Here is a 72,089-nt window from a genome sequence, read left to right as displayed (position 1 = left end):
TTCCAAGGACTCGGCTATGTAAGTCTCCATAGCCGCTGTCTCCTCTTGAGACAGGGGATACACACGGCTCCGCTGGAAGTGCCGCTCCTGTTTGGAGATCTATCGCACAATCCCCCTGTCTATGAGGTGGCAACCGTGTTGCCCTAGTCTTGCTGAACACAAGTGCTAAATCCTCATATTCAGGGGGAATGCGCATTGCGGGCACTTGGTTCGGACTCTCCACCGAGGTCGCCCCTAAGGAAACACCTAGACATCTCCCTACACACTGGGCAGACCACTCCATAAGAGCCCTCTGTTGCCACGCAATGGTAGGATCATGGGCGCTTAACCAGGGAAGCCCCAGCACCACGGGATACGCAGGAGAGTCGATCAGATAAAACTGAATGATCTCCTCATGACCCCCCTGCATTGTCATCTTAAGTGGTGCTGTGACTTCTCTAATCAACCCCGACCCCAGCGGCCGGCTGTCTAGGGCATGGACAGAGAAGGGGGCTTCCACCGGCCGAAGGGGAATTCCTAACCTAGAACAAAACTCACGATCAACAAAATTCCCAGCTGCGCCTGAATCGACTAGCGCCTTATGCTGGGAATGAGGTGCCACCTGTGGAAATCTCACAGGTATACACAGGTGACCAACAGAGAGCTCTGGGTAAGTGGGGCGCCTACTCACCTGAAATGACTCCCCAGTGCATGACCTGTTGTCCCCTCTCCCAGGAGACCCTCCCCAGCACCTAGCCGCAGTGTGCCCTCCACGGCCACAGTTGGTGCAGGGGACGGCCCCCCTCGGGTTCTCTCTCCTCCTCTCCCTAGCGCCAGCACCTCCGAGCTCCATGGGAATCGGCTCGGGGGTGCTGGAGGGTGGAATGGACGACCCCCATTCGGGACATCCGCGGGTAGCCAGCAGGTTGTCGAGACGGTTGGAAATGTCCACCAACTGGTCGAAGGATAGGTTGGTGTCCCTGCAGGCCAGCTCACGACGAACGTCCTCTCGTAGGCTGCACCGATAGTGGTCGATGAGGGCCCTCTCATTCCACCCCGCATCCGCCGCTAGAGTCCGGAACTCCAGGGCGAACTCCTGTGCACTCCTCTTCCCCTGTCGGAGGTGGAACAGACGCTCCCCCGCCTCCTTCCCCTCAGGTGGATGATCGAACACTGTCCTGAAGCGGCGGGAGAACTCCGCGTAGGTGATGGTGGCGGCGTCTATTCCCCTCCATTCGGCGTTGGCCCACTCCAAAGCCTTGCCGGAGAGACAGGAGATGAGGGCGGAGACGCTCTCGTATCCCGAGGGCGCCGGGTGTATAGTGGCCAGGTAGAGTTCCACCTGCAGGAGGAACCCCTGACACCCGGCTGCGGAACCATCATATGACCTCGGGAGTGAGAGCCGAATGCCACTGGGTTCCGGTGCTGGGAGAGGAGGACTGGCCGATGGTGATGGTAAGGTGTGCGAAGGTGTGGGCACCTCTCCGGTGACCAAACGGCGCAGAGTGTTGGACACCTCGTTCATGGCGACCCCAAGTTGCCGGATCATGGTGTCTTGATCGCTGATCCGTTCCTCCAGCGACTTGGGTGCCGCCGCTGCTCCTGCTGACTCCATAAGGTGTGTTATTCTGTCAGTGTTGATGTGGATGTGGTTGAGGAGTCAGACGCAGGACGCATGGGCTCAGTCAAACAAGACTTTACTGAACTGTATAAACAAAACAAAATAAAGGACCTCAAACAAGGAGGCGAGCGACAACGCAAACACAGTGCGTCACAATAAACAAAGTCCAGAGTACTGCACGGGTGACACCAACGGACAGGCGGAAAATAACACACAAGCTCACAAACACAAAGCCGGAAACTTATAGGACACATAATCAGACACAAACGGACACAGGTGCAACAGACAGACCAAGCCAATCAAACATCGAAATATCTAACGGTGGTAGCTAGTACTCCGGGGATGACGAACGCCGAAGCCTGCCCGAGCAAGGAGGAGGAGCAGCCTCGGCAGAATCCGTGACACTCACCCAGAGAGCTGTGCATGTCAGTGTGTGGTTAGACCGCCAAATCATTAGATTTGGCCAAATAGACACATAGAATGCCATTCTAGTTCTGGTTAGACAGCTGAAGTTGTACTCTACATACAACTTATTTTTATTTGCTAGGTAAGTGTAGGCATACTGTCCTTATAAGCACATCAATATGATATTTACAGCATAAAATGTTTTGTCTTTGTAACGTGATGTTTGTGCAATGTCCACATGTAGCCTACACCTGTAGCGATATTAGTAGTTCTGGGATTTGTCGCCCGGGAAAGATCTAACAGCAGACATAAGGAGAGACGAGACAAAACTAGCCAGTTATAGAATACTGTGTTGTAGGACAGCTGAGCTGACTCAAGACCAGGCATTCAACTCACAGTTTTGACCATTTCCATGGTAACGTGTCTTTACATTAGGTGATGAAACTTTGAAACTAAGTTGCAGGCTAATTCCACAGCAAGGTGTTGAAGAACAAGTGTCTTATGAAACATATTCCAGACACTGGCTCTTCCTATCTTGCTATAACTGATTTGACAGAGAAATATCAGCTACATAGGCTATCCAGCTGCAGCTATCCCCAAATTATGCCAGCTAGCTGCTGTCAGCTTGGCTAAACACAAGGTCAGCACAGGCTTAAGCCTACATGTAGAACTGAATTAGCTGACCATCTTGAGATGGCGAGTCAGTCAGGAGGGGAGAAGTCCTCAACTTCTCCATAGCAAAGCTAGCTTAGCTTACCTCGCTGTACTCACTACTGCCCTTGTTTGTTATGATTGAATGGCAAAGACACACCAAAGAAACATCCGCATCAAACCACACCCCCAAGACAATTCTTGTTTGGCTTCAGTCATGGCTGCTAGCATTTCTTAATAAGCAAGCGTCAAGGCCAAATCAGGAAGTTCAGTTGCTCTTTAAAATGTACTCCCTCAACAGTTGATGTCAGGAATACCTGGGTCCTGTTCATTAGGGCACACAACGGAAAACATTTTAAAACATGAGTGTTTCTTATTGGACAAGTCCAGTTAGTCCCTCCCCGTTTCAGTCTGTTTTCTTCCTTTCGGTTCCTAATGAACATGACCCTGTGTCTGTCTATACAGAGTTCTAGACACTGTTCGTCATCGATCTCAGGTTTCAATCCAATCGAAGGAGTAAATAACAGGCAGGTACATTAGCAACAGGTCTTTCTGACTGGCAGTAAGAGGTGCTTAACAATCATCTGCGTCATTAAGCCTTTTTATTCTGAAGGTGTTTTTCTACAATGACTGCAGCAGTAATTCACTGACTAAAAACAGTCGAGGAATGAACACTACAATAGAAAGACTGTCTGGAAACAAACAAAGAAGGGAAATAAATAAGTATCTTGCACATCTCCCTGAGAAATAAGTTGAGACTGAGATCTGAAGGTTTGTCAAGCCACAAATCACCCCATCTTTAACTTCCACAAATTTTTGTACTTCCCTCATTTGCCTGACTCACACTCTCATTCACACTCGCAGGAGGCAAAGTTTTTAGAGTTCTATCAACCTCTTCTAATTCTAGAAGTTGTTTGTGATCACAGTGGCATACTGAAAGTGCTGTGAGTGCCTGTCTGATAATAAGGCATTCTTGGCAACCAAATTGAGCATAGGCAGGGGGGAGAAACAAGTGGGAGAGAGGAAGAGAGGAAGAGAGGGAGGAATGAGAGATGGAAGAGGAGAGAGGATCTAGAGGTTTAATTAGACATCAGATTACTTTGACACCTTCTGTGACCTCCAGCGAGAAGGAGATCATTGGCAGAGTGGCACAGCACTGCTACAACTAGATAGTATGGAGATATGGGATCTATGCCCTGCTACTGCTAGACAACATGGACATATGGGAACACAGCACTGCTACTGTAGAGAGAGCATTACGGGCGCCAGAGAATAACAGAACATTTCCCACCCACAGATGAGAGAAAGAGAAAAGAGAAAGAAGAAAAAAAGATAGAGAAAACAGCATTGTTTGGCAGTCCCTGCAAGAGATGGAGCCAAGTGCCACTGGTTAGAGAACAGAGCCTGTTCCAAATAGAGGGGCCTGGCCCTGTTTCACGCACACACACACACACACACACACACATTACTTCTTTACGCCCAGGGAATACAGGAGGAGTTACCCCTCCATCACATATGTTACAGAAGATTCCTCCCAGCCAGAGAGAGAGAGCTTGATCCCAGACCTGGAGAGAGACTGATGTCTCAAGACTCAGACCTGGCCGCCAGCCAACAGCAATGGAAACCAGAGCTAAACAAATAACACGGACAGTAGAGGAGGACAGGGAGATGAGAAGGAGAGGAGGAAGAAAGACAGAGGCAAATTCTTCAGGAAAACAAACAGAGCAACAAACGTGAGAGGATTGTGGAGGAGGAAAGATCCATGCTGTCTACAGGACCAGACTGGTGCCATTGTGTCGGCTCTGTAGTCTGCTGCGGTAATACAGCCGTGCTGGTAATACAGTGTTGGCTGGGGCAGGTGGGGGAGAGACTTGACATGGTCTGTCAGTTCAATATAAATGAGAGGTTTAATGAAGTTGGGAGCTGAGGACTTTATCTAGCCCAGGTTTGATAAGAGCAGAGTGAAAGGAAGGATTGGTGATGGGAGCGAAGTAAGGGGTCATCACAATTACAATCAGAGCCACGTTCACGCTTTGAGTTTTAATAAAGCATGGTCCAGGTTGAATTGGGCTGAATAAGGTTCAAATTGTAAAACAGAGGATTTATTTTATTGGTTTTTCTCTTTCGTTTTTTTATCTGGTGAAACTGGGGGCTGGGGAGGCTTATAAAAACACTGTCACAGGCTTCAGAATAAATGGTGAACGTATGGACAGATCTTAAGAGACAAAGAATGTGAACTGATTAAACATTCTCCATATGTAGAGTATCTGTTTAGAGAAATAGTTCTTAAGTGCATGGTTCATTAGTTAGTGTGTGTTTGTGTGTGTTTGTGTGTGTGTGCATGAGCGTGTGCGTACGTATTGTGATGAGTGTGATGAAAGGAGTCAGACGCAGGAGGGTAATCACAGAAAACAGAGTTTAATCCTTCGTTGACACACAAATGCGCTCAAATAGCGATCAACGAAACAGGCACAGGGGAAACTATCATCCCTGGCAAATACACTGTAACGGTAGAATCCAAAAATACATAGGCACAGAGGAAAATCTACCCTGGCAACTGTGGGAAATTATTCTCTTATATTTTAGATGTGCTGTTAGCTTAATAAGAAAGCATTAATGATTAAACATAATAGGTTTGTGCTGTACTGACATAGATTGTTTAACATAACAAGCTGTGATTAATGTGGGGAACTGTTAGGGAGTAGGATGAGATAAGACTTGTGTCTCACATACACAAACACTGCCTCTTTGTTAGAACGCTCAAGGACATGTGTTCTGCTACAAATATGTCTGAGTGTGCTGACTCTCTGGACAAGTTGCAAAACAACCAATGCCTGGCAACAGTGAAGCCCCAAGGGGCTGGGACCAGCCTGTGCGCCAACGATAGGCTGAGTAAGTCTAAACCACGCTCAGTCTCTACTCTGCTAGGCCAGCAGGGAGCGGGAACTATCTCTGTCAGAGCATTTAAAGAAGAACTTATAACAATGGACCAGTTCTCTGAGTGCCCTGCGTGGTATTTCAGTGGACCCGTATATACGAACATCATATTTACCATTGAAGTGTTTTGCATTAATTAAAATACTAGTCTATTTTAGAAGACTTGTATTGACCTCTTTTTGTTCCAATACCAGATTTGAATTGACGCAACTTATCACAACAACAAGGTAAGGGTAGCTCAACCGAGCTACACACAGCTCACTACAAACAATCACCCACACAGACAAGGAAGCAGAGGGAACACTTATACAATGACTAACGACGGATGAGGACCAGGTGTGTGTGATTGATAAGACAAATGGAGTGATGATAAATGGATCGGCAGTAGCTAGTAAGCCGGTGACGACAAACGCCAAAACCTGCCCGAACAAGGCGGGGAGCCAGCCTTGGCGGAAGTCGTGACAGTACCCAGCCCCCACTTGACGCGTGGCTCCAGCAGTGCGCCGACCCGGCCTTGGGGACGGCCAGGAGGACGCGGAGCAGGGCGAGCCGGATGGCGACGGTGGAAATCCCGTAACATGCAGGGATCTAGGATATCCCTCACCGGGACCCAGCACCGTTCCTCCGGACCGTACCCCTCCCGTTCCACGAGGTACTGAAGGCCCCCCACCCGACGCCTCGAATCCTGGATGGAAGTATGCTGGGGCCCCCTCGATGTCCAGAGGAGGTGGAGGGACCTTCCACACCTCAGAATCCTGGAGCGGACCAGCTCCACCGGCCTGAGGAGAGACACATGAAACGAGGGGTTAATACGGTAATCAGGGGGAAGTAACAACCTATAAGTGACCTCGTTGACTCTCCTCAGGACTTTGAACGGCCCCACAAACCGCAGGCTCAGCTTCCGGCAGGGCAGGCGGAGGGGCAGATTCCGGGTCGAGAGCCAGACCCGATCCCCCGGTACAAAGACGAGGACCTCACTGCGGTTGCGATCCGCGTTGGCCTTCTGACGATGCATGGCGCATTGGAGGTGAACGTGGGCAACATCCCATGTTTCCTCCGCACGCCAAAACCAGTCATCCACCACAGGAGCTTCGGTCTGGTGCCACGGTGCCAGAACCGGTTGGTAACCTAGAACACACTGGAAAGGCGTTAGGTTAGTGGAGGAGTGGCGGAGAGAGTTCTGGGCATATTCTGCCCATGGCAAGAACACCGACCACTCCCCCGGCCAGTTCTGGCAGTAGGACCGCAGGAACCTACCCACGTCCTGATTTACCCGTTCCACCTGCTCATTACTCTCGGGGTGGAACCCAGAGGTCAGGCTGACGAGACCCCCAGGCGTTCCATGAACGCCTTCCAGACCTTGGACGTGAACTGGGGACCTCGGTCAGACACTATATCCTCTGGTACCCCATAGTGCCGGAAGACGTGTGTAAATCGGGCCTCCGCAGTTTGCAGAGCCGTTGGAGACCGGGCAGAGGAAGGAGGCGGCAGGCTTTAGAAAAGCGGTCCACAACGACCAGGATGGTGGTGTTACCTTGGGAGAGGGGAAGATCAGTTAGAAAATCAACACTTAGGTGAGACCATGGTCGTTGTGGAACTGGTAAAGGTTATAACTTACCAGCTGGGAGGTGCCTAGGTGCCTTACTCTGGGCGCACACTGAGCAGGAGGAGACATACACCCTCACGTCCTTGGCCAAGGTAGGCCACCAGTATTTTCCAGTCAGGCAGCGCACTGTACGGCCGATACCTAGGTGACCAGAGGAGGGTGACGTGTGTGCCCAGTAGATCAGACAATCACGGATAAGAGCAAGCACGTACTGTAGCCCATCATGACACTGAGGTGGAGAGGGATCCGTGCGTAATGCCTGCTCTATATCCGCGTCCATCGCCCATACTACCGGCGCCACAATGCAGGAGGCCGGCAGTATGGGGGTGTTGTCGCTGGGCCTCTCTTCTGTGTCATACAGCCGGGACAGTGCGTACCCGGGATGTATGATAGAGTGAAATCAAACCGGGTGAAGAATAGGGCCCACCTGGCCTGGCGAGGATTCAGCCTCCTCGCTGCCCGGATGTACTCCAGGTTATGGTGGTCTGTCCAGACGAGGAAAGGGTGTTTCGCCCCCTCGAGCCAATGCCTCCACACCTTTAGGGCCTGAACCACGGCTAACAGCTCCCTGTCCCCTACGTCATAATTACGCTCCGCCGGGCTGAGCTTCTTAGAATAGAACGCACAGGGGCGGAGTTTAGGTGGCGTCTACCTCAACTTGGAATGGTAAAGCGGGGTCCGGATGCGCCAGCACCGGGGCCGAAGTGAACAGGTTCTTCAGTTTAACAAATGCCCTGTCCGCTTCAGCTGACCACTGCAAACGCACCGGGCCCCCCTTCAGCAGGGACGTAATGGGAGCTGCCACCTGTCCAAAGCCCCGGATAAACCTCCGGTAGTAGGTTTGAACAGACCCCACAGTTTGCTGAAGGCCAGGTCAGCCTAAGCAGGCCAGCGGAGCCGGGACGGCCCTCCCTTCAACAGGGAGGTAATGGGAGCTGCGACCTTGCCAAAGTCACGAATAAACCTCCAGTAGTAGTTGGCAAAGCAAAGGAAGCGCTGCACCTCCTTAACCGTGGTTGGAGTCGGCCAATTACGCACGGCTGAAATGCGATCTCCCTCCATCTCCACACCTGAGGTGGAAATGCGGTATCCAAGGAAGGAGACGGACTGCTGGAAAAAACATACACTTCTCTGCCTTAGCATAAAGGTAATTTTCCAACAGTCGGGCCAGCACCTTGCGAACCAGGGACACATGCTCAGCGCGCGTAGCGGAATAGACCAGGATGTCATCGATGTAGACCACTACACCGCGACCAAGCATGTCCCTGTGGTTGTGCTGAATGCTGTCTTCCACTCATCTCCCTCTCGGATACGCACCAGGTTGTACGCATTCCTGAGATCTAATTTGGTGAAGAAGCGCGCCCCATGCAGTGATTCAATCACTGAAGGAATGAGAGGGAGAGGATAACTAAATCTTATCGTCTCCCTGTTCAGTGGTCGATAATCAATGCACGGGCGCAGACCTCCGTCCTTCTTCTTCACAAAGAAGATACTCGAGGAGGCGGGGGAAGTTGAGGGACGTATATACCCCTGGCGCAGGGACGCGGTGACATATGTTTCCATGGCCACCATTTCAGCCTGTGACAGGGGGTATATATGACTCCTGGGAGGTACAGCGTCTACCCGGAGGTTTATCGCACAATCCCCCGCCCGATGAGGTGGGAACTTGGTTGCCTGCGTTTTAGAGAACGCTTGCGCCAGATCGAGGTATTCAGGGGAAATGCGCACGGTGGTGGTACTCTCTGGACTTTCCATCGTGGTTGCACCAACAGAAACACCTAGACACCTACCCTGACACTCTCGCGACCACCCCGTGAGAACCCTCTGCGGCCATGAGAAGGTGGGGTTGTGGAGTGCTAGCCAAGGGATACCTAATACCACAGGGAAAGCAGGAGACTCAATAATGGAAAAAGTAACCTGCTTCAATGAGTCTCCTGGGTAGTCATGGTGACTGGTGCAGTAACTTCCTTAACCAACCCGGACCCTAATGGTCGACTATAAAGTGCTCTGATGGGGCGTGGAATGGATAGGAGAATCAATGGAATGCCTATACGGTGTGCGAATGCCCTGTCCATAAAGTTCCCAGCTGCAATGAATCGACTAGCGCCTTACACTGGGAACTACCATGTGCTCAGGAAAGGAGATGTTTATTTTACAGTGCGCAGCAGAGGGCTCTGAACGACTGTGGGTGTTCGATACCTGGGGTGATGCGAGAGTGCCCTGCCTGCCTACTCCAAACCCAGAAGAGCGTTGACGAAAACGTGTGGTGAAATGTCCCTTCGTGCCAGCAATGTGGCACTGGCGCTGTCGTCCTCCGCTCTCTTGGCTAGCGGTTCCACCCATCTCCATCGGTTCTGGATCCGAGTCGGCCGGGATGGACACGGGCAGACCTCCTCCAGGACGTCCTCTGGTTGCCAGCAGGTTGTCCAAACGAATGGCCATGGCCACCAGTTGCGAGAAGGACAACATGGTGTCACGGCAGGCTAGCTCCCGTCGGACGTCCTCTCGCAGATGGCACCAGAAATGGTCGATCAGGGCCCGCCGCTGTCCCGTCGAACTCCCGTGGTCGGGATATCTGGATCCCTCCGGGTGCTGGGTTGTAGGTGGCGGGATTCCGGTTGGCCAGCTGGTCTCGACGGATCGGGCTCTCTCCTCTCCAGGCATTGGACGACCTGAAGAACCCGATCCATCACTTCACCCAAGCTGGCTAGCATAGTTGAATGCTCCTGGACCCGTTCCACGACTCCAGGCATGCGCGTCTCTACCACTGACTCCATAGCGGGTGGGTGATTATATGATGAGTGTGATGAAAGGAGTCAGGCGCAGGAGGGTAATCACCGAATACAGAGTTTAATCCTTCGTTGACACACAAATGCGCTCAAATAGCGATCAACGAAACAGGCACAGGGGAAACTATCATCCCTGGCAAATACACTGTAACGGTAGAATCCAAAAATACATAGGCACAGGGGAAAATTCTACCCTGGCAACAACAAGGTAAGGGTAGCTCAACCGAGCTACACACAGCTCACTACAAACAATCACCCACACAGACAAGGAAGCAGAGGGAACACTTATACTCTTATCTCCCTCAATAACTTTAAGCATCAGTTGTCAGAGCACCTTACCGATCACTGCACCTGTACACAGCCCATCTGAAATTAGCCCACCCAACTACCTCATCCCTATATTGTTATTTATTTTGCTCTTTTGCACCCCAGTATCTCTATTTGCACATAATCTCTTGCACATCTAGCATTCCAGTGTTAATACTATTGTAATTATTCTGCACTATAGCCTATTTATTGCCTTACCTCCATAACTTGCTACATTTGCACACACTGTATATATATTTTCTGTTGTATTTTTGACTTTATGTTTTTTTACCCCATATGTAACTCTGTGTTGTTTTTATTGCACTGCTTTGCTTTATCTTGGCCAGGTCGCAGTTGTAAATGAGAACCTGTTCTCAACTGGTTTACCTGGTTAAATAAAGGTGAAATAAAAATAAAATAAATAAATACATTGACTAATGACGGATGAGGACCAGGTGTGTGTGATTGATAAGACAAGACAAATGGAGTGATGATAAATGGATCGGCAGTAGCTAGTAAGCCGGTGACGACGAATGCCGAAACCTGCCCGAACAAGGAGGGGAGGCAGCCTCGGCGGAAGTCGTGACACGTACACACTTATGCATGCGTCTATGCATAAGTGTGTGTGCATACTTCAGTGCTATTACCAGCAGCTGTCATCATCTCTTAATCTACTCATTTTCAGACTGGATTATTCTGCTGAGTGAATGAAGGCCTACTGATTCACCCACAGAAAGCCTCATAAAGAGTTCCTCAAATTCCCACCAGAAGACGCACACATACGCACGCACGCATTCATGTCGTTCACACACATAATAACGAGTTGCACCTTAATGACCAGGCAGTGTGTTTGCTCTCTGGGCATTACAGTCCCCCCTTCAGCCAACTTTACCCATAATGCTGTTAGCAATTACATTCCTTAAACTGCCACATCCTGGCCACGACCAACTGACTGACCGACCAAACGATCTTCGGACTTCTCCAGTGGATACCTCTTCTCATTAACTTCCCCTCATCCCTCATTCCTCTGTCTGTATTAGCCCAGTGCAAGACAAGTTTGATTGTATGAAGTTCAAGTTCAAGTTTGTTTATTTGTCATATACACATGATATACATGGAATACACAGTGCAACAAAATGCTTACTTGCAGGTTCACCTCTCGACAATACAGCAACAATAGGTAAGAAAATAAGTCAATAAAAGTCATAAAAATTAGATGTAAATTAATACAAATAGGATAAAACATTTGCACTCAAACAAATTGAAGTGGGATATTTACACGTGTCGGGGAAATGTGCAATAATGTTCAGTAATAATGAATAGGAGTCCAGTAGCAGCAGTGTGTGTGTGGCGTGGATGTGTGTGTGGTGTGTGTGTGTGGTGTGTGAGTGGGAGTGTGTTTGTGTGTGTGTTTGAGCCTATTTGCGAGCATGTGTGTGAGTGAATGTGTGGTAAGGTGCTGTTGGTGTGCCGGCGGTCAGTCCCTTATGTGACTATAGCTGGGCATCACGTTGTGAGAAATAGTGTAAGGGAAATATACTGTGTTCAGGTGGATTGAAAAGCTGTATACATGTCTTCAAACTAAAATACATGTAGGTGTGTGTGTCTGTGTTCAGAGTGATCAAAGGTAAGAATGAATAGAAGAACCATACTGAACAAAGTTGAACTGAAATGAGCTGAATTAAGAGCTAATATAACACTTTACCCTTGCAATACACCGTTGCACTCAACTATACCACTAAACCACCTGATTAAATAAATTATGCTCTGAATTGGACAAATTGAGTTTCCTTTGCTTTGTCCTAAACGAGTTAGTCTGCTGAAACCAGCTGCGGTTGAATGGCCCTGCAGTGGAGTGGAGAGTTGTGCTTCTGTAGTTCAACTATCTACTTTTCCACATTTACCCAGTTCCCTCTCTAATCCTCCATCATGAATCATTCTGATCTACTATGGGAAAATCTAAATTGCATACTCCTTGCGTCCTCTCTCCTCGTCTCCTTCTCAAAACTCATTGGATAAGAAAGCCAGAGGTCCCTCCCCTCTGACCTCCTCCAATGGGTTTTGAGAAGGAGACGAGAAGAGAGCATGCGAGGTGTGACATCACGCTAAGCCATCGTCATGATCCCCCATCATGTCATGATCTAATGGGGCTTCAATCACTCCCCATAACATTATATTACAGCATTCAGGGAAAGGTCAGAGGCAAATCCCTCTCCCCGCTCTTTTGTCTTTGGGGAACGCATTTAAATGCATGCGTCCCATCCCCATCCATAGAGGACGGACGGACAGTCAGCTCAATACTAATAAAATCATAATTTACTGGGCCAGGCTGATTCAGACTGATTGATAGCTCTCTCAAGGCCATATTGATCAGGCCTACTCTCCTCTTGTCTACAGAGCCATGTTTTTTTTGCTAGCCAAGCCACTTCCTTCTCACAGTCAACTCACATCAGCGTTCCCATGCTGAATCCCATTGGTACATCAGTCATTGATATGCAGAAAGGGACAGTTCGTGTCCTGTTACGTAAGGGCCTTTTTCCATTACCTCCCCTCTTCAATGTTTAAAAAAAAAAAAAGTTTTACCTTTATTTAACTAGGCAAGTCAGTGAAGAACTAATTCTTATTTACAATGATGACCTACACCGGCCAAACCCGGACGACGCTGGGCCAATTGTGCGCTGCCCTATGGGACTCCCAATCACGGCTGGATGTGATACGGCCTGGAATCGAACCAGGGGGTCTGTAGTGACGCCTCAAGCACTGAGATGCAGAGCCTTAGAACGCTGCGCCCAATGTATTCTATTCTGTATCTATAATACACAACAAAAGGGTAAAGGTGGGAGGGGCCGACTTTAGCAGGTATTCTGTCCTCTATCTTTCATATATGATGTGCAGAAATAGGATAGGAGGGGAGTAGCTAGGTCTGTACTTTGATTCCTCTCCAGGCCCCTCTAACCATCCCACCTTGATGTAATGGGGCTGCATTCCAAATGGCACCCTATTCCTTTTATAGTAGGGCTGTAATGATACCAGTATCATGGCAAAAATAAAAACACGAAGCAGACCAAACTCTTTGGTCCTTTAAATAACTCCTGCATGTAAAATATTGAGTGCTATAGCTTGGAAAATAAATACATTTGACTCTGGATGGCAAATTAATTATGTTTCTTTCCAACTTTACGGCTGTTTATCTAAAGAGGTTAAATACGCTTTGTGTTTAGTTTCCTTGCCACGATATTAACGAGTATCGCGATACTGGTATTGTCCCGGTCCTACTTTATAGTGCACTACTTTTAGGAAAATAATAGGGTACCATTTGGGATGCACACTTGCTGTACTGTAGCTCATCTATAATGCAGAAGGCCTCTGGATCCTTCCATTACCATATAGATGATGGCATGGTGCTTCCCAGTGGACCTGACTGCTCTTGACCAGTAAGTGAAGCTCCTCATAGCCTTCAAAGGGATAGAGGCCTTGATCTCCTACTAATTTGTTTTCTCATCTTGTATTACAAACCTCAGCACTGTTCAATGAAAGGGACGTGTTGTGTAGGTTACCAATGCTTTGTACAGGGTGCATTTGGTATATGAAGATGCAATATGGTCTTCCATTATGAATGCAATTCAATGTGTTCTTATGGGTCAAGTTCAGCGAGTACCTCCCCGATTTGCTCTTTTTCTAAAGGTTTTCTTTCTCCCATTTTGTGCCTACTCAACATGACCCAGATTACAGAGTGTGGGGTATACCCTACCGATTACCCACAATGCATCATTCAGGTAGTTTGAATAGAATAGGCCAGTGTAGCGTTTTTTTCTCCCGAATTATATTTACATAATTGAGAGAAAGACTAATGTTTCTGAAAGTATTTCATGTGGTCAAGAGAAGGAAATGTTTTATATAAAACGTTTATGTTCTGTCTCCAGGGACACTGCACTCTCTGCTGAGACACACAAAAACGAAAGAAAGTGAAAGTTAGAAATATCTTTATATTTGAAATCAAAACATTTGGAGGGGGGGGTAGAGAAACCAAAGGGCAACAGTGATCAGAGTCACATCCTAAGGCTGTAAATTTACATGAGCAGCATATCCCATACTGTAGAGCTGCCTATGTTAAATACTGCAGTTTAAAATAGTATAATAAGAATGGTACATAAAGTATAGCACAGAGCAAGAAAGTACAGGTGAGGTTTAGGAATACTGTATATATATATATTAATTTTTTTACATAACATGACTGCTGACTCTGAAAGTGTGCTGGTTGCTGCTGGGGAAAGTTTGGCTTGCAATAGCGTCTTGGCGAGGCTGGTTTGGTAAGCGGCTCTGACCACTTTAGTTCCAGACTGCTGTCGCACAATACAAAAACAAAAGACTGCTGACTATTAGAACAAGGAAAGGGAAAACATAGTGTTGAAGGTTGCCAGCACACCGACACAACAGCAAGTGCACACACACACACACACAGACGGATGCATGCACAGATGCACAGATGAACACGCACAAACACGTTCACTGTGATTAATTTTTATAGTTCTGGAAGGTAATACATCTCTAAATAGGAATCAGTGCTTTCTGAATTTGAAAGCGGTGGGCAACCTTCCATCAAAAGAAAGTCAAAGACAAAGAATATCAAGAATATCAAATAAAATTGAAGGTACATGCATTACATGGTAATAACAAAAAAACATATCCATGTGAAATAAACAACTATTCACAACTTATTCTATTGAATATTGACTTCCATTTGTATCTTTGAGTAAAGGTCATGCAATGTACAATTCATGAAATCAATTTTTTTGGGGTGATGTGATGACACACGTTGTTATAAAAGGACATCATGAAATACCAAACATGAATAGGATGAGTACGTTTTAAAGAGCTGATAATAATGTATTGAATTTAAATTACTTCCCAATAATTTAATTGCATTGAACACATGATGTGACAATATATTAATAGAAGGCAGATAGCCTGAGAAATTACAAAAGTCTGCATTCCAAATGGCACCCTATTCCCTATGTAGTGCACTTCTTTGGACTGGGGCCCATAGGGCTGTGTTCAAAAGTAGTGCACTACATAGGGAATAGGGTGCCATTTGGGATGCAGACAAAGTCTCTGAAGCATGGATTAAATTCTAATGTGTCTAACATATGACCAATCACATTACTTTATATTTACTTTCCTCAAACATGTGCCTGCTCTAGTTATAAGTCAGAACCATCAAATTACAGAAATGACTGTTCTAGAACAAGTTATATTCTGGAATTACGATATACAACTGTCCATACTGTATGTCTGAAGAACATCTACAGCTTCAAAAGTAGTGGGACAGTGGCAAAAGTTTTGTTGTTCTGTACTCCAGCACTTCGGATTTGAAATGATACAATGACTATGAGGTTAAAGTGGAGGCTGTGAGCTTTAATTTGAGAGTATTGTCATTGATATCGGGTGAACTGTTTAGAAATTACAGCACTTTTTGTACATAGTCCATTTTAGGGGACGAAAAGTATTGGGACAAAAAATTAAATTACATATTTGGCCCCATATTCATAGCACACAATAGAACATAATATGTTTCTAAACAATTCTACATTAATGTGGATGCTACCATGATTACGGATAATCCTGAATGAATCGTAAATAATGATGAGTGAGAAAGTTACAGACGCACAAATATCATAGCCCCCCAAAAATGCTAACCTCCACTGTTATTGTAATGGTGAGAGGTTGATAGGTATGATATTTGTGTGTCTAACTTTCACACTCATCATTATTCACGATTAATTCAGGAGTATCCTTAATCATGGTAGCATCCACATTAATGTAGAAGTGTTTAGAAGCATTCTATTCTTATTTACAATAAAAATGACTCCAAAATGACACACATTATTTACCATTCATTTCTATTGGGCACAAAATAATCTGAAACACAACCAAAACAAACAGCCAATGCATTCAACAAATTTGTAAAGTCACAAGCTTGATGTAGTAATAGCGTACTATGAATATGGAACCAAATACTTAACTTTTTACTACTTTAATACACATAAGTGAATTTGTCCCAAAACTTTTGGTCCCCTAAAATGGTGGGACTACTGTATGTAAAATCCAAAGTGCTGAAGAACAGAGACAAAACAAGGCCTTGAACAACATAAGGATGGGGGAGGGGGGGGGGTAGGCCTTGAACAACATAAGGATGGGGGAGCAGAGGTGAGGAAAGGGTGAGTGGGACCTTAAAACAGTTTCCCAAGTGCCTCTCTCTCTTAGCAGTGACACTTCCAAGCTTACTGACAGAACACTGGGGGACTAAAAATGAATGCTACTGTACAGTACGTTTCAAATGAGTCAGGAGGGGGAAAATCAACAGTGTGAGGGTTTACCAAGAAGGCCTTCTCTCTAGCGTGTGGCTAGATTCACACCATTATAAACACATTGTAACCTCTATAAGAAGCTTATTGTAACGTATATGCAGGGAGTCAGGAAGCAGGTGCAGAAGGTGAGTTTAATAAAATAAACATGAAGATAATACAAAACAGGAGAAGTGTACTGAACGTAACCAAAACCAAAACTGCCTGATGACAGAGGCTACTGAGGGCTATATGAAGGGAGAGTAATCAAGGTGGTGATGAAGTCCAGGTGTGTGTAAAGATGGGGAGCAGGTGTGCGCAATGATGGTTGCCAGGTGTGCGCAATGTGGATTGCCAGGACCGGTGGTTAGTAGACCAGCGACGTCGAGCGCCGGAGGGAGGGAGCACGAGTAAGCGTGACACCTATCCATTGAACAGGGTGCCCCCCCTCCTAAAATACAAACACTGAACTCCCCTCAAATGCATTAGTAGCATATAGCCCGGCTTCCCTCCACTCAGACAGAAATGGATCATATTCATTGTAATGTTGCCCTCCGTGCGCACTCCCACTTTGCTCTGTGACAGTGGAAAACTGGTGCTGGGCACCTTGCAATGACATTGATTTGACTGGCTGACGAGTGGTGGGATAGAAGTCACCGCAAGGCAACAATCCCCTCTGTTTCTGTTTTTTCTCTCTCCTTTTTCTTTTGTAATAGCACTACCTCTCCCAGAGGTCCCAGGACAACCACTGACGAGTGTCTCTCCCTCTCTCAATTCAATTTAAGGGCTTTATTGGCATGGGAAACACATGTTTACATTGCCAAAGCAAGTGAAATAGATAATAAACAAAATTGAAATAAACATAAAATATTAACAGTGAACATTACACTTACAATAGTTCCAAAACAATAAAGACATTTCAAATGTCATACCATGTCTATATACAGTGTTATAATGATGTGCAAATAGTTAAAGTACAAAAAGGAAAATAAATAAACATAAATATAGGTTGTATTTAAAATGGTGTTTGCTCTTCACTGGTTGCCCTTTTCTTGTGGCAACAGGTCACAAATATTGCTGCTGTGATTGCACACTGTGGTATTTCACCCAATAGATATGGGAGTTTATCCAAATTGGATTTGTGGGTCTGTGTCTCTAATATGGTCAGACATTTGGCAGGAAGTTAGGAAGTGCAGCTCAGTTTCCACCTCATTTTGTGGGCAGCGTGCACATAGCCTTTCTTCTCTTGAGAGCCAGGTCTGCCTACGGCGGCATTTCTCAATAGCAAGGCTATGCTCACTGAGTCTGTACATAGTCAAAGATTTCCTTAATTTTGGGTCAGTCACAGTGGTCAGGTATTCTACCACTGTGTACTCTCTGTTTAGGGCCAAATAGCATTCTAGTTTGTGCAGTTTCTTTTGTAAATTCTTTCCAATGTGTCAAGTAATTATCTTTTTGTTTTCTCATGATTGGGTTGGGTTGGTTGGGTCTAATTATGTTGCTATCCTGGGGCTCTGTGTGGTCTTCTTGTGTTTGTGAACAGAGCCCCAGGACCAGCTTGCTTAGGGGACTCTTCTCCAGGTTAATCTCTCTGTAGGTGATGGCTTTGTTATGAAAGGTTTGGGAATCGCTTCCTTTTAACAGGTTGTAGAATTTAACAGCTCTTTTCTGGATTTTGATAATTAGCGGGTATCGGCCTAATTCAGCTCTGCATGCATTATCTGGTGTTTTACGTTGTACACTGAGGATATTCTTGCAGAATTCTGAATGCAGTCTCAATTTGGAGTTTGTCACATTTTGTGAATTATTTGTTGGTGAGCAGACCCCAGATCTCACAACCATTAAGGGCAATGGGTTCTATAACTGCTTCAAGTATTTTTAGCCAGATCCTAATTGGTATGTCGAATTATATGTTCCTTTTGATGGCATACAGTAGCTTGCGAAAGCATTCACCCCCCTTGGCATTTTTCCTATTTTGTTGCCTTACAACCTGGAATTAAAATGGATTTTTGGGGGGTTTGTATCATTTGTCTTACACAACATGCCTACCACTTTGAAGAAGCAAAATATTTTTTCTTGTGAAACAAACAAGAAATAAGACGAAAAAACTGAAAACTTGAGCGTGCAAGTCAATACTTTGTAAAGCCACCGTTTGCAGCAATTACAGCTGCAAGTCTCTTGGGGTATGTCTCTATAAGCTTCGCACATCCAGCCACTGGGATCTTTGCCCATTCTTCAAGGCAAAACTGATCCAGCTCCTTCAAGTTGGATGGGTTCCGCTGGTGTACAGCAATCTTTAAGTCATACCACATATTCTCAATTGGATTGAGGTCTGGGCTTGGACTAGGCCATTCCAAGACATTTAAATGTTTCCCCTTAAACCACTCAAGTGTTGCTTTAGCAGTATGCTTAGGGTCATTGTTCTGCTGGAAGGTGAACCTCCGCCCCAGTCTCAAATCTCTGGAAGACTGAAACAGGTTTCCCTCAAGAATTTCCCTGTATTTAGCGCCATCCATCATTCCTTCATTTCTGACCAGTTTTCCAGTCCCTGCCGATGAAAAACATCCCCACAGCATGATGCTGCTACCACCATGCTTCACTGTGGGGATGGTGTTCTCGGGGTGATGAGAGGTGTTGGGTTTGTGCCGGACATAGCGTTTTCCTTGATGGCCAAAAAGCTCAATTTTAGTCTCATATGACCAGAGTACCTTCTTCAATATGTTTGAGGAGTCTCCCACATGCCTTTTGGCGAACACCAAACGTCTTTGCTTATTTTTTTCTTTAAGCAATGCCTTTTTTTCTGGCCACTCTTCCGTAAAGCCCAGCTTTGTGGAGTGTACGGCTTAAAGTGGTCCTATGGACAGATACTCCAATATCTGCTGTGGAGCTTTGCAGCTCCTTCAGGGTTATCTTTGGTCTCTTTGTTGCCTCTCTGATTAATGCCCTCCTTGCCTGGTCCATTAATTTTGGTGGGCGGCCCTCTCTTGTCAGGTTTGTTTTGGTGCCATATTCTTTCCATTTTTTTAAATAATGGTTTTAATGGTGCTCTTTGGGATGTTCAAAGTTTCTGATATTTTTTTATAACCCAACCCTGATCTGTACTTCTCCACAACTTTGTCCCTGACCTGTTTGGAGAGCTCCTTGGTCTACATTATTTTTTTATTTTTTTCAATTTTTTGTCATTTAGCAGACGCTCTTATCCAGAGCGACTTACATGAGCAATTAAGGTTAAGTGCCTTGCTCAAGGGCACATCAACAGATTTTTCACCTAGTCGGCTCTGGGATTAGAACCAGCGACCATTCAGGTACTGGCAGAACGCTCTAAACCACTACGCTAATTGCCGCCCTATGATGCCGCTTGCTTGGTGGTGCCCCTTGCTTAGTGGTGTTGCAGACTCTGGGGCCTTTCAGAACAGGTGTATATATACTGAGATCATGTGACAGATCATGTGATACTTAAATAAAGTCCACCTGTGTGCAATGTAACTATTTATGTGACTTCTGAAGGTATTTGGTTGCACCAGATCTTATTTAGGGGTTTCATAGCAAACGGGGTGAATACATATGCACGCACCACTTTTCCGTTATTTATTTTTTTGAATTTTTTGAAGCAAGTTCTGAAGCTGAGGCAGAACTGAAGGGTTGGCTATATTGTAAAAATTAATGAAAGCAAAAATGGCCTTTTTGGTCTTAATTTAAGGTTAGGGGTTAGCCATTAGGTTTAGCAGTTTGGTTAAGGTTAGGGTTAAAATCAGATTGAATGACTTTGTGGCTGTGCCAGCTAGTGACCACTCTGCAGAGCTGCCTCCAATACATGAGTAATCTCAATAAATGCCAACCTGCCATCACTGGGAGCGAGCTCCCAGCCACCCAGGTCCTTAATTCCAGGTGGTGTGATTTTTTTTAAAACAATGACTCCAGTCACCCGAGCCACGGACTGTTCTCTCTGCTCCCATCCGGCAGGTGGTATCGGAGCATTGGGTCTCAGACCAACCTGCTCCGAGACACGTTCTTTCCCCAGGCCATAAGGCTGTTGAATAGCTAACAACTACTGCCCTCCCACTATCCCACAGACTATCCACACTGACTACCTGCATTACTACCCGCATTGACCCTACCCACTCAGGCACACACACCTATACTCTTACACACACACACACACACACACACACTCATCACCATGCACACACCCACTCACCACCTACACTGCTGCTATAGTGGTTATATTGATTATTATTACCATTACGTTGCTTCTATGTTGATTATTATGATTATTATTACCGTTAGTATTTATCCTGCTACCAGTCACTTTTTACATGTACATACCTACCTCAATCACTCCAGTACCCCTGCACATTTTAATAATGGTACTGACCTGTATATAACTTCCATTCTCATATTTTTTTCTTCTTTCGTATATCTCATGTGTTTTTCTTATCTATATTATTACTTTTATTACTGCATTGCTGGGAAAGAGCTCGCAAGCAAGCATTTCTCTATACTGTTTTACACCTTGTATGTATCCTGTGCACGTGACAAATAAACGTTGAATTGGAACTTCAAACACAAGTACTTCCCCACTGAATGAAACCAGCTCATCTCCATAATCAGCCCATTCAATCAATTATTTTTTGATATTTCAGAAAGCCAGCAGCACCTATAAAACCATATCTGGGCTAGGGCATTCCACTCAGGTTGAATTGCTTTCGATCATTTCAACCTCTACTACAGCTTGATAACAACTCCTTACTTTAATTCACTCTTTAATTCACTTTCTTTCTTAATGTCCAACCTCCCTATCTGCACATTGTGGTGTCTGCCTCTGTCTGACAATCATCCAACATTGAAGTGACTCTCACCATATCATAGTGCTGCACATTGTTAAGTCAAACATATACAATGGGGGGCAGAAAGCAGAGAAGAGTTACAATATCAAAAGCATGGTGGTAGAATAGCTCCTGAAGGTGTCCCTCTGGCTATCTAAAAAACAACACCTTGTTCATACCCTAGGCCTCAAGTAGAACAAGCAGTAAAGAAGGGAGGGAAAGAGATCAACTATTCAAATCAGAAAACCATTGAGCTATGAAGCAGTGCTAGAGGCGTCACTACAGACCCGGGTTCGATCCCGGGCTGTGTCGCAGCTGGCCACGTCCGGGAGACCAATGAGGCGGCACACAATTGGCCCAGCGTCGTCCGGGTTAGGGGAGGGTTTGGCCGGCCGGGATGTCCTTGTCCCAGTTGTATGGTGTTTCCTCCGACACATTGGTGCGGCTGGCTTCTGGGTTAAGCTGGCAGTGTGTCAAGAAGCTGTGCGGCATGGCAGGGTCGTGTTTCGGAGGACGCATGGCTCTCGACTTTCACCTCTCCCGAGTCTATACGGGAGTTGCAGCGATGGGACAAGACTGTAACTACCAATTGGGGGTAAAAAGTACCAAAAAAAAACACACAAAAAACCTATTCAATATAACACCAATTAGTTCTCTAGTATGTAATTCCCTCTGAGCACACACACTCAGAGGGAATTACTTTAGTATCACACTGGTGCAACTTTTCACTTTCTGTCCTGTTCATTACCATGTCGCTCTTGGATACCCTTCTGGCAACGATGAGTTGGATCATCCCTTGCTTGTTGCCCTCCATTGACATGAACAGCCGCAGCGTTTCCATGGCGTCCTAGTTGGGCTTGCCTAGCAACGACTCGCCGTTGACGGCGATCAGCTGGTTGTTGACTCTCAGTCGGCCATCCTGGTGAACCACACAGAGAGTGTAATCATATACGTGTATATGCACTGTAAATGGGCCTGTTATACAGCTCATTACAATAACGACATGGTATTTTGACCATCTTAAAGTGAATGTCCGTGAGAGTAATTAACTGACTATTGGAGAACAGATAATACAGGACAATACAGAACAGAAGTCTACTACAGTCATCATTCATTCTTACTGCACCACATTCTCTTTGAGGAGTGTAAACATTGTAATTTAGAATAGGCCAATGGGTGGCGAGAGAGCAGGGTGCTCCTCACCTTGGAGGCTGCTCCTCAGTTGATGATGGACTTGACGAAGATGCCCAGGTCAGCGTGGTTCTCCTTGGAGCGGTTTCCCTAGACGCTGACCCCCAGACCTCCCGACCCCAAGTCACTCAAGGGGATCTCAAAGGTCAGGAACTCCCTGGAGCCGTCTGGAGTTAGCACTAGGTCGTCTTCTTCTGTCTTCTATAAGGAGGGAGGGAGGGGGAGGAAGGGAGGGAGGGAGGGAGAGGGGGAGAGAGAGAGAGAGAGAGAGAGAGAGAGAGAGAGAGAGAGAGAGAGAGAGAGAGAGAGAGAGAGAGAGAGAGAGAGAGAGAGAGAGAGATCAGAAGGATATGAGAAGGGGGAGAGATCAGATGAGAGTGTGTCATGTCTTACTGTGGCTGTCATTATCACTTTGCCTTAAGGTCTAGCAGATCGCCGCTAATTCGCTGTCACAGTCATAAGCTCCCTGTGTGGGAAGCAGGACGAAAGCAGCTTTGAAAACACCAGGTAGCAATTTTACACTCAAACAACTGTGTTTCCCCTTGATGTCCCCACAATGCATCTTTAGAAGATGATTTCTTGTCTCACGTTTGAGGCCCGACATATAAGTGTTCTAGTGTTCTGTCAGATGCTTTGTTAGAGTTCATTTGTAAAGAAAGAAGAGGTTAAAATTAACGTTTAGTCTCAGTGTGTTCACACTGCTTAGGAGTGAAACCTGTTTAAAACCACTGGTGTCAGAATTCCATTTATTCTCCCTTCTCTCTGAATGTTTTATGGGTGGAGAATTTTGAAAGGACGGGCGTAAAAATCACAAAGGCTTTTGCTAACCTAGGTCTTTAAAAATGCTATTTTATTATTCCTTTCTTACAAAAAGACTAGTAAGGGGAAGGAGAGGTGGGAAAGAAAACACCAGCGACATCAAAAAAGACAATAATTATATTTCTCTGTGCATGACAGAAGCTGGTTCATTGAGATGGACAGGGAGAGAGCTTGTCCTGAATATTAAAATTATTTCACAGCATATCATGACCTCTCATGCATCCTAATCACAAGTGTGTGCAGAGGAATCTGCAGCCACTATTATTGCTCCTTATTGCTGGTTGTATTGCTCTTTAGAACCAATAAAATACAGTTTGGGGAAGGATAAAACAAATAAGAACAAACTTCCTCTTCTGAAAAGAATAATATTTAGGAGGGATATGGAACCGTGTATGTGTGTATATATAGAGTCATGGTGGATGTGTGTATGTGTTTGTCTTGCAGTTATAGTCATGGCCACTGCATTAAGGGAACTAATGCACACAGCAGGAGCAATCAACCTTGGGACCCCTGCTCCAAGACCCCTATAACACTGCTGATGAAAGTATTGCTCTGCACACACACGCACGTGAAAGCACACACACCCACACACACACACACACACACACACACAGGTGTCTGCCCTTCACAGCTGCTAAGTGAGAGTAGAGCAGGTTTTCAGCGGCTAAGGACAGGGAGATGCAGTAGTGTGTTCAGGTGCATGAGCCTTTTTTCAACACCTACCTCGGCCTAATGCCCTATTCCCCAGCAATTCCCTGTGTGTGTGTGTGTGTGTGTGTGTGTGTGTGTGTGTGTGTGTGTGTGTGTCCGTGCGTGTGTGTACCCCTATTCCCATGCATTACCCCAGCTATTCCCCTGCCCCTCTCAGTACCTAACAGTCTACACCCCCCCTCAGTAAATACATGCCCCTGGAATCTTACTAATCACACTGCATTTCAACAGATAGCCCTCTCATTATACACATACAATGGAGGCCCATGCCAGGAAATCACCATTCATATCCTATAGCCAGGTGATAGGGAGTGGGCACAGGTCAGGTAGAGAGAGGTATCCTTCCTCACTACCAGCAGAAAGTAATTATTTGTCCCTGACTACTAAAATGTAGGTGATAGAATAATGGTTCATGTTAGCATGATCTCATAGTGTCACGACTTCCGCCGAGGCTGCCTCCCCTCCTTGTTCGGGCAGGTTTCGGTGTTCGTCGTCACCAGCTTACTAGCTGCTGCCGATCCATTTATCATCACTCCACTAGTCTTGTCTAATTAATCACACACACACCTGGTCCTTATCCCCAATTAGTCATTGTATTAGTGTTCCCTCTGCTTCCATGTCTGTGTGGGTGATTGTTTGTTGTGAGCTGTGTGTAGCTCGGTTGAGCTACCCTTACCTTGTTGTTGCCAGGGTAGATATTTCCCCTGTGCCTGAGTTTTGTTGTCGCATGCTTGCGCAACTGTTTATCGACGGAATAAACCTTTTGGATGCGTATTACTCTCCTGCGCCTGACTCCTATCACACGCATCACACATAGTCCTTATTCAAAGTTACACTGAATGCAGACAAGGCTTTAGTTTGTTTCAAACAAACAGTAACCCAGTCATTAGCTTTTAGTTTGGAGTTTTATATAGTTCATCATCATGAATCAATCATTCAATCTGAATCAGTTGTGCTCTGGCAAGCCCAGAGTTTGACTTTAAACACAACTCTTCCTGTTATGATCAATTATGTGTCCTTGTTGCCAATGTGACCATGGCAACAGCAAAAAAATACTATTCTTTCCAAAAACACTCACAGCTACTTGGATAAATTGCCAACATGCGTCACAGAGAAATACTACGTCTTTATTATTAATCTCCGGAGAGGCTTTTAGCTTAACTGTTGAGGCCTGGAATATATTAGATGCCACAAATTAAATCTGTCACATTTGGCCAGAGGACAACTTTTTGTGTCTTCAGAAAAATGACAATGCAACAATCGCCCTGGCATTCAAGTCCTGAAAGGGAAGGCTGGGATGATAAGTGAATGAGAGAGAGGCATGGTAACATTCTTATCAGATAGGAACAAGCGCTGCCGGACAACTCTGAGGGTGTTTGTCAAAATATATACTACTGTGCTCCGAGCACGCAAATTGGAGGGTTGGAGTATGAGTCCAAATCAAAGTATGCAAAACGGAGCACAGATGGCACTTTGTACATATTTTGAAGCATGTATCGATGCAAGCTTCAATGGAAAGCATGCACAGAAATATGACACAACCACGTAAAGAATTACGCAACATTTCTTGAAATCAATGCGGCCATTATTTGAGCTGAAGTGAGAGAAAATACACTGACTTTGGAATTAAATGTTGCCTATTCAGATCTCATATGTTGCCTGACTACAATATGTTATCTTGATATGTTAATAAATACATGCGGTCTTAATTTTGGAATGTTTACTTGCCTACAATACCCACTGTAGTGTGTGTAGATCGCAAGCCCATAGTAAGTCAACAGGGCTAACTGGCTACTACTGTTAGCTAGCCAGATAGCCACGAAGAATTGCTAGCTATAGCTCCTTCAGAAAATATTGATACCCCTTGACTTTGTTGTGTTTCAGCCTGAATTCAAAATGGACTAAATATAATTGTTTTCCTCACTCATCTACACACAATACCCAATAATGACAAAGTGAAAACATGTTTTTAGAATTGTTTGCAAATGTATTGAAAATGAAAGAGAAATATCTCATTTACATAAGTATTCACACCCCTGAGTAAATACAAATTAGAATCAAGTTAGAATCGATTACAGCTGTGAGTGTTTCTGGGTAAGTATTTAAGAGCTTTGCACAACTGGATTGTACAATATTTGTACATTATTATTACAAAAATGATTCAAGCTCTGTCAAGTTGGTTGTTGATCATTGCTAGACAGCCATTTCCAAGTTTTGCCATATAGTTTCAAGCCAATTTAAGTCTAAACTGTAAATAGGCCACTTAAGAACATTCAATGTCGTCTTGGTAAGCAACTCCAGTGTATACTTGGCCTTGTGTTTTAGGTTATTGTCTTGTTGAAAGGTGAATTTGTCTCCCAGTGTCTATTGGAAAGCAGACTGAACCAGGTTTTCCTCTAGGAGTTTGTCTGTGCTTAGCCCTATTCCATTTATTTTTATCCTAAAAAACTCCCTAGTCCTTTCCAATGACAAGCATACCCATAACATGATGCAGCCACCACCATGCTTGAAATATGAAGTGGTACTCAGTGATGTGTTTTGTTGGGTTTGCCCCAAACATAACACTGTGTTCAGGACAGGACGTTTATTTCTTTGCCACATTTTTTGCAGTTTTACGTTTGTGCCTTATTGCAAACGGGATGCATGTTTTGGAATATTTTAATTCTGTACAGGCTTCCTTCTTTTCACTCTGTCATTTAGGTTAGTATTGTGGAGTAACTACAATGTTGTTTATCCATCCTCAGTTTTCTCCTATCACAGCTATTAAACACTGTAACTGCTTTAAAGTCACCATTGTCCTCATTGGTGAAATCCCTGAGCAGTTTCCTTAGTTTCTGGCAACTGAGTTAGGAAGGACGCCTGTATCTTTGTAGTGCCTTGGCGTACACCATCCAAAATGTTATGAATAACTTCACCGTGCTCAAATGGATATTCAATGTCTGCTTTTTTTTTTTACCAATAAGTGCACTTCTTTGTGAGGGATTGGAAAACCTCCCTGGTCTTTGTGGTTGAATCTGTGTTTGAAATGTACTGTTCGACTAAGGGACCTTACAGATAACTGTATGTGTGGGGTACAGAGATGAGGTAGTCATTCAAAAATCATGTTAAACACTATTATTGCACACAGAGTGAGTCCATGCAACTTATTATGTGACTTGTTAAGCACATTTTTACTCCTGAACTGTTATAGGCTTGCCATAACAAAAGGGTTGAATACTTATTGACTCAAGGCATTTCAGCTTTCATTTTTTAAATTAATTTGACATTATGGGGTATTGTGTGTAGGCCAGTGACACAACATCTCAATCTCATTTTAAATTCAGGCTGTAACACAACACTTTTTCAAAAAGTCAAGAGGTGTGAATACTTTCTGAAGGCACTGTAGCTAGCTACCCACGAATAATTGACATCTACCTTGTATAACATTAGTTTTATGTCATTTTTGGCTGTTTAACTAGCTGGCTAGCTAGATTATTACGATTCACGTATAGCTAGCTAGCTGATCATTTTAAAGTAAAATGTTTGCTTTGTGTATATCTTGTTTCGTCTTTATTGTTGCTATTGTCCTGGCTGGAAGAAGGTTCAGTGAATGGGGAGGTGCAGCATGAGGTAATTCAGTAGGGGGAGTGTGAGTGCTTCTTAAATGAAAGGTTTTATGCGTTCTTCACACTCTCGTCCTCACAAGAACGTACTCAATAGAATGTCCTCAGAGAATGCACTCAGAGCATGATAGTGTGGAGCACGGTAGTATGCATATTGAGAAACACCCTCAGTTTGAAGAGCAAGCTGACAGCAGCTCCACCCTGATGTGAGGGAAGGGAACACAGCTTAAAACCCTATTCAATCAAAAGGAATAGTTTCTAGTATACCATCATTTGAGTGAACACATTTTTTTTTGAATATGTGTTGGGTTAGTTCAAAGATAAGCTATATAATCATTATTGCACAATGATAGACCGACCTTCTGAAGAGTGAACAGGAACAATAGGTTCACTAACATACTGCTCAGGTATTGTATGCAATATGTATTCAGTGGAGTTCTCTTTTTCTCAGCACTACTTGTCATGTAGCTACACTGGGTCCCTGTGCACCTGTCTAGTCCTAGACAAAGCCATTCCATTACACAGGAACAACAACCTGCCTGGCTGCCATCCATTCCTCTCTAAAGGATTCACCTAGCCACAGCCCATTATGTGCAGTGGGTCCTTTATTATTAATTAATAGTCTGTCTGGGTGGTATGCATTCATTAAGGCCCATTGTCCTACAGGAGAGGGTGAATTATATTGTCTGAAGAGAAACAAAGGGGAGAGACACAGGATGGACCGGAGCGGAAACACAGAGCAGAGGAGAGCAGAGCAGTCTACCATACCATACCCTTGCATACAAAGTAGGGTTTTGTCTCTCTTCTACCTCGCTGCTTGTCACCTTCTAACAGGGTATGTGTGGGGGTTGAGGGCAGCGTGGGTGTGTGTGTGGTGTGTGTGTGGGTAGTGTGTATGTGTGTATGTATGTGTGTGTGTGTGTGTGTGTGAGTGTGTGTGTGTACGTGCACATCAGCGCATACATGTGTGCTTGTGTGTGTGGTGAGAGATAAAGAGTACAGAAAAGGAGAGAAAGAGAGAGCCGAAGAAAGAGAAAAGTGAGAGAAGAAATGTAATCACCTTCCCCCTTTCACACACCTCAAACACTTTTCTGTGAAAAGATTTGCAGCATTGGAAACTTTTCTCCACACACGCCCGAATGTCGTCACATAAAGTTAATTGGAAAGGAATTTAAAATCCCCCAAAAATATCAGTCAAGGATGTAATTGCAAAGAAGCCCATACATGATAAGTAGTATTAAAACATGAATTTCCTTTTGCTCTGTTTCTTTCTTTACCCGACGAATGACTGCTGATAATGGGTGACCTTTGGCTCAATGTGGATCAGGACTATTCCGGTGCAATTAGACCTAATACAGAGAGAACTACATAATGGCATTATATTCACTCTGGTCAAAAGTAGCGTACTATGTAGGGAATAGGGTTCTATTTGGGACAAACTCAGTGTGCTGGCTAGGGTAAACACCACACACACCACTCCACACTGAAAGAGTGAGAGAGGCTGGCTCCAGCACTGGGCCAGAAGAATGGACTTAGTCACCTAGACTAAAGAGTAGATGGGTAGCTTGAGACCCCAGAAGGGTGTGTGTGTGTGTGTGTGTGCGTGCGTGTGTGTGATAGACTTGGCTAGGTAAACATGCTTGACCTATAGGGCTATTATCTCGCCAGGTTTCATATATTGTCTGTGTTGGATGAATTAAGCCAGTATTAATTTAAGGGGATCAGGAGGGTAAAGGGGTGGAAGGAAGCTTAATCAAGCTTAATCTGTCTCCATAGTTTTACACAACAAACGACGAAGCATAGACAGCATAATGTATTTCAAACTCTAAGCCACAGATATACTGGAGTTTCTGGGTTGTGCTGTAATTCACTCAATGCTGCCCTTTATTTCAATGGCGAGGGTTTGATGACGTTATTTACCTACATAGAATGGGTCTGTGACAAACAATGGAAACATTAGTCTTTCAATGCCATTCACTGGCTGTACTACATCTTAATCAAGCCCTGCATTAAACATCTGTTATACGGGTTATAAACACACAGTGTCTAACACTACTCTACAGTTCTCTCTATCCAATGGTGAGTGACAAAACATTTGGTATGTCCAACTTCACACTTCAACCAGCTGGGTGTGTGTTACTGTTACTTCAGGCAGGCTGGGTGAGTACTGGTTTGGACCTTTGGGGAGGCGGAGTGTGTCCTCAGTCCTCATAAGTGGCCCTTAACTACCTTGTTTATCAGCCAGTTGTACAATGCCGCCATACCGCCGCGCACCACGCCACCTCTCGCAAGTATAACGGCAGGCGTAATTACAGGTAATAGTTGCTGAAAAGTACTTAATGAAAACAGGTGGTGAGCTCCGAAACAGTTTGAAAGTCATTAACGGAGTGGCATTGTCTTCCGCCACACTTTACGTTGAATTATGTGAGTGTGTGGCACTGAACCCAAATTGGCACTAATCAAAAACCCAAAAGCCCTAGTAAACAACAAGGCAGAAACTCATCTGGCTGGTGAAAATGAAAAAGACCATAAGGTTTGAAAAATGAATGGGGAGAAAAAGACATGGGACCATTTTGTACTGCTTCAAACACAATAGAAGTTAAATAACCTAGGCCATTAAAGGAGAATGGCAATTTTTCTCCACAGGAGAGGAAGGCTAAGTGCTATAGTAAAACACTGGCGTGAATCGATGGAGCTAACGCTGTTCGGTGGCAGAGAGAGAGAGAGCTAGAGAGAGAGAGCTAGAGAGAGAGAGACAGAGAGAGAGAGAGAGAGAGAGAGAGAGAGAGCATGAGAGAGAGCGAGAAAGAGAGAGAGAGACTATACTTTGACAAGGTCAACACAACCAATAATAGACTTACAATAGAGTAATAGATGTACTTATGATCAAAGGGTTGTCAGTCCCTACACCGTTCTCCACCCCTTCCTTCAAATGCTTCTCCCTTTTCTGTGTTTGTGAGTAATCATTACATTTACATTTACATTTTAGTCATTTAGCAGACGCTCTTATCCAGAGCGACTTACAGGAGCAATTAGGGTTAAGTGCCTTGCTCAAGGGCACATCGACAGATTTTTCACCTAGTCGGCTCGGGGATTAGAACCAGCGACCTTTCGGTTACTGGCACAACGCTCTTACCCACTAAGCTACCTGCCGCCCTAAGGTAGTAAAATTCATCAGTGTAATTCAGGTACTGTAGAACAGTGCCAGGTATAGGCCCATAGCAACCACAGTTCACCTTAAGCTACACATCTCCTATCTATTAGTAATCATACTAATCTTTCTTGTACTGTAAAGTTCAGAAGTTAGGCCAGGGGTTGATTACGTCCAAGACATTTGCAACCAGGGGTTGGAACCGGTTCAGGGAACAGAAAGTATTTTCGAGGAGCAGAAACAGAACCGGGAACAAAAGTGATCTCTATTGTTCTGGAACATAACCGTTATTAAAAAATTTTTAGAACCTCTTTTTTTTTTGTTCCCAAAAATATTCCTAATATCTAGTATATAATTCAGTAATTCAGTGAAGTTATAATGCTAGTAATAGCCTAAACACATTCTAATTCACATCATGTCATGATGTTCAGCGCTTCAAGCCAAGCCCCCTCCATGTCCACCCTTCTATCGCTCTACCCATCCGTGAAATGTATCTCGTGCCGGCACTTATCTGACCAATCAAACATGTAAAGCTTTCAAGTTCCGTAGCAAGCTGCTCTATCTGTGCTAATTAGTGGAGTGAATTAATGAGCTAAATGTAAAAACTATTTTGATTTCACTGGTAAAACAATATACGTAAAAGGAACCGTTACTTTTCTTTGGTTCGAACTGTTTCAGAGCTTTATTTCCTGATTGGAACACTGGAACAGAACGAAAAAACTAGGGGTTCTGTTCGGAATGGACCGATTGGAAAATAATGTTGGTTCCAACCCCTGCTTGTAACATTACTCTCACAACTGCATAATAAGGAGAAATAATACTTTTACAGCTGGTCTTTATTTAAGAAGGGTTAGATCACTCAGGAACTCAGTGAAAGGGTTAATTTATTCCCCTTTAAAAAGGAAAGGAGCACAGACCACACCTTTACTGTTTTGTCTCTCATACAGAGATACATTTAAATACTAATTCTTAAGCAACGCGATTGGATGGCTGATTTTCAAATCAGTAGCAGCCAGTAAATTTCTCAACTCTATGAAGGAAATGAAGAGAACAGCAGTTTTGCCACTTTGTTAGCAAAAGTTGCAGCACGTTACCTCATCCTTGCGGTAAGGCGAAAGCATAACTCTACGAAAAATCTAATTATATTAACACAGAAGATGACACTTCTCTGGCCCTGCTGAATGCTGTAGAATGTCCTGCCTTGTTGAAAGATACCACTGTTTATCACAATCTAAAGAAACATCCTGGGTAATATGAGCTAAAACCTTTTGATTCTAAATCATCCAAGGGCTAGGCTTCTCTCTCTCTCTCTCTCTCTCTCTCTCTCTCTCTCTCTCTCTCTCTCTCTCTCTCTCTCTCTCTCTCTCTCTCTCTCTCTCTCTCTCTCTCTCTCTCTCTCTCTCTCTCTCTCTCTCTCTCTCTCTCTCTCTCTCTCTCTCTCTCTCTCTCTCTCTCTCTCTCTCTCTCTCTCTCTCTCTCTCTCTCTCTCTCTCTCTCTCTCTCTCTCTCTCTCTCTCTCTCTCTCTCTCTCTCTCTCTCTCTCTCTCTCTCTCTCTCTCTCTCTCTCTCTCTCTCTCTGAGATCGGATGGGAAGAGGAGGCAGAAGAGGAGGAACGGAGGAGGCAGAGGAGGAGGGTGGTAACATAAGCCAAGCCAAGCGGTGGCTAGGGAGAGGTAGATGAGCAGAAAGAAGGAGGTCAGGGAGAGTAAGTGATCAGAGGACCAAGCCATGGAACCACACCCATCTGCCACACACAACAATTTCCTCAATCAGCCAATCATGGGGCATTGCTGTGGGGACAGACAAGTGGACAGATACTGAATTGTGCACTCTCAGAGCAATGCAACATGACACTCCTGACTGAACCCCGTCATCCCTATCCCCACCCCGATCCCAGGGGTAGCAGAACATTGGTGCATCTGCAGAAGCCTCAATATACAGTACTGCACAGGAGCCCATTCACAACAATACTGTTCCACACACAGCTACTTAAAAACATATATATATATCCTGTTAAGTTTCATCAATTGTTTTGTCTTACAACAAAGCAAAATCAATGAACTGCAGCTACATAAGTATTTATTTATTTATCTTTATCCTCTTCTAATACATCACTGGCACCACAACAAAAGCTGTCTTCATACAGAGTGTGGAGTGATTGTGGAAAAAACAAGAGATATCATCTGCTGAGGATAATTGAGCCCATTTAACTGGAATGTGCTATAAAGGTTCACTGGCGTGGTTTGGGAAAGGAAAACAATGGCATGCTTGTTTGGCTTACAAAGACATTTCAGGGAACCAACCCAGCAGCCTTTTATTTCAATATGCATTTAAAGGGACTTATATAAAATGGGATATTTTACACGTTCAGAGTGATCTCAAATGGGGCGATTCTGATTGCAGCCATTACAGTTTAATGGTATATGAGTTTAGTGGTAGAAAACATTGTGGGGACCACTTTGATTTGGACTAGCTGGACTACGGTAAACAGGACTTTGGGTAATAGGGGCCACATCCATCTAATCCTCTCTCTCTCTCTCTCTCTCTCTCTCTCTCTCTCTCTCTCTCTCTCTCTCTCTCTCTCTCTCTCTCTCTCTCTCTCTCTCTCTCTCTCTCTCTCTCTCTCTCTCTCTCTCTCTCCTCTCTCTCCTCTCTCTCTCTCTCTCTCTCTCTCTCTCTCTCTCTCTCTCTCTCTCTCTCTCCTCTCTCTCTCTCTCTCTCTCTCTCCTCTCTCTCTCTCTCTCTCTCTCTCTCTCTCTCTCTCTCTCTCTCTCTCTCTCTCTCTCTCTCTCTCTCTCTCTCTCTCTCTCTCTCTCTCTCTCTCTCTCTCTCTCTCTCTCTCTCTCTCTCTCTCTCTCTCTCTCTCTTCATTCAGAAAGACTGTAATTAATTAATTGTGCAATTAAAGATTCTTAATCCTTGGCAGACACGGATGCTAATTGACCAGTGAAAACTGTGATATGATCATAAAGACGGGTTTTAACGTATTGCTTAATTACACTGGTGTGATCCAGAACTACAGAATAGTCACCATGGAGAAGCATAGATTCATCATGTTCCTTTAACACCCATTTGTTCTTCATATCACACTCTCTGTGTATCCAAAATGGCACAATATTCTCTATTTAGTGCACTACTTTTGATGGGCTCTGGTCAAAAGTAGTGCACAATATAGGGAATAGGGTTTAATTGTGGACGCAGCCTCTATAGTTCTATATAGGGACTGACGGTATAAGCATGCACTTCGGGTCAATGGGCTGTGTGTTATGTTCATGATATAAATATGAAACATTGTTTATGATGCAGCTGTAAGAGAACATGGCTGTAATCGAGCTACACACACAAACACACCTTTACTCATGACAACAAGTTGGGCAACCACTTTGCAGCTCTAACAGTAAACCCACCAGACTGCAGTTTTAAACCTAAACCAACTCAACAGGTGAAATTGGGACTTGTCATGACATCATCAGGGTTGCCTTTTTTTGTTTAGCCTGGGTTCGTTTGCATAAAATATCTTAAATGATTCCCTTAAGGATTTACCTTAAGGAATAATTTCCCCTTACCTAAGGGAATTGTTTAAGGGCATTGCATAGAGCCCCTCAAACGTTTTCCTTAGGTAAGGGCATACTGGGAAAAAGAGTATCTGGTTACCATAGAGACGACCTGATTCACTGACTGAATGTCTCCTCACAATTTATTTTGGGAGATCGCAAAATAGAGCTTCTACATTCAAGAAAGGAGAAACAAATTGATTCTGAAGATAATAAAACATGTTTAGTTTAGTTACTTTTTTCTCAACTTGTTTTTATTACCTTCTAGCACGTCAAGCTAACTTACAGAGTAGGTAGCTAGCTAATCAGCAAGCTTTGTAGCCATGGATTGTGCACCTTCCATTGTTTAGCAAAGTAGCTAGCCAGCCAGTGGCGGCTCCTGAAAAAATTCTCAGGGGGGGCAATTTTTCTGATGATTTAGGTGACCTACACACATTTTAAAAAGATATGTCCAGCAACAACATGAAGACAGGGGCAGCATATAAGTCAATACCAGAAGCATTTATTGACTGATCTCAAAAGTGTTGGCTTACAAAAGCAAAATAAGTTATCACAGTAAAAATAATCAAGGGTGTTCTTTCACATTCCTCAACACTGCATAAACAATATGCATTTCCATAAAACACCTCATCTAATTGTGCCACAAAGTTGACAAGTCCAAGAAAAATACCAGGGTTGGTGGAGCCCTCAGTTTCATCTTTGCCTCGCAAAGCTAACTCAAACACTCCGCAAAACCTCACACACTGGATTAGCCGGCTGAGGATGTGGCGGTTCTTGCTAACCTCATCGTTGTGGCGGCGGACAGCTAGCCTGTATCCCTCATCCAGTTGAGTGGCAATGTTCACTCTCCCCAAAGCAGACAATCTCAAACAGCTATCCATGTGGGTCTTTGACAGCTCATGTTTCTTAATCTTTTCTGAAAGATGGTGCATGTCCGTTACACCAGTCACTGTCCAAGCGGTGCTGTCTGCCGTGCTGCCTTCAGGGTGAAAGAGTAAGCAGGGGTAGCAGAAGACTGCATTAGCTACATCGCAGCCTGCTAGCCAGGTTTTTCGTTCGTACCAATTTTTGGAAAATCCTCGGGTGTAGGACTTTCCCCCTTTAGTAGAAACCTGTTTAATTATTAAATTTGGTCTGGGAGGTCCTAATTGTTTCGTTGCCAATTTATCTTGATTTGTTCGCCGACAAAAAGGAACTTCTTTCAAAGAGACAATCGAGTTGCACTGAACGCTAGCCATCTTGACAGTAGTACGTGAATTGATTGACGCTGCTACCCGCTCTTTTCTTAGTTACGTTCATGGTTATGTTACGTATGACGAAAGCGCGTAAGTGCAAGCCCTCCCGGAACCCATAGAGATTGTATTGAAAGCTCTGATATTTGAAAAAAAAATATTTTACATGAGAGTCTATGAGAGACTTCTGGGGCGATTTTCAACCTGACTGAAATCGCCCCAAAAGGAGCGGGTCCATTTGAAGCACGACTTTAGCCTGATTGGACATTTAGTGGCAGATCAGACGTCTAGATTAGAACACTGATAACTACTGTTGCCGTGATATAATTGATTAGAAAAAAAATCCCTTCCTTTTCCCGTTTGGCAGTGCGTCGCCCATATCGCCCTAATGAACACACCGCCCCTGTAGCCAGCTATACACCTAGCTAGCTGGTTGATGTTTTCCTTTTGCAACCAGGGCAGAGGAAAGAAACATTCACCTCCACAAATGCTTTTTAACCTACATTGATATCCTTTCTGAATGAAGCACTTAAGAATGAAGAACTTTTTCATTTAATTTAAGGGGGAAATTTGGATTAAAATGTTTTGTGCAACTGACTTAATGTTAAGGAAACTGGTATGCACTAGGTGCTAAAGTAACTAATTTCTCTGTGGTGTGGCCAGCCGCCATGGCTACTGAGGCGTGACATTGACTTATTTATCACAGGAGAGGAAGGTGAAATGCAATCTTGGCTTGCAGCGTCGGGGTGCCGACATGTCGCTCTCAGCTGTAAGCACACAGAGCAGCGGTGCACGCTGGGTAGATAAACGGGACAATAAATAAACCAGCCAATGGCGTGTTGTTGCTGTGGCAGGGGGGGCGTTGGCCTCTGTGTTTGCATGTCAGAATTGTGTTTGTGTGATGTGCTGTTTTAATGTTCTCACAGGACCGCGCGCTGCGGCTCCTGCCATTCCTGGTCTTAGCGTAGTAGGTAATTGCATCTGCAGAAATGAATTATTCAGAGAGGTAGAAGGGGGGACTGGGGACTAGGTGTGTGTGTGTGTGTGTTGACTGGGACTACTGACTAGAGTAGCATCGTAGCACAGCAAAGTGCAGAGGTAAGGTTTCATCAAGTACAGGTTGGGTCTCCTATGATTCCCCTGTGCTGTTGTTATTTCCATGGTGATTGCTTTTCGATGTAGGCCTGTTGGAGATTCTTATCTCATTGTGCACTGGCCCTTTCTGTTGTTTCATTCATACTCTCGCTCTCTCTCACATTTTTCTCTCTCTCTCTTTCTGTCTCTCTTTCCAACTCTACATTACCTCTGTCTCTCTCAATATCTCTCTCCACTACCTCCCTTCATATCACCATGTTTTTAACCTCTTTGTCTCACTCAATATAGGACTCACTATTGTCCTTGTCTATGCTACTTACTATGGCACTTCCTTCACCTCATCTTAGCAGTTTGAGCGTTGGGCCAGTAACCGAAAGGCCACTGGTTTGAATACCCGAGCCGACAACATGAAAAATCTGTCGACGTGCCCTTGAGCAAGGCACTTAACCCTAATTTGCTCCAGGGGTGTGGTACTATTTTGGCTGACCCTGTAAAACAACACATTTCACTGCACCTGTTCAGTGTATGTGACAATAAAAACACATTGATTATTAGTAGTAGTAGGAACACAATGACAATACCTTCTGGAATAAAATACACAGAGAGACTGAAAAATACACACATGCGTTTTGCAGAGCCATGGAGTATAAGTACTTAATGCAAAACATGAGGTATTCATGACATGAACTCCCAATTCCCAGCCTACGCAGAGCAGAGGATCAGTGTTGTCAGCATGGCTTGCATCACAAATTACACCTTATTCCCTGTATAGTGCACTACTTTTAGCCAGAGCCCTATGGGCCATGGTCAAAAGTGATGTGCTATATAGGGAAGAGGGTGCCATGTCAAATGCAGCCTTAGTCTGCAGCCAGAGCCAAAACTGGGGATGACTCAGGAAGAGTCAAGCTGATTCTTTCCTCACATCCTCCCCCTCCAGGCCACTGATTAGGCCCTCTGGGGCCAGAGAGGGCCTGCATGTTAACCTCCCTCCACCAGGTGGCGAACCCCCCGGAGCTCAAATCATTGACTTACCTCTCCTCACTCCGCCTCACACCCACTCACCCCCACTCATCCACTTCCCTGAGCTCTAATTCCTGGCATATAAGACCCACCATGGACTCGATAGTCGGCACAGCAGCCATTGATCTAAAGCCCTTATTTATTCAACATCTTTACAGCTAATAGTTCTCCGCTCCCCTCTGGTTTGGACAGCACTGGGTAAAGGGTGACGGCCCAGCCCATCAATAATTAGCAATGACGGCCCTATCAATAAGTCGGTCCATCTGTTCTGCAGCATCTGGTTCTCTCTCACCCACTCGCTGCTCTTTGAAAATGTATTCTGCTACTCCTGAGACACAGTGGAGAGAGAGAGCACGACAGCAAAGGCAAACCTAATCAAACTAACAAAGACAAAGAGAAAGGAATACTCAACCCTGAACTATTGCCGTTAACCTTTTCTGATCCGTTGTGAGAGCATGCATAACACTTCACATTTGGGGTTTTTGCAAACACAAGGCACAGTAAATTAATTCCTGTGAAACACACACATCACCTCTCACAATATACCAATGAAAGAGATGTGGTACTGGTTTCACCACTGACATAAAATTTTTACATTTACCATTTTAGTCATTTAGCAGACGCTTTTATCCACAGCGACTTACAGTTTGTGCATTCATCTTAAGATAGCTAGGTGGGACAACCACATATCACAGGCATAGTAAGTACACTTTTCCTCAATAAAGTAGTTATCAGCAAAGTCAGAGCTAGAAAGGGGGGAGTCAAGTGTAAGTGTTGGTTCGGGGGGAGTCGAGGTGAAGAGGGGGATTATTTAAAATAATATTTGAAGAGGTAGGGTTTCAGGTGCTTTCGGAAGATGGGCAGGGACTCTGCTTTCCTAGCTTCAGCAGGAAGCTGGTTCAACCATTGGGGTGCCAGGACAGAGAAGAGCTTGGAGTGGGCTGAGTGGGAGCTGCCCTCCCTTAGGGGTGGGAGGGCCAAGATAATCATAGCATTACACATTAAACATCACAAAGCAAATGTCAACTAGACAAACAAGATCCTCTCCATGTTGATTTATATGTATTCTGTCAATATGAGAAATGTCCTCTCTCTCTCCTTCTCTGACAGCAGCATGCCTATAGTAATTCACTCGCACTATTATTTGAAACTCCACTGTGGTGGATAAGGGCCTGGATGATGTGTTTATGGTGACACACACGCGTGCACAAATGTACATATAGGCAGGCACGTACACACACACACATCTTAAACAAGTGTGTGTGTGTGACAGTGAGGCAAATACCAGTCCCTCTCTCCCCCATGATTTATTTGCAATAACTATCAGTGGTGGAGCCCTGCCCTCATAATCTGAATTTTATGAACATACTTGTATGGATTATTGAGATCCTGAATGCTAAGGAGAGTAATGAAGTGTTAGTGCGCTAGCTAGCCCTCTCCCATCTACACAAGCTTAGAAAGGTTCTCAGGAGAGAGAGATAAACCAAGAAGAGAGAATGAGAGAGGGAGAGACAGAGAAAAAGAGAGAAGGAGAGATGATTAGTATTGTGTCTCTATGGCTGCGTTCACAGGCAGCCCAATTGCAATTCTGATATTTTTTCCAATAATTAGTCTTTGACCAATCACATCAGATCTTTTCACATCAGATATTTTTCAGAGCTCATCTGATTGGTCAAAAGACCAATAAGTGAAAACAATATCAGAATTTGGGCTGCCTGTCTGAATGCAGCCTAAGATGGGATTTTTTATCAAGTCACAGTTGAGAAGAGGAAGTAACCATCATCAATCTGTTGCTGAATGGGAGCTGGGCCAGAGGTGGTATAGTATTATGCTTTTATTCTTTCTGTATTTATCTTCTATTGTCTAAGACATTGTTAACATTGAATCAGCAAGTGAGTTCCCTCAGGTATATAAAATACAGAAAAAATACAAAAGTAATGGAAAAATCTATTACTGTTTTGTTGTTTACTTTTTTGTTATAGGTTTCAAATAAGACAGGAAGAATGCTTAACCCAGGCCAGTATTCATCTGATCGAAAAGTTATGATTCTAGTGTGAACCGGAGAGGTCCATCCAGGTGTAAGGATGCCATGGTGTGCCATAGGGTAGAGATAGGGTTAACTCAGAGGCAGACTGAGTGTCATATGTGGTTAAAGCAGAGGCCTCCTGTACACTATAGCGTAGTTAGGTTGAAAGCTAAGCCATGATATCCTATTACCAAATGATAGAGTTAGGGTTAACGCAGAGACAGGTTGAGTGCTATAGGGTAAAGTTAGGGTTAAAGCCTAAACCCTGCTGTCTGCCTGGCCACTCAAATGATAGGGAGACTGTCATACCTGCTGATTGCAGGGTGGAGCAGGGCAGGAAACTATCTTCACCATCTGTTACTAGACAGGGAAAGTCACCCCAGAACTGCTCACACAAAAGTCTGTGTGTGTGTGTGTGTTTGTGAGCTGGACTCTGCCTATCTGTGTGTGCATCCGGGTCTGTCTGTATGGAAACGCACAATCACATCCCAGTCTGTGTGTGTGTGTGTGCATATGTGTGTGTGCGCACGTCCTGCATGTGCATGTGTGCCCTCTCACGTGTGTCTCTGTGAGATTATGTGTACAGATAGGAGAGTGGCAGATAACCAACCCCTGGAGAAGGTCTGTGTTAATATGATTTGGAAGAAGGACCAAGTGAGTCCATATCTGCTGAGTCCCAAATGGCACCCTATTCTCTACATAGTGCGCTACTTTTGACACGGTTAAAATAAATGCACCGTGTAGGGAATATGGTGCCATTTGGGATGCATACCATATACAGTGGGGAAAAAAAGTATTTAGTCAGCCACCAATTGTGCAAGTTCTCCCACTTAAAAAGATGAGAGAGGCCTGTAATTTTCATCATAGGTACACGTCAACTATGACAGACAAAATGAAAAAATAAATCCAGAAAATCACATTGTAGGATTTTTTATGAATTTATTTGCAAATTATGGTTGAAAATAAGTATTTGGTCAATAACAAAAGTTTCTCAATACTTTGTTATATACCCTTTGTTGGCAATGACACAGGTCAAACATTTTCTGTAAGTCTTCACAAGGTTTTCACACACTGTTGCTGGTATTTTGTCCCATTCCTCCATGCAGATCTCCTCTAGAGCAGTGATGTTTTGGGGCTGTCGCTGGGCAACACAGACTTTCAACTCCCTCCAAAGATTTTCGATGGGGTTGAGATCTGGAGACTGGCTAGGCCACTCCAGGACCTTGAAATGCTTCTTACGAAGCCACTCCTTCGTTGCCCGGCGGTGTGTTTGGGATCATTGTCATGCTGAAAGACCCAGCCACATTTCATCTTCAATGCCCTTGCTGATGGAAGGAGGTTTTCACTCAAAATCTCACGATACATGGCCCCATTCATTCTTTCCTTTACACGGATCAGTCGTCCTGGTCCCTTTGCAGAAAAAACAGCCCCAAAGCATGATGTTTCCACCCCCATGCTTCACAGTAGGTATGGTGTTCTTTGGATGCAACTCAGCATTCTTTGTCCTCCAAACACGACGAGTTGAGTTTTTACCAAAAAGTTATATTTTGGTTTCATCTGACCATATGAGATTCTCACAATCCTCTTCTGGATCATCCAAATGCACTCTAGCAAACTTCAGACGGGCCTGGACATGTACTGGCTTAAGCAGGGGGACACGTCTGGCACTGCAGGATTTGAGTTCCTGGCGGCGTAGTGTGTTACTGATGGTAGGCTTTGTTACTTTGGTCCAAGCTCTCTGCAGGTCATTCACTAGGTCCCCCCGTGTGGTTCTGGGATTTTTGCTCACCGTTCTTGTGATCATTTTGACCCCACGGGGTGAGATCTTGCGTGGAGCCCCAGATCGAAGGAGATTATCAGTGGTCTTGTATGTCTTCCATTTCCTAATAATTGCTCCCACAGTTGATTTCTTCAAACCAAGCTGCTTACCTATTGCAGATTCAGTCTTCCCAGCCTGGTGCAGGTCTACAATTTTGTTTCTGGTGTCCTTTGAAAGCTCTTTGGTCTTGGCCGTAGTGGAGTTTGGAGTTTGGAGGTTGTGGACAGGTGTATTTTATACTGATAACAAGTTCAAACAGGTGCCATTAATACAGGTAACGAGTGGAGGACAGAGGAGCCTCTTAAAGAAGAAGTTACAGGTCTGTGAGAGCCAGAAATCTTGCTTGTTTGTAGGTGATTTTCTGGATTTTTTTTCTCAATTTGTCAGTCATAGTTGACGTGTACCTATGATGAAAATTACAGGCCCCTCTCATCTTTTTAAGTGGGGGAACTTGCACAATTGGTGGCTGACTAAATACTTTTTTTCCCCCACTGTATACAACTGATCCTAAGGGGACAGGGCTCTATAATGGCTCCAGGGTAAGGGGACAAACAGGGGAGGGAGGAGGATAATACTGTTTTCACTGACAAAACACCAGCCAGAAAGATAGACACACAGAGTTGTTCCCTATACAGATAGAATGACACTGCCCTGCAGATTGTATTAACAAGTGAGATCTGCCATGAGCCCTCCCTCAGATCAGCCATTCATCAAACAAAGGGGGCCTGCCAGCTGGGACTGAGGGAAGTGTTTGAGCTGTGTGTGGGGTGGGGGGATAAGTCTGGAAACTCATTAAAGTCTGGAGAAACTACCCACTGGACAGATGTGAATTCAACGTCTAGTTTTGATGTAAAATGTTTGAGTTGTCAACTAACGTGAAATCAACAAAACATTTCACCTTGTGATTGGATTGAGTTAAAAGCTGGCTGAAAAAGATACTAAATTCCCTCACGTTGATGACTTTTTGCAAATCCAATCCGTTTTCCACGTTGATTCAACGTCATCACATAAAAAAATTTGTTGTTGAAATGACGTGGAAACAACGTTGATTCAACAAGTTTTTGCCCAGTGGGTATAGCCCATGTGGATCCCTGTGGCACTGATGATAAGGTCCAAGACAGAAGGTCACAGACAAAAAAGTAACATAGTGGTGGTGTTGGGGGGTGGGAATAGCCCTATGGCTGAAGCCTCCATTACTATGGGCTACTGCCATATCAGAGCTAGGATGTGAAATGTAGGGTAGGGGTAGCGATGGTGTGGACAAGTGATCAGTGATGTGAGTAAATCTGATATACATTTGATTGGCATGATTACTTACCACCTCTCTGGGTAGATGGGAGTCCTCTTGGCGTGGGACTAGCAGACTGACTGTTCCTCCCATGGGTGTGGCCCTAAGTAGAGCTACCACCTCTTCCTGAGTCCTCCCGTTCAGATCTACTCCATTCACCTGGACACACACACACAAACGTGCACACGCACGCACACAAGCGCAGACACACACATACATTCACACACGCAAACACATAAACATGCACACAAACAGTTAGGGAATGTATTACAGATTTTTTATTAAACAAAAATGTTACTGCCTTGTATTACGTGTGAAACAATTACTAATTTAATTCCACACATAATCATTCTCTGTTTGCATAGAGGAACTGTGACTATTTCCAAGACCGGAAATTTTCCAATTACATAGTCTATGATTTTCATGTCATTCTGATTGGACTGTTGACACAAGATTATAACATGCAGTTCCCTTTGTTTAGCCACTCAAAGCTCAACATGAACAGCCCTATAGGTACTCTACTCTGTGATTTACCACTTATTTAAATGGCAATGCCCTTTCAATCAGCCTCTGTGTCACTAGCATACTGGTAATGGCATTGGCGCAAATCAATGATCATGAATGACAACTGGTATGAAGGCATGCAGGTGTTTCAATCCACATGACATAAGGCAGTCTTTGTCGATTGGATGTTACTAAGAATAAAATTAATGGAAGGAAGAGGAGAAATAAAGGGTTGTAGCAGGACAAGTGTAATGAGGGGGAGCAGTGGTGGAAAAAGTACTAAATTGTCATACTTGAGTAAAAGTAAAGATACCTTAATAGAAAATGACTCAAGTAAAAGTGAAAGTCACCCAGTAGAATACTACTTGAGTAAATGTCTAAAAGTATCTGGTTTTAAATGTACTTAAGTAAAGTGGTGGAAAAAGTACTCAATTGTCATACTTGAGTAAAAGTAAAAAGTGAAAGTAAATGCTATACATCAAATTCCTTATATTAAGCAAACCAGACGGCACACTTTTCTTGTTTTAAAAATTTACGGACAGACAGGGGCACACTCCAACATCATTTACAAACGAGTATTTGTGTTTAGTGAGTCCGCCTGATCAGAAGCAGTAGGGATGACAATGCGTTATATTGATAGGTGTGTGAATTGGACCATATTGCTTTCCTGCCTGAGCATTCTTCCTCTTCATACTCCTCTTAATCAGCGGTGTAAAGTACTTAAGGAAAAGTACTTTAAAGTGCTACTTACGTCGTTTTTTGGGGTATCTATACTTTACTTTACTATTTACATGTTTTACAACTTTTGTTTGCTCCACTACATTCCTAAGGAAATTATGAACTTTTTACTCCCATACATTTTCGCTGACACCCAAAAGCACTTTGTTTCACGTAAACATGGCTCTCAAGTGATTGTCTGTCGAAATCGGTCCAGCCAGATGGGTCCTCAATTCATCACGCAGACAGGAATAAATATCTCTCCGGGAAGCAGAAGGGCAGAGGTGTGTGTTTCATGATTAAAGACTCATGGTGTAATTGTAGTAACATACAGGAACTCAAGTCCTTCTGTTCACCCGACCTAGAATACCTCACAATCAAATCAAATTATCTCCCAAGATATTTTTTTATAGTCACCCTCAAGCCGATACCACGACGGCCCTCAAAAGAACTTCACTGGACTTTATGCAAACTGGAAACCACATATCTTGAGGCTGCATTTATTGTAGCCGGGGATTTTAGCAAAGCAAATTTGAGGACTAGGCTGTCGAAGTTCTATCAACATATCTAAAATCCTTGACCATTGCTATTCGAACTTCCGGGATGGTTATAAGGCCCTCCCCCGCCCTATTTTCGGCAAATCTGACCACGACTCTATTTTGCTCCTCCCTTCATATAGGCAGAAACTCAAACAGGAAGTACCCGTGCTAAGGACTATTCACCACTGGTCTGACCAATCGGAATCCATGCTTCAAGATTGTTTTGATCACGCGGACTGGGATATGTTCTGGGTAGCTTGCGAAAATAATTTAGACTAATACTCTGAAACGGTGAAGTGTATAGGTGATGTTGTGCCCACTGTGACTATTAAAACCTACCCTAACCAGAAACTGTGGATAGATAGCAGCATTCACGCAAAACTGAAAGCACGAACCACCACATTTAACCATGGCAAGGTGACTGGGAATATGGCAGAATACAAAAAATGTAGCTACTCACTCCGCAAGGCAATTAAACTTGCAAAACAACTTGCAAGACAAAGTGGAGTCGCAATTCAACGGCTCAGACACGAGACGTATGTGGCAGGGTCTACAGACAATCATGGACTACAAAAGGAAAACCAGCCATGTTGCCGACACCGACGTCTCGCATCCAGACAAGCTAAACACTGACTTCGCCCCGCTTTGAGGATAACACAGTGCCACCGACGAGGCCCACTACCAAGGACTGTGGCCTCTCCTTCTCCGTGGTCGATGTGAGTAAGACATTTAAGCATGTTAACCCCCGCAAGGCTGCCGGCCCAGACGGCATCCCTAGCCGCGTCTTCAGAGCATGCGCAGACCAGCTGGCTGGTGTGTTTACGGACATATTCAATCTCTCCCTTTCCTAGTCTGCTGTTCCCACATGCTTCAAGATGGCCACCATTTTTCCTGTACCCAAGAGAGCAAAGGTAACTAAACTAAATGACTATCGCCCCGTAGCACTCACCTCTGTCATCATGAAGTGCTTTGAGAGACTAGTCAAGGATCATATCACCTCTACATTACCTGTCACCCTAGAACAACTTCAATTTGCTTACCGCCCCAATAGATCCACAGACAATGCAATCGCCATCACACTGCACACTGCCCTATCCCATCTGGACATGAGGAATACCTATGTAAGATTGTTGTTCATTGACTATAGCTCAGCATTCAACACCATAGTACCCTCCAAGCTCATCATTAAGCTCGAGGCCCTGGGTCTGAACCCCGCCCTGTGCAACTGGGTCCTGGACTTCCTGACGGGCCGCCCCCAGGTGGTGAAGGTAGTAAACAACATCTCCACTTCGCTGATCCTCAACACTGGGGCCCCACAAGGGTGTGTGCTCAGCCCCCTCCTGTACTCCCTGTTCACCCTTGACTGCGTGGCTAAGCACGCCTCCAACTCAATCATCAAGTTTGCAGACTACACAACAGTAGTAGGCTTGATTACCAACAATGACGAGATCGCCTACAGGGAGGAGGTGAGGGCTCTGGGAGTGTGGTGCCAGGAAAATAACCTCTCACTCAACGTCAACAAAACAAAGGAGATGATCGAGGACTTCAGGAAACAGCAGAGGGTGCACCCCCCTTTCCACATCGACGGGACCGCAGTGGAGAAGGTGGAAAGCTTAAAGTTCCTTGGCGTACACATCACTGACAAACTGAAATGGTCCACTCACACAGACAGTGTGGTGAAGAAGGCACAACAGAGCCTCTTCAACCTCAGGAGGCTGAAAAAATTTGGATTGGCACCTAAAACCCTCACAAACTTTTACCAATGCACAATTGAGAGCATCCTGTCGGGCTGTATCAACGCCTGGTATGGCAACTGCAGCGCCCGCAACCGCAGGGCTCTCCAGAGGGTGGTGCGGTCTGCCGAACGCATTACCGGGGGCAAACCACCCAGCCTCCGAGACACGTACATCACCCGATGTCACAGGAAGGCCAAAACGATCATCAAGGACAACAACCACCCGAGCCACTGCCTGTTCACCCCGCTTTCATCCAGAAGGTGAGGTCAGTACAGGTGCATCAAAGCTGGGACTGAGAGAATGAAAAACAGCTTCTATCTCAAGGCCATCAGACTGTAAATAGACATCACTAGCACATTAAAGGCTGCTGCTGCCTATTGAAATCACTGGCCACTTTAAGAAATGGAACACTAGTCACTTTAATAATGTTTACATATCTTGCACGACTCATCTCATATGTATATACTGTATTCTATTCTACTATATCTTTGTCCATGCCGCTCTGTCATTGCTTGTCCATATGTATATATTCTTAAATTCCATTCCTTACTAGATTTGTTTGTATTGGGTATATGTTGTGAAATTGTTAGATATTACTTGTTAGATATTACTGCATTTCGCTACACCCGCAATAACATCTGCTAAAGACGTGTATGTGACAAATACAATTTGATTTGAGTTGACTGGAGGATGAAGAGGACTGTAGGTGACCAGTTTTAACAGAGACACATGGAAGGACGAGGAGGTTTTATACTAACGGGGTAACTGGAGGCGGTACGTGACAGGGTTGATGCGATGGGTTATCTTGAAGGAACCAATGGAGCGAGGACAGAACTTTTTGCAGGGGAGGCAGAGTCGGATGTCTCTGTTAGAGTGCCACACATGCTGTCTGGGTGAAAGAGTGGCGTACGTCGGCGGAGTCTGTCGGCAAAGCATTTCTGATTATTAGAGGCTTCCTGCAGATGCCGGTGAGTGGTCTCCCATACCCGCTCACTATGCCGAAAACAGTCATCGACAGCTGGGACAGTACCAGGCTCCGCCTCCCAGGGAGACATGGGGGGTTGGTAACCAAGGACACACTGAAACGGAGTAAGGCGGAGGGATGAATGCATGAGTGAGTTTTGTGCATATTCGGCCCAGGCCATATACCGACTCCAGTCATGTGGAGAGGCAGAACATTGTTGGCGGAGGTACTTCCCTATTTCTTGGTTCAGGCGTTCCGTCTGCCAGTTGGTCTGGGGAAGATACCCGGAGGAGAGGCTGAGGGCGACCCCCAGTCGGTCACAGAAAGCTCGCCACACCCGGGAGACAAACTGGGGCCTGCAGTCAGAGACGATGTCCTCCGGAATCCCATACAGACGGAACACCTGTTGGAACATACACTCAGCCAATTCCATGGCGTTAGGTAAATGAGGAAGAGGAACCAGACAGATTTTTGAAAAACGGTCTACTATGACAAGGATAGTGGTGTTACCAGAGGATTGAGGAAGGTATGTGTTGAAGTCAACAGCTATGTGGGACCAGGGTCTGTGAGGGATTGGCAACGGCTGAAGCTAACCGGAAGGAAGATGATGAGGGCTTTGGAATTGGGCGCAGACTGGACTGGAGAGTACATAATCCCTGACGTCGGATGCCAGTGAGGAACACCAGAACTTACGGGCTAGGAGTTCAGTGGTTCGTGTAACGCCTGGATGTCCTGACCCCAAGGACGTGTGACACCATTGTATCAGTTGGGGTCTAACAGCTGCTGGTACGTAGCTCTTCCCAGCTGGTGTCTCAGGAGGAGCCGGGTCTGAGGTTAGGGCTTCTTGTATGGCAGAGTGAACCTCCCACTGTACCGGTCCCATAATGCAAGAGGAAGGAAGAATGGGTGTAGGGTCTGAGTTACTGGTCGGAAGGTCAAACTGGCGGGAGAGAGCATCAGCTTTTATGTTTGTCTTTCCAGGGATGTAAGTAACATGAAAATGGAAGCGTGTGAAGAAGAGAGCCCAGCGGGCTTGTCTGGAATTTAACCTCTTGGCCCCTCTGATATATTCCAGATTACGATGATCTGTTAGGATGAGAAAGGGATGTTGTGCGCCCTCCACCAGTGGCGCCACTCCTCGAGGGCCAGCTTGATGGCGAAGCGTTCTCTGTTCCCCACATCGTAATTCCTCTCAGCGGGGGATAACTTCCTGGAGAAGAAGGCACAAGGATGTGATTTTGGAGGTGTTCCCACCGGCTGAGAGAGTATGGCTCCTACACCTACTTCGGAGGCATCCACCTCCAGGGTGAAAGGAAGGGTCGGATCAGGTTGGCGAAGGACAGGAGCTGAGGTGAAGAGGCGTTTCAAGGTGTTGAAAGCAGTCAATGCGGTATCAGTCCATTGAAGGGTCCGGGTCTGTTGGCTGGTAAGGGCAGTGAGGGGAGCTGTAGTAGAACTGATGTTCCGAATGAACAGGCGATAGAAGTTGGAGAACCCAATGAAACGTTGGAGTTCCTTAACGGTGGTGGGTTTGGGCCAGTTACTGACAGCGGTGACTTTGTTCTCATCCATGCTGACCCCTCCAGGTGTCAGTACAAAACCAAGGAAGTTTACTGAGGTTACATGGAAGGTGCTCTTTTCAGTCTTCACATACAGTGGGGAAAAAAAGTATTTAGTCAGCCACCAATTGTGCAGGTTCTCCCACTTAAAAATATGAGAGAGGCCTGTAATTTTCATCGTAGGTACACGTCAACTATGACAGACAAATTGAGGAAAAAAAATCCAGAAAATCACATTGTAGGATTTTTAATGAATTTATTTGCAAATTATGGTGGAAAATAAGTATTTGGTCACCTACAAACAAGCAAGATTTCTGGCTCTCACAGACCTGTAACTTCTTCTTTAAGAGGCTCCTCTGTCCTCCACTCGTTACCTGTATTAATGGCACCTGTTTGAACTTGTTATCAGTATAAAAGACACCTGTCCACAACCTCAAACAGTCACCCTCCAAACTCCACTATGGCCAAGACCAAAGAGCTGTCAAAGGACACCCGAAACAAAATTGTAGACCTGCACCAGGCTGGGAAGACTGAATCTGCAATAGGTAAGCAGCTTGGTTTGAAGAAATCAACTGTGGGAGCAATTATTAGGAAATGGAAGACATACAAGACCACTGATAATCTCCCTCGATCTGGGGCTCCACGCAAGATCTCATCCCGTGGGTTCAAAATGATCACAAGAACGGTGAGCAAAAATCCCAGAACCACACGGGGGGACCTAGTGAATGACCTGCAGAGAGCTGGGACCAAAGTAACAAAGCCTACCATCAGTAACACACTACGCCGCCAGGGACTCAAATCCTGCAGTGAAAGACGTGTCCCCCTGCTTAAGCCAGTACATGTCCAGGCCCGTCTGAAGTTTGCTAGAGTGCATTTGGATGATCCAGAAGAGGATTGGGAGAATGTCATATGGTCAGATGAAACCAAAATATAACTTTTTGGTAAAAACTCAACTCGCCTTTTTGGAGGACAAAGAATGCTGAGTTGCATCCAAAGAACACCATACCTACTGTGAAGCATGGGGGTGGAAACATCATGCTTTGGGGCTGTTTTTCTGCAAAGGGACCAGGACGACTGATCCGTGTAAAGGAAAGAATGAATGGGGCCATGTATCATGAGATTTTGAGTGAAAACCTCCTTCCATCAGCAAGGGCATTGAAGATGAAACGTGGCTGGGTCTTTCAGCATGACAATGATCCCAAACACACCGCCCGGGCAACGAAGGAGTGGCTTCGTAAAAGAAGCATTTCAAGGTCCTGGAGTGGCCTAGCCAGTCTCCAGATCTCAACCCCATAGAAAATATTTGGAGGGAGTTGAAAGTCCGTGTTGCCCAGCGACAGCCCCAAAACAGATTTGACAATTCTGCCTGCCCTGACCCTGAGTTGCCTGCCACTCTGCATCTTGTCACACCACCCAAGATTACTGACCTCTGCCTGCCTTTGACCTGTCGTTTGCCTGCCCCCTGTTTTTGTAATAAACTTTTGTTACCTCGACACGGTCTGCATCTGGGTCTTCTCCTGAAACGTGATAGTACAAACTGGCCAAGACTGACCCAGCAGACTCGGACCAGCTCCGCAACGCCATCTCTTTCCAAGGAGCCACCATTGGAAGGCATGAGGAGTTGCTTCGTGGTCTCATGGAAAGGTTCCAGACCTTGGCCGAATGCCATGACCGAGCGACGCCATGACTGAGCGTTTAACACATTGCTGGAGCAATTCCGCAGGTTGTCTGTTAGGCAGCCTACCACAACAGTAACCTCCCAGCCCCTCAGTAACCCGGCTGTTAGCAGCGTAGCCACCCCGGTTTCCAGAGAACCCCGCTTACCTCCCACGGAACGCTTCGCTGGAAAGTCGGGAACCTGTCGGGCATTTCTCGCTCAGTGTTCGCTCATCATCGAGCTGCAGCCCTCCTCCTTCCCCTCGGACCGCTCTAAGATAGCATACCTCATCACGCTGATGTCTGGGAGGACTCTCGACTGGCTACAGGTGTTTGGGAACAACAGTCGGCCGTATGCTTCAGTCTGGAGGAGTTAATGCAGATGGTAAATAAGGTTTTCGACGCTCCATTGTCCGGGAGAGAGGCTGCCCGGAAGTTACTCCAGCTTCGGCTGGAATTCCACATGTTGGCAGTTGAGTGTGCCTGGAACCGTGAAACGCTGTTTGACACGTTCCTGCACAGAGTATCGGAGGAAGTAAAGGACGAGCTTGCAGCCCGGGAACTACCGACGGATCTCGACTCGCTCATCGCCTTGACCATTCGGATCAATGGGCGACTACGGGAACAAAGGAAGTAGAGGAAGTCTGATTCCACTCGCCCGCCCAAGGATTCCACCTTGCCTCCGAGGCACTCGGAAGTCCCCGGCGGCTCCGTCGCCGAGAGAACCCTAGGCTACCCGAATTCCCCCGAGATTCTCCGAAGTCTGCCGATCCACCTCTTCCCGAGCCGACGCAACTAGGCAGAGCTAGGCTGTCTCCAGCTGAATTGCAATACAGGCTTCACACGAAGCCTGTCCACCTGTCCACTAAAAGACCAGGCTCACCGGTTGGAGTAAGTACTCTGGTGGGCCATACGGATAACTTTTCCTCTCCCCTTACTCGCACCCCTTTTCATGCATCTTGCTGTGGGGGAATCAGTTGAAATCTCTCCGGGTACTCATTGACTCTGGGGCTGTTGAGAGCTTTATGGACGCTACCCTGGCGTCCGAGCTGGGCATCCACACTCATCCCCTCTCCATTCCTATGGACGTTAGAGCGCTGGACGGGCGCTCTATAGGCCGGGTCACCCACAATACCACCCCCATTAACCTACGAGTATCAGGGAACCACAGCAAGACGGTCCAATTCCTGCTAATTAAGTCTAATCAGGTTCCCATGGTATTGGGTTTCTCTTGGCTCCAGCGACATAACCCATTTATTGACTGGTCTATTGGTGCCATCATGGGCTGGAGCCCGTTCTGCCACGCTCATTGACTGAAGTCAGCACAGTCTGCCCTGGGATGTCTTCCTGGGGGCTCGGAAGTTGCCTCGGACCTCTCTGCCATTCCCGCGGAGTACCAGGAACTCTGGGAGGTGTTCAGTAAGGCCCGGGCCACTTCGCATCTGCCGCACCGACCCTCGACTGCGGAATCGACCTTCTCCCAGGCACCACTCCGCCCCGGGGACGACTCTACTCGCTGTCGGGTCCGGAGACCAAGGCTATGGAGACCTACATTGAGGACTCCCTAGCTGCCGGGTTCATCCGTCCTTCTGCCTCCCCCGCCAGCGCAGGGTTCTTCTTTGTGGAGAAGAAGGACAAAACCCTGTACCCGTGCATCAACCACCGGGGCCTCAACGACATCAAGGTGAAGTACCGGTACCCACTACCACTCATCTCCTCATTCTTCGAGCCACTCCAGGGGGCCAACTTTTTCTCCAAGCTGGACCTACGGAATGCCTACCAGCTGGTGCGGATACGGGAGGGGGACGAGTCGAAGACTGCCTTCAACACAGCCAGCGGTCACCACGAGTATCTGGTCATGCCATTTGTTCTTACCAATGCTCTAGCTGTGTTCCAGGCCCTGGTTAATGATGTTCTCCGCAACATACAGCACTGATCTGGTTTACTGACCACATTTGGTGGCCTACCATGGTTCCTGACGTCACCGCTTTCATCGCCGCCTGCACGATCTGTGCGCAGAACAAAACTATTCAGCAAGCTCTGGCTGGTCTCCTCCAAACTCTGCCTGTTCCTCACCATCCCTGGTGTCACATATGCCTGGACTTTGTCACAGGTCTTCCCCCATCTGATGGCAACACTGCCATCCTGACAGTTGTGGACCGGTTTTCCAAAGCCGCCCACTTCATTCCTCTCCCCAAGCTACCCTCTGCCAAAGAGACGGGCCAGCTCATGGTGCAGCACGGATCCATGGACTTCCAGTGGACAAGGTCTCCAACTGGGATCCTCAGTTCTCGTCCCGGTTCTGGCTGCCATTCTGCACACTCATTGGGTCGTCGGCCAGCCTGTCCTCCGGTTTCCACCCTCAGTCCAACGGCCAGTCGGAGCGAGCCAACCAAGACCTGGAGACGACTCTGCACTGCCTGGTCTCCGCCAACCCCACCACCTGGAGCCAGCAACTAGTGTGGGTCAAATACGCCCACCACACCCTTCCCTGCTCTGCCAAGGGTCTTTCGCCCTTTGGGTGTTCTCTGGGTTATCAGCCCCTGCTCTTCCCGGAGCAAGAGGAAGAGGTCGGCATACCCTTGGCCCAGATGTTTGTCCGCCACTGTCGTCGTACCTGGAGGAGAGCCCGGTTGGCTCTTCTCAAGACCACCTCCAGGTATCGACGACAAGCGGACCGCCACGGACCCCGTCTCCCCGGTATTGTCCCGGGCAGAAGGTATGGCTGTCCACACTTTCCCCCTGGTTTATCGGCCCTTTCCTCATCTCCAAGATCATTAGCCCCTCTGCTGTTTGTCTTCTGTTGTCCCGTACCCTTCGTATACATCCCACTTTCATGTGTCTAGGATCAAACCCATGTCTCAGAACCTTTTGTCTCCTGTTTCCACTTGCTCCTGTCTTTCTCAAGTTCCTGTTTTCTAGTGTTCCCGGTTTTGACCATTTTGCCTGCCCTGACCCTGCCTGCCGTTCTGTACCTTGTCACACCACCCTGGATTATTGACCTCTGCCTGCCCTGACCCTGAGACTGCCTGCCGTTCTGTACCTTTTGGACTCTGATCTGGATTACTGACCTCTGCCTGCCCTTGACCTGTTTTTTGCCTGCCTCCTGTTTTTCTAATAAACTTTTGTTACTTCGACACTGTCTGCATCTGGTTCTTCTCCTGAAACGTGATACAGGCAGAATTTTTTTATAGCGGCCTTTTCAAACAACTCTCACACTTAAAGGGCTTTATTATAATTTGTTTTTGACTGCACTGGGCCTTGAACTGACTACATGACTGCAATAAAAAAAAATGTTTTACTCCCTTTTATTAATCTAAAAGAACATCAAGAACCAATGTGGAAGGACAGCTTTCAATTATGGCTTTGACCATTATGTCAAACCTATCAAACTACGTTACTTAATAAGTCTTCTTAACGTATTGGTTTGCATGGACTTTCATTGGTGAAATCATGGCCGCATCGCTTAGGGTGTGGCCCTGAACGTTCAACATAAAAAATAAGTATGACATCTCTAGATGTCTAAATATAAGTCAAATCTTTGAACCAAAATGGAGCTTTTGTGATAAATGTGTATTGTACACATGTGCGTGTATGGACAGCAGAACCACATATTGGACATGCTTGATGTAAAAACTGATTGCAGACAAGAAGAGCAGCATATAGAGTAAATGTTTCTGTCTGTGTACGCTCTTGGCTTTATTTTCCCTTTATCCTCCCTCTCTGCGGAGTCTCTACAGGCATTAGACACTGATAATGGTCAGAAATCTGCCTTCGCACGTAACTCAGAGTCGATAATAGCCTCAGAAAGAGGAATATCAACACTGACCTTATCGACTGACCGATCCTACGCTGTTTGACCAATAAAAGCAAAAGCAAGGATGCATACCAAATGGAACTTTATTCCCTATATAGTGCACTACTTTTGACCAGAGCCCTATGGTGCCATTTGGGAAGCAACCCAAATGCCAGTAAGGATATTAAGGACAGTTCTTCTTTTAGACGGGGTAGGGTAACAACAACGGTTCCACTCAGTGAGATTAATCTCTCACTGGTAAAGAAGTTATCCATGAATATGTCTAATCGACAGACAGGGGAGAGCTCCTCTTGGCGGGTGTGTGATGTCAGTGGAAGCCTTCCTGAGAGTAGAGTGATTAGTATTCCTGTTGAAGAGGTTGTTCATTTCACAGGCCTGTCATTCACTGTCTGATCATTAATCATGACGTATTTTCTCCTGTCTTCACTGTCTCACTGGCTATAATGACTGACTGTGTGTGTGTGTGTGTGTGTGTGTGTGTGTGTGTGTGTGTGTGTGTGTTGTGTGTGTGTTATTGCTGCCTCCGCAGTACTAAGATGAAGCAGCAAGAAAACGCAACTTTGGGTCTATTCTATTTTCAGGAATCAAGATATAGAACTAACTAAGATCATTTCTGTAGTAGTCAGTGTCTGACAACGTGAGGCGTCTTTGGTACTGGTACCCCGTACTGCTGTCTGTGCTCCTGAGTGTGTACATAGTGTGATTGGTTGCATCCAAAATGGCACTCTATTCCCTTTATAGAACGTAGGGCATAGTCTGATTCAATCTGGTCTTTGAAGACCACCCTCCTCTACCCTTCTGCTCTAGCCATTCCATTTTATTCCATTCCTCTAAACAGCCTAATTAGCCAAATCAAACTCATCTTCAATCTAAGATCCCATCGTTAACGACCTCCAATCAGGCAATTAGCAGAATGCATCTTTCCCTAATAGCCCTGGCTGTAATTAACTAGCATACTGACATCATTATTTTAGATAATAGAGGCTACAGGGCTAAAAGCAATTGTATCCCTTTTTGGATTAAGTCTGAATCCCAGATCCAATAAGCCAATTAAGTAGCAAACATGAGGAGACGTAGAGAAGCACAACATCACATTAGAATGAGTCTTAATGGGCTGCGTCTGTCTGTCCTTTTGGCTGCATTATTTGACTAAGGCACTCTTGTTAATTTCCCAGCCAGGGACACACTTCTCTCTCTCTCTCTCTCTCTCTCTCTCTCTCTCTCTCTCTCTCTCTCTCTCTCTCTCTCTCTCTCTCTCTCTCTCTCTCTCTCTCTCTCTCTCTCTCTCTCTCTCTCTCTCTCTCTCTCTCTCTCTCTCTCTCTCTCCTCTCTCTCTCTCTCTCTCTCTCTCTCTCTCTCTCTCTCTCTCTCTCTCTCTCTCTCTCTCTTCTCTCTCTCTCTCTCTCTCTCTCTCTCTCTCTCTCTCTCTCTCTCTCAAATCAGTGAAAACTGGACATGGTCACACAGAAATTGATATGAAAGCTCAAATCTGCATTAAATCCAGTTAAAAAGTCTAAGAAATACATTCTGACACTTGTACAACAGCATACATTAAGAATTATGGGTTTGGTGTTGAGTTAAAATATAAACCGGTCTGCCTAGTGCAAATAAACAAAACTACTGGCAGTGGGCTGTCTCTGGACCTGGCCCAACAGGAATCTAGCAAGGCCTGAATGTTATAATACGAGCTAGTCCCTGTCTGTGCGTTCAGAGGGCATGTGTGTGTGTGTGTGTGGCCACACGTGTGTCTGTGTGTATCCCTAGTGCTCTCCTCCCCGGAGTGTGTTGTGTGCAGCTAGGATGCTGCTGAGATGCAGAACAAATTAGATTTAGGCCTGTACGTGAGGGAGTGCTGGATAGACAGTCCTTCACAATTAAATATCAACTCTTTGAAGTCTCTAACAGTATTAGTTACACAACCCTAGTTGAAAGGCCCGCTTGATAGATACACAAAAAAACGATATATCTAAAACACATATCTAAACATGCCTTCAGTTTTAACAATAACAGTGTGTGGGTGTGTGTGTGTGCTTGCCTTTCTTCAGCATGATGTTGAGTGTCCGGCCTGTCTTCTTGAAATAGCCTGCGGTGGGGTTGGCACGGACTCTCCTCTGCAAGGATGGGAGGGGGCAGAAGACACATTGCTGCCCACCGTCGGAGCACCACTGTGGGGTAAAGACGTGGAGTAGCGGTGGTCTGGTACCAGCTGTGGTGGTGGACCATAGTTATTGTGGTTGAGGTTGGAGATGGGAATGGGGTGCGGTCCTGACCGGGAGGACACCCTCTGTAGGGTGTGGTCCAACCCCATCCCCCCTGGACCACCAGATTACCCCTGTCCCTAGGCTGCTGGGCCTGGGGGTCCGGGACCTGGCTGGGGCTGAAGCTTCCCCTGTTACCCCTCTCCCCCCGGGACACAAGGGGCTGAGCTCCCCGTAGGAGAGCTGTTCGTACTGGGTCTTCATGGAGGCCGGGACCACGTGGAAGAGAATGACAGGAGAACGCATGGCCTGCCTGAACATGTTCTGGGCCCTGGAGTTGAGGGGAGCAGAGGAGTCAGCAACAGACATCATTACATTAGCTTGGGCTTGATAAGAATATGAGCTAATGCACTTTTATCAGTGTACTAAACAGATCAAGATGCCCTATACAAGAAGAGGAGAATAGTCAGCATACAAATCATTACATTAGTTAGAGCTTGATAAGAACACAAGGTAATGTATGATTATGATATGGCAACTTACTGATACAGATAGAGGGATAAGCTAGAGAATAGTAAAATTAGTGAATACCTTGGAGACAAGGCTAATTCAAAGATTACATTTACGTCATTTAGCAGACGCTCTTATCCAGAGCGACTTACAGGAGCAATTAGGGTTAAGTGCCTTGCTTAAGGGCACATCGACAGATTTTTCATCTAGGAGGCTCGGGGATTAGAACCAGCGACCTTTCGGTTACTGGCACAACGCTCTTACCCACTACGCTACCTGCCGCCCTATTAGCTAGATATCTGCCGTCTCAATGATAGCATAGCCTCGGGAGGAGGAAGCGATAAGCATTAGCATTTGTAGGACTAGATGTGGAACCACAATGAGATTCACCCAGTCAACATCATTTATTAAAATCTGCAATCTATTAAATCATTTGTTTGTTTGTTTGTTTGTTTGTGTGTGTGTGTGTGTGTGTGTGTGTGTGTGTGTGTGTGTGTGTGTGTGTGTATGCACATTTGTGCATGTGAGTGTGTATGAAATGGGGTTATGGATGAGGCCACTGTTCACTAAAGAGTAAAATTATAAAACAACAATGAAGATGATGGGAGACGTGCAATAAACACATAACCAAAGTATACTCGCCACACATACAAAGTGGCCATGGACTTAATAAGAATGTACAGTTGAAGTCAGAAGTTTACATTTTACTGACGTTGGAGTCATTAAAACTATTTTTTCAACCACTCCACAAATGTCTTGTTAACAAACTATAGTTTTGGCAAGTCGGTTAGGACATCTACTTTGTGCATGACACAAGTAATTTTTCCAACAATTGTTTACAGACAGATTATTTCACTTATTATTCACTGTATCACAATTCCAGTGTGTCAGAAGTTAACATACATTAAGTTGACTGTGCCTTTAAACCGCTTGGAAAATTCCAGAAAATGATGTCATGGCTTTAGAAACTTCTGATAGGCTAATTGACATAATTTCAGTCAATTGGAGGTGTACCTGTGAATGTATTTCAAGGCCTACCTTCAAACTCAGTGCCTCTGCTTGACATCATGGGAAAATCAAAAGAAATCAGCCAAGACCTCAGATTTTTTTTTTTTGTAGACCCCCACATGGCTGGTTCATTCTTGGGAGCAATTTCCAAACGCCTGAAGGTCCCACGTTCATCTGTACAAGCAATAGTACGCAAGTATAAACACTATGGGACCACGCAGCCGTCATACCGCTCAGGAAGGAGACGCATTCTGTCTCCTAGAGATGAACGTACTTTGGTGCAAAAAAGTGCAAATAAATCCCAGAACAACAGCAAAGGACCTTGTGAAGATGCTGGAGGAAACAGGTACAACATTATCTATATCCACAGTAAAATGAGTCCTATATTGACATAACCTGAAAGGCCGCTCAGCAAGGCTCCAAAACCACCATAAAAAAGCCAGATTAGGATTTGCAACAAAGATCATACTTTTTGGAGAAATGTCCTCTGGTCTGATGAAACAAAAATAGAACTGTTTGGCCATAATGACCATCGTTATGTTTGGAGGAAAAAGGGGGTACTTGTAAGCCGAAGAACACCATCCCAACCGTGAAGCAAGGGGGTGACAGCATCATGCTGTGGGGGTGCTTTGCTTCAGGAGGGACTGGTGCACTTCACAAAATAGATGGCATCATGAGGAAGGAAAATTATGTGGATATATTGAAGCAGCATCTCAAGACATCAGTCAAGAAGTTAAAGCTTGGTTGCAAATGGGTCTTCCAAATGGACAATGACCCCAAGCATACTTCCAAAGTTGTGGCAAAATGGCTTAAGGACAACAAAGTCAATATATTGGAGTGGCCATCACAAAGCCCTGACCTCAATCCTATAGACAATTTGTGGGCAGAACTGAGAAAGCGTGTGCGAGCAAGGAGGCCTACAACCTGACTCAGTTACACCAGCTCTGTCAGGAGGAATGGGCCAAAATTCACCCAACTTATTGTGGGAAGCTTGTGGAAGGCTACCCGAAACATTTGACCCAAGTTAAACAATTTAAAGGCAATGCTACCAAATACTTATTGAGTGTATGTAAACTTCTGACCCACTGGGAATGTGATGAAAGAAATAAAAGCTGAAATAAATCATTCTCTCTACAATTATTCTGACATTTCACATTCTTAAAATAAATTGACCTAAGACAGGGAATTTTTACAAGGATTAAATGTTAGGAATTGTGAAAAACTGAGTTTAAATGTATTTGGCTAAGGTGTATGTAAACTTCCGACTTCAACTGTATAAACTCTTGTATTAGTTTGAACCCATCCAAATGAGCTATTGACAAATCACTAAACAGCACTTCATTTGGAGCTGTTTCACCTCGGTGCAGAGCGGAACGTACCAAGGCATTTCTTTGGGATTTCGTCCTTCATTTTTATGTTCATTTCTCCCACAAATCATGTAAAACAGCCTATGGTTGATAATGAGAGAGAGGCACAGTGGCACTCCAGTAATCAGTCGATGAGGAGACGCAGACGGCTCAGTTCTGATTGAATAATAAATTACCCGAACAATGCATCATTACATTTAGTTTAGATTAATCGCTTCTAAATATTTATCCATGCAAAACAATCCAATAAGATTAGAATATCACAAGTAATTATCTCCGTATGGTGCAGTGCACAATCAAGGAGAGAGAAAGAGAGAGTGGAGAGAGAATATCTAGACAGAGAGGGAGAGAGAGAGAGATAGAGAGACAGAGAGAGTAAAAAGTTATTTATTTCTACACTATTTTCCTTTCTAATCATTTTGTGGTGCGGTGCGTTCACACTTGTGGATGCCGGTGAGAGCTGTGAGCCGCATGTATGTGGAGCGATACAAAACATTGCTCCCTTGTGGATTTGGTTTGCAAAACACATATAAGCCTGTTTCAGAGCAGAGAGGCCTGGGAGGTAGCAGGGATGATTACTAATGACAAGTCGTGCACAATATTTACTATTGCCAAACACTTCAGTGGCTTGCCAAGTCTAGATGAACGGTACAAAATGTAACTAGCTAGATAGGTACAAAAGATTTGAGTTTAAAGGCCAGACTGGTTATAACTCTTGTCAAACTTGCTGTTAGAAAGGGGTGACTATACTGTGTTAAATAATAATATCTAACAGAACATAAGCACACTAAGGTAGGCCTGTGGTCTCCCCTCATGTACCCTCTATATAGCCTGAGGCCAGACAGACCCTATCACTTCACCAGACACCCCACCGGGGCCTGACTCCTGAAAGCTCCATCTTGGCCCCATATCCCCCTGGTCTCTCCCATCAATACCAACTATCCCAGCCATTTCCTCCAGCACTAAACCAGGCATGAGCTCTTACTAATGGGGAGGATATCACCAGGGCAACCTCCCTCCACACGCTGGCTCTGGATCAGGGCCTGTACAAAATGCAATCTATTTCTCATCCCTGGCACAGACAGCACTGATATGACTATAGCTGTGTGTGTGTGTGTGTGTGTGTGTGTGTGTGTGTGTGTGTGTGTGTGTGTGTGTCTCCTCTCCTAGCCTACTGTGAGCCGCTTTGGGTAAATGGGGAAAAGAGCCAGTTGTGATGGCCTTATATCTTCATTCAACTTAAGGAAATGAAGAGTAACAATACATCAATAGAACAGGGGAAGGTGAGGCTACGGCGCTAAGGTTTATTGAGGTATGTAAACTTGTTTGGCTCAGAAGGGTAGAGGTGCTTATCAAGGACTATGGGGATTTTATGGAGGATCAAGTTATCTTTCGACTGTATCTGACTCTCAATGTGTTTTTTGACCATGTACAATTAGGGTTGGAATGTATACTGTATACCGGGGTATACGTAAATACCCACAGGAGGGTTTTCAATACTGTCAATAGCGTTGAAACTATTTATTTTTTATACATTTGAATATTTGTGACTAGTTTCCGGAAACTAGGCATATGTCGCGGGTTACTACTTCACAGGAGAGCCATTTGAACGTAAACTTTTTTTTAAATCAAATTTTTTTTGGCAGAAATGCCTTCTGGAACATGTGAACTTTCATGTGCCTTAATAATAAACGTGCATGCTATCTGTAAATACGAATACAATTGTTAAATTACGAGCCTAATTGGTTAAGCCACAGAAAAAGACAGCAACCTTCCCAAAAGCCATGATTGGCAGAGATAATGAGTGGGCTGGACATGCCGAGAGAGGAGTTCAGATTGGTCTGCCATATAAACTCATCAAAAAAAGAAACGTCCCTTTTTCAGGACCCTGTCTTTCAATGATAATTTGTAAAAATTAAAATAACTTCACAGATCTTCATTGTAAAGCGTTTAAACACTCTTTCCCATGCTTGTTCAATTAACCATAAACAATTAATGAACATGCACCTGTGGAACGGTCATTAAGACACTATCAGCTTACTGACGGTAGGCAATTAAGGTCACAGTTATGAAAACTTAGGACACTAAAGAGGCCTTTCTACTGACTCTGAAAAACACCAAAAGAAAGATGCCCAGGGTCCCTGCTCATCTGCATGAACTTGCCTTAGGCATGCTGCAAGGAAGCATGAGGACTGCAGATGTGGCCAGGGCAATAAATTGCAATGTCCGTACTGTGAGACGCCTAAGACAGCTCTACATGTTGACAGGACGGACAGCTGATCGTCCTCGCATTGGCAGACCACGTGTAACAACACCTGCACAGGATCGGTAGATCCGAACATCACACCTACGGGACAGGTACAGGATGGCAACAACAACTGCCTGAGTTACACCAGGAACGCACAATCCCTCCATCAGTGCTCAGACTGTCCGCAATAGGCTGAGAGAGGCTGGACTGAGGGCTTGTAGGCCTGTTGTAAGGCAGGTCATCACCAGACATCATCGGCAACAACGTCGCTTGTGGGCACAAACACACCATTGCTGGACCAGACAGGACTGGCAAAAAGTGCTCTTCACTGACGAGTCGCGGTTTTGTCTCACCAGGGGTATTGGTCGGATTCGCGTTTATTGTCAAAGGAATGAGCGTTACACCGAGCTCTGTAATCTGGAGCGGGATCGATTTATAGGTGGAGGGTCCGTCATGGTCTGGGGCGGTGTGTAACAGCATCATCGGACTGAGCTTTGTTGTCATTGCAGGCAATCTCAACGCTGTGCGTTACAGGGAAGACATCCGCCTCCCTCATGTGGTAACCTTCCTGCAGGCTCATCCTGACATGACCCTCCAGCATGACAATGCCACCAGCCATACTGCTTGTTCTGTGCGTGATTTCCTGCAAGACAGGAATGTCAGTGTTCTGCCATGGCCAGCAAGAGCCCGGATCTCAATCCCATTGAGCACGTCTGGAACCTGTTGGATCGGAGGGTGAGGGCTAGGGCCATTCCCCCCAGAAATGTCAGGGAACTTGCAGGTGCCTTGGTGGAAGAGTGGGGTAACATCTCAATGCAAGAACTGGCAAATCTGGTGCAGTCCATGAGGAGGAGATGCACTGCAGTACTTAATGCAGCTGGTGGTCACACCAGATACTGACTGTTACTTTTGATTTGGACCCCCCCTTTGTTCAGGGACACATTATTCAATTTATGTTAGTCACATGTCTGTGCAACTTGTTCAGTTTATGTCTCAGTTGTTGAATCTTGTTATGTTTATACAAATATTTACACATGTTAAGTTTGCTGAAAATAAACGCAGTTGACAGTGAGAGGACATTTCTTTTTTTGTTGAGTTTAGAAGGCTTCTGTCTATTTCAGCTGGTCAGTATGTGTAGGTAATCCTGTCTAACACAGATTTTTTTTTAAATGTATCGTGTAGTGGAGCTGCATAAGTGTTGCTCTCCACTTTCTGAAGGATCGAGTTTTGAAATCAGTGGAATAGAGTATGATAGCGAAAGAGATGGAGAAAACACCTGTTTCCAGATTACATCTTCAAACGAAGGGCAACCATGGCATTGTTGACAGAGAGACGCGTCCATCATGCATGATGTATACGGATAAGATAGTCTAGCTAGCTACATTTTCAGATATGTAAAGTTAAAGTGTACTGTTAGCTAGCTAGCTAACATTTATGTTATTATTCGTATCTCAGAGTCATTAGCTTTGCTAGTTAGAGCCTAATGTTAGCTAGCTAACATTGAACCTGGTTGGTTAGCTACCAGCAGATTCATGCAGGGTAGTAACATCATGAGTTGGGACTATGATTCATTGTTTAACTAACTAATGTTAGCTGGCTGGCTCGCTAGCTAATGTTACGTGTATGATCTTATTATTCGTATCTCAGAGCCATTTGCTTTGTTAGTTAGAGCCTAATGTTAGCTAGATAACATTGCACATGGTTGGTTAGCTACCAGCAGATTCATGCAGGGTAGTAATGAGCTACCAACCTTAATGATGAGCTTGGAGGGTACTATGGTGTTGAATGCTGAGCTATAGTCAATGAACAGCATTCTTACATAGGTATTCCTCTTGTCCAGATGGGATAGGGCACTGTGCAGTGTAATGGCGATTGCATCGTCTGTGGATCTATTGGGGCGGTAAGCAAATTGAAGTGGGTCTAGGGTGACAGGTAAGGTAGAGGTGATATGATCCTTGACTAGTCTCTCAAAGCACTTCATGATGACAGAGGTGAGTGCGACGGGGCGATAGTCATTTAGTTCAGTTACCTTTGCTTTCTTGGGTACAGGAACAATGGTGGCCATCTTGAAGCATGTGGGAACAGCAGACTGGGAAAGGGAGAGATTGAATATGTCCGTAAACACAACAGCCAGCTGGTCTGCGCATGCTCTGAGGACACGGCTAGGGATGCCGTCTAGGCCGGCAGTCTTGCGGGGGTTAACATGCTTAAATGTCTTACTCACGTTGGCCACGGAGAAGGAGAGACCACAGTCCTTGGTAGTGGGCCTCATCGGTGGCACTGTGTTATCCTCAAAGCGGGCGAAGAAGGTGTTTAGCTTGTCTGGAAGTGGGACGTCAGTGTTGGCGACATGGCTGGTATTCTTTTTGTAGTCCGTGATTGTCTGTTGACCCTGCCACATACGTCTCGTGTCTGAGCCTTTGAATTGTGACTCCACTTTGTCTCTATACTGCAAGTTTAATTGCCTTGCGGAGTGAGTAGCTACACTGTTTGTATTCTGCCATATTCCCAGTCACCTTGCCATCGTTAAATGCATTGGTTCGCACTTTCAGTTTTGCGCGAATGCTGCCATCTATCCATGGTTTCTGGTTAGGGTAGGTTTTAATAGTCACAGTTGGCACAACATCACCTATACACTTCCTGATAAACTCAGTCACCATATCCGTGTATTCGTCAATGTTATTCTCGGAGGCTACCCGAAACATATCCCAGTCCGTGTGATCAAAACAATCTTGAAGCATATATTCCGATTGGTCTGACCAGTGTTGAATAGTCCTTAGCATGGGTACTTCCTGTTTCAGTTTCTGCCTATAGGAAGAGAGGAACAAAATGGAGTCGTGGTCAGATTTGCCGAAAGGAGGGCGGGGGAGGGTCTTATAACCATCCCGGAAGTTCGAATAGCAATGGTCGAGGATTTTAGCAGCGCGAGTACAACAGTCGATATGTTGATAGAACTTTGGCAGCCTAGTCCTCAAATTTACTTTGTTTAAATCCCCGGCTACAATATATGCAGCCTCAGGATATGTGGTTTCCAGTTTGCATGATGTCCAGTGAAGTTCTTTGAGGGCCGTCATGGTATCGGCTTGAGGGTGGATATACACGGCCGTGACTATAACCAAAGAAAATTATCTTGGGAGATAATACGGTCTGCATTTGATTGTGAGGTATTCTAGGTCGGGTTAACAGGAGGACCTGAGTTCCTGTATGTTACTACAATTACATCATGAGTCGTTAATCATGAAACACACACCTCCACCCTTCTGCTTCCCGGGGAGATATTTATTCCTGTCTGGGCGATGAACTGAGAACCCATCTGGCTGGACCGATTTCGACAGAATATCCCCAGAGAGCCATGTTTCCGTGTAACAAAGTATGTTACAGGCCTTGATGTCTCTCTGGAAAGAAATCCTTGCCCGGAGCTCGTCGAGCTTGTTAACCAGAGACTGAACATTAGCGAGTAGTATACCTGAAGCGGTGGGTGGTGTGCGCGCCTCCTAAGTCGAACCAGCAGGCCGCTCCGAGTGCCTCTCCTCCACCGGCGATGTTTTGGGTCAGCCGCTGGAAGCAGTTCAATTGCCCTGGGGAAGCAAACAAAGGATCTGCTTCGGGAAAGTCGTATTCCTGGTCGTAATGCTGGTGAGTTACCGCCGCTCTGATATCAAAATCGTTTTTCCCGGCCGTATGTAATGATACAAAACACTACTGAGCTAATAATGTAAAAAATAATACATACAAAAACAAAATACCGCAAAGTTTCCTAAGAGCTAGTCGCGAGGCCGCCATCCTCGTCGGCGCCAGGTTCCCAATTATAAATAAATCACAGACAGTGTCACCAGCAAAGCACCCCTCACACCATAACACCTCCTCCTCCATGCTTTACGGTGGGAACTACACATGCGGAGATCATCCGTTCACACACACTGCGTCTCACAAAGACACGACAGTTGGAACCAAAAATCTCTAATTTGGACTCCAGACCAAAGGACAAATTTCCACCGGTCTAATGTCTGTTGCTTGTATTTCTTGGCCCAAGTAGGTCTCTTCTTCTTATTGGTGTCTTTTAGTAGTGGTTTCTTTGCAGCAATTCTACCATGAAGGCCTGATTCACACAGTCCCCTCTGAAAATTTGATGTTGAGATGTGTCTTTAACTTAAACTCTGTGAAGCATTTATTTGGGCTGCAATTTCTGAGGCTGGCAACTCTAATGAACTTATCCTCTGCAGTAGAGGTAACTCTGGGTCTTCCATTCCTGTGGCGGTCCTCATGAGAGCCAGTTTCATCATAAAGCTTAATGGTTTTTGCAACTGCACTTGCAGAAACTTTCAAAGTTCTTGACATTTTCCATATTGACTGACCTTCAGGTCTAAAAGTAATGATGGACTGTCGTTTCTCTTTGTTTATTTGAGCTGTTCTTGCCATAATATGGACTTAGTCTTTTACCAAAAAGGGCTATTCTGTATATCCGCCCTACCTTGTCACAACACAACTGATTGGCTCAAAAGCATTAAGACGGAAAATAAATTTCACAAATTAACTTAAGAAGGCACACCTGTGAATTGAAATGCATTCCAGGTGACTACCTCATGAAGCTGTTTGAGAGAATGCCAAGAGTGTGGAAAGCTGTCATCAAGGCAAAGGTTTGGCTATTTGAACAATCACAAATATAAAATATATTTTGATTTGTTTAACACTTACTACATGATTCCAAATGTGTTATTTCATAGTTTTGATGTCTTCACTACTATTCTACAATGTAGAAAATAATAGAAAAACCCTTGAATGAGTAAATGTGTCCAAACTCTTGACTGGCAGTGTATATATTATTAAATTATGTTATTTTGGCATTAATACATGTCACATATCAGTTTGCAAACATTGTAAAAATATAACAAATATTGAGTTAATAAAGCCACATACAAACATGGTCTCTTTTTTTGCTTTCTTAAGTGCAGGTATTTCAGCCTACCTCAGTGCTGTCAGGGTTGAGTGTAGTGGGAACGTGGAATCACACGCAGGACACAGAGATTCAAAAAACAGATGTCTTTAGTGAAGTCCGTAGTACACGCCAAACACGGCAACAGGCCACAGGCGAAACAAGACGCACACTAGACTGGCCAAAGTAAGAACGCACAACGTGCGGGACTCTCTTAAACAACACGAAATAAAGAGAGCACAAAACAGAGGACCAAACAACAACACGTGACAATAGAACAATTACACACAACACCTGACCAAACACAAGAGAACTAAATAGGGTGCCTAATGAACACTTAACAATAAACAGGTGTAACAAACAGACAAAACCAATCAAACATGAAACATCGAACGGTGGCAGCTAGTACTCCGGAGACGACGACCGCCGAAGCCTGCCCGAACAAGGAGAAGGAGCCGCCTCGGCCGAAACCGTGACAGTACCCCCCCCTTGACGCGCGGCTCCAGCCGTGCGCCGCCCCCGGCCTCGGGGACGACCAGGAGGACGCGGAGCAGGGCGCGTAGGATGACCCCGATGGAACTCGGTCAGAAGAGACGGGTCTAGGATGTCCCTCCTCGGCACCCAGCACCGCTCCTCCGGGCCGTACCCTCCCACTCTACGAGATATTGGAGACCCCCATCCGGCGTCTCGAATCTAGGATGGCCCGAACAGTGTACGCCGGAGCCCCCTCGATGTCCAACGGGCGGAGGAGTCTCTTCTATCTCAAAGTCCTGGAGTGGACCAGCTACCACCGGCCTGAGGAGAGACACATGGAACGAGGGGTTAATATTTTTGTAATCAATGGGCAGTTGTAACCTGTAACACACCTCGTTCAATCTCGTCAGGACTTTAAAAGGCCCCACAAACCGCCGACCCAGCTTCCGGCAGGGCAGGCGGAGGGGCAGGTTTCTGGTTGAGAGCCAGACTCGATCTCCAGGTGCGTACACTGGCCCCTCACTGCGGTGGAGGTCGGCGCTCGTCTTCTGTCGATGGATGGCCCGCTGCAGATGGACGTGTGCAGCGTTCCACGTCTCCTCCGAGCGCCGTACCCACTCATCCACTGCAGGGGCCTCGATCTGGCTCTCATGCCAAGGTGCCAGAACCGGCTGGTACCCTAACACACACTGGAAAGGGGTTAGTTTAGTGGAGGAGTGGCGGAGAGAGTTCTGTGCCATCTCGGCCCAGGGCACATATCTCGCCCACTCCTCCGGCCGGCCCTGGCAATATGACCTCAGAAACCTACCCACATCCTGGTTGACACGTTCGACCTGCCCATTACTCTCCGGGTGGTAACCCGAGGTAAGGCTCACCGAAACCCCCAACCGTTCCATAAACGCTCTCCAGACTCTGGAGGTAAACTGGGGGCCTCGATCAGACACTATATCCTCGGGTACCCGTAATGCCGAAGACGTGAGTAAATAGAGCCTCAGCGGTCTGTAGGGCAGTAGGAAGACCCGGCATGGGAAGGAGACGACAGGCCTCGAGAACCGATCCACAACGACCAGGATGGTGGTATTCCCCTGTGAGGAGGGAAGGTCGGTAACAAAATCCACCAAGAGGTGAGACCAGGGTCGTTGTGGAACGGGCAGGGGTTGTAACTTACCCCTGGGCAAGTGTCTGGGCGCCTTACACTGGGCACACACTGAGCAGGAGGAGACATAAATCCTCACATCCCTGGCTAACGTTGGCCACCAGTACTTTGTACTAAGGCAGTGCACTGTCCGGCCAATACCTGGATGTCCAGAGGAGGGTGACGTGTGAGCCCAATAAATCAGCCGATCCCGGACCTCGAGCGGGACGTACGTCCGACCCACCGGACACTGTGGAGGGCTAGGGTCGGTGCGTAATGCCCGCTCGATCTCCGCATCGACCTCCCATACCACCGGTGCAACCAGACAAGACTCAGGTAGTATGGGAGTGGGCTCCACGCACCTCTCCTCTGTGTCATACCGCCGAGACAGGGCATCTGCCTTCCCGTTCTGGGACCCAGGGATGTAAGTGATCTTAAACACAAACCGGGCGAGAAACATAGTCCACCGAGCCTGGCGAGGATTCAGTCTCCTAGCTGCCCGAATGTATTCCAGGTTACGGTGGTCAGTCAGAATGAGAAAAGGGTGTTGAGCCCCCTCAAGCCAATGCCTCCACACCTTTAGGGCTTGTACCACGGCTAACAGCTCCCTGTCCCCTACGTCATAATTCCGCTCTGCCGGACTGAGCTTTTTCGAATAAAAAGCACAGGGGCGGAGTTTAGGTGGTGTGCCGGACCGTTGTGAAAGAACAGCCCCGATACCGGCTTCAGACGCGTCCACCTCCACTTGGAATGGTAAAGTGGGATCCGGTGCGCCAGCACTGGAGCCGAGGTAAATAGTTCCTTCAGTCTCCCAAAAGCCCTGTCCGCCTCAGCTGACCACCGCAAGCGCACTGGAACCCCCTTCAGAAGGGACGTTATGGGAGCTGCCACCTGTCCAAAACCCCAGATAAACCTCCGGTAGTAATTCGCAAAACCCAAGAACTGCTGCACCTCTTTAACCGTGGTTGGGGTTTGCCAATTACGCACGGCTGACACACGGTCAACCTCCATCCTCACCCCTGACGCAGACAACTGATAACCCAAAAAAGAGACCGACTCCTGGAAGAACAGACATTTCTCGGCTTTGACATACAGGTCATGCTCCAACAATCTCCTCAATACTCTGCGCACCAGGGCTACATGCTCGGCCCGGGTAGAACTGTACACCAGAATATCGTCTATGTACACCACTACTCCCTGCGCCTGCATGTCCCGGAAAATCTCATCTACAAAGGATTGGAAGACTGATGGAGCATTCATTAACCCGTATGGCATGACGAGATACTCGTAATGACCGGAGGTAGTACTAAATGCTGTCTTCCATTCATCGCCCTCTCTAATGCGCACCAAGTTATATGCGCTCCTGAGGTCCAATTTTGTGAAGAACCGTGCCGTGTAATGACTCCGTCATAGTCGCAATCAGCGGGAGTGGATAACTATATTTCACAGTCACCTGATTGAGACCGCGGTAATCAATACACGGACGCAAACCTCCATCCTTTTTCTTCACAAAAAGAAGCTTGAGGACGCGGGTGAAGTGGAGGGCCGTATGTATCCCTGTCTCAGAGACTCCGGCAATGTATGTCTCCATTGCCCTCTTCTCCTCCTGTGACAACGGATACACATGGCTCCGCGGGGAGCGCAGCTCCTGCCTGGAGGTCTATCGCACAATCCCCCTGTCTATGAGGCGGCAACCGTGCCGCTCTTGTCTTGCTAAACACGAGTGCCAAATCCTCATACTCAGGTGGAATGTGCAGTGCGGGCATCTGGTTCGGACTCTCCACCGAGGTCGCCCCTACGGAAACACCCAGACATAGCCCCTCACACTGAGCAGACCACCCTTTAAGAGCCTTCTTTCGCCACGAAATAGTAGGATCATGGGTAATCAACCAGGGAAGCCCCAGTACCACCGGATACGCAGGAGAGTCGATCAGATAGAGCTGAATCGTCTCCTCATGACCCCCCTGCGTCTCCATCCTAAGTAGCACTGTGACCTCCCTAATCAACCCGGATCCTAACGGACGACTATCTAGGGCATGTACAGGGAAAGGATTATCAACCGGAAGGAGGGGAATCCCTAACTCTACACAGAATTTGCGATCTACAAAATTCCCAGCTGCACCTGAATCTACTAGCGCCTTATGCTGGGAACGAGGTGCAACCTGTGGAAAACAAACAGGTATAGTTATGTGTACGACAGAAAGCTCTGGGTAAGTGGGGCGCCTACTCACCTGGGAGGACTCCCCAATGTGTGGTCTGCCGTCTCCTCCACCAGGGGACCCTCCCCAGCACCTAGCCGCGGTGTGCCCTCCACGGCCACAGTTGGTGCAGGGGACGGCCCCCCTCGGGCTCCTTCTTCTCCTTCCTCTAGCGCCAGCACCTCCGAGCTCCATCGGGCTCGGCTCGGAGGCGCTGGAGGGTGGAATGGGCGACCCCCACCTGGGACGTCCGCGGGTAGCGAGCAGGGTGTCCAGCCGAATGGCCATGTCAACCAACTGGTCAAATGAGAGTGTAGTATCCCTGCACGCCAACTCTCTGCGGACGTCCTCCCGGAGGCTGCAACGGAAGTGGTCTATGAGGGCCCGCTCATTCCACCCTGCATCTGCCGCTAGAGTCCGGAACTCCAGCGCAAATTCCTGAGCGCTCCTCATCCCCTGCCGGAGGTAGAATAGACGCTCCCCCGCCGCCTTCCCCTCTGGTGGATGGTCGAACACTGCACGGAAGCGGCGGGAGAACTCCGCATAGGTGATAGTGGCGGCGTCTATTCTCCTCCATTCGGCGTTGGCCCACTCCAACGCCTTGCCGGTGAGACAGGAGATGAGGGCGGAAACGCTCGTGTCCCGAGGGCGCCGGGTGTACGGTGGCAAGGTAGAGTTCAACTTGTAACAGGAACCCCTGACACCCGGCAGCGGTGCCGTCGTACGCCCTCGGGAGCGAGAGCCGAATCCCACTGGGTTCCGGTAGTTGGACGGGCGGGCTGACCGATGGTGATGGTGCGGTAGGTGGGGGTGTGGGTACCCCGCTGGTCTCCCAACGATGGAGAGTGTTTATCACTCGGTCCAGGGCGTGCCCGATTTGGTTGATACGATCCTCCTGACCACGAAGGCGCTCCTCCATGATCTCGGTGGGTGCGGGTGCTCCTGCTGATTCCATAAGATGGTGTGTAATTCTGTCAGGGTTGAGTGTAGTGGGAACGTGGAATCACACGCAGGACACAGAGATTCAAAAAACAGATGTCTTTAGTGAAGTCCGTAGTACACGCCAAACACGGCAACAGGCCACAGGCGAAACAAGACGCACACTAGACGCACAACGTGCGGGACTCTCTTAAACAACACGAAATAAAGAGAGCACAAAACAGAGGACCAAACAACAACACGTGACAATAGAACAATTACACACAACACCTGACCAAACACAAGAGAACTAAATAGGGTGCCTAATGAACACTTAACAATAAACAGGTGTAACAAACAGACAAAACCAATCAAACATGAAACATCGAACGGTGGCAGCTAGTACTCCGGGGACGACGACCGCCAAAGCCTGCCCGAACAAGGAGAAGGAGCCGCCTCGGCCGAAACCGTGACAAGTGCTTTCTGTGGTGGAGGGGCAGCCAGCGGAAAATACAGATGGTTGGGGTTGGTAATCTTCTCTAGTTGCTCTGTGATCGCTTGGCTCAGTGATCTGTCACTCATGGGGACACTATGTCACCGCAAAATCTACAGGGAGAGCTTGAAAGTTCAAGCCC

At 45.9% G+C, this 72,089-nt stretch overlaps 1 long non-coding RNA gene across 1 annotated transcript; it reads right to left on the bottom strand.

The window, feature by feature from the left end:
• Window positions 1-22,046: 22,046 nt before the first annotated feature.
• Window positions 22,047-43,115, bottom strand: LOC121570008. Its single transcript, XR_006001409.1, has 3 exons — window positions 43,004-43,115; window positions 22,668-22,856; window positions 22,047-22,383 (listed from the first exon to the last, which is right to left on the bottom strand). It is a non-coding gene; the product is annotated as an uncharacterized LOC121570008 (long non-coding RNA).
• Between the last annotated feature and the right edge of the window lie 28,974 nt (window positions 43,116-72,089).

Source organism: Coregonus clupeaformis, chromosome 7, assembly GCF_020615455.1.
Source record: "Coregonus clupeaformis isolate EN_2021a chromosome 7, ASM2061545v1, whole genome shotgun sequence".
NCBI classification, from domain to species: domain Eukaryota; kingdom Metazoa; phylum Chordata; class Actinopteri; order Salmoniformes; family Salmonidae; genus Coregonus; species Coregonus clupeaformis.
This window is presented reverse-complemented; position numbering and strand designations above follow the sequence as displayed.